Raw genomic sequence first — 72,089 nt, 5'->3', positions numbered from 1 at the left:
GTTTTATGATTGTGCTAAGTTGGTATGACAATTTGTGTCACACCTTTTGATGTTCAACTTGTATGATGAGTTTGCCATGCCAAATGATGTCCAATGCTTCTGATTTTTTGTGTGATGCATGTTATGGATGTTGTGATTGCTCATGAATTTTGTTGGAATTATTTGAATCATTTCTAATTTAATTGTGATTTTTCATTCTGGTTGATCACATTTGAGCTTTAAAAATGTCTTGAACTTCATTTGATCATGAAATGCTTTTGGTTAATGATATTGATGTGAGACCTTTTGGAATGTGTCAAGATGTGATTGAAGTTGATTCATGTTAAATTTCAAGTTCTGTTTTGAATTTTTTCTCCATCTTTGACCCTAGGCTTTGACCTAGTGGTTTGCCTCTCACATTTGAGCTTTGATTTCAGGTTGAACATCCAAGTTCCATAGTTGTTGATGCTTCATCATTTGAGCATTGATGTTTGCCTTTGATTACTAATCTTTGTGTGTTTTGTAGGTTGATGTCAACTCATTTGAGTTTGACTTTTGGCTTACACATTTTGTACATTGGGATTGTTTGTTGCTCATTGACTGTTGTTTGATTGTCTGAATATTGTACTGATTGGTTTGATGTTTCCACAGGTACATAAGTTGCTTTAAGTTCACTTGAACTTTGCTTTTGCTTGGTTGCTTAACCACTTAGGTATAATCTCTAATCTTCATGTAGTCTGGAAGACCTGTCCTGTTATGTGGGCAGACACCTGTCAGAAGTCCTCCTTAAGAGGCAATGCTTGTGATTGTTTATCTTTTGTGCCAAGCAGGAAAAGTCCTCTTATGAGGCAATTGGTAGATACAAGAGATGTGTAATCCATCTCCTGCTATTCAGTGTGTCATTCACTTTGCTCACACAATGTGTTGATGCATTATGAATACTAACCCAAGATCTTATAGAGTCAATCACTTGTGGAGAAGAGTTCCTACTTTCTGAACTCCCACACCTTCTATTGTTTAAAGCCCTCCCAGGCCAGGGATAAGAGCTATGAGGCACACCCCTCATCTCCATTTCATCTGCTTCACCCTAACTCTCAATGTTAGGGTTAAGAGCACAATTACCCCATTCCAGTTGGCTGTAAAGCCTAAACTTGCTTGAGCCTAATTGATTGTGTTTAGTTTGTGCTAACTGACTTGTTTGTCTGCTTACTTGATTCATCTGTGCATATTTGTTTGAGTGTGCCTTTGTGCATTTATCATCATTAATTGTACATCATTTCATGATCATTGTTCATATCTTTGTTTGTCCATTGAGGAGTCAATTGTAAGTCCATTTATTGGCAGTTGTTTCCTATGATCTGGAAGGAGTTAGGACTAAGACCATTGATTGGCATCCTATTTCCTCGGAGTCGAGTGTAAGACCATTTATTGGCAACTTGTTTCCTCTTGCTCATTTCATTTGTTGTTTGTTTCTTGTGAGGAGTCAATGGTAAGTCCATTTATTGGCAGTTGCTTCCTATGATCGTTCCTGTGAGACTAGTATAAGTCCATTGATTGGCATCTGGTATCATTGTTTCTTTTGTTTTAGGAGATTGGTGTAAATCCATTGATTGGTATCCGGTATCCATGTTTGTTTTAGGAGATTGGTGTAAATCCATTGATTGGTATCCGGTATCCATGTTTGTTTTAGGAGATTGGTGTAAGTCCATAGATTGGCATCCGGTATCCATTTTGTTTTGGGAGATTGGAATAAGTCCATTGATTGGCCTCCGGTATCCGTTTACTTTTGTTCATTTGTTATTTGCTTTATTGCCTATTCCAAAGGAATCACTTGAATCATCTACATATGATCTCAAGAGGTGAACATCTAAGAAGTTTTACTTCCTCACCCTCCCACCTTTTGTTTCTTTAAATCTCCATTTGCATGTTAATCCAAACAAGAAAACTATTGTGCAAACATTCTCATTTCTTTTCAAATTAGAAACCTAGGCTTTAGGCCTTTGATTTTTCAAACTTCATTTTTCATAATACTTCTTTTGAATTGAATTCTAATCATACTTTGACCATCTTTTTGTGAATAATCCTAATTGGTTAATTTCACTCACTCAATTATTTTGTGGCTTTGTCCATTCTTGATAAGTTTTCATACATTAGCCATAGATCTCAATTATCTTAGTGGTTGATGTTAATCTCACCTTTTGTCCTTAGTGATTGAATTGTAAGACTTCCTTGCTTATTATAGGGTTAACCCCTCACTAGCAAGTTGAAGCTTTTCTCACATGGTGGACTTGTTGTTTGTATAAGGTTGAGTTTTCTCCCGTGGATGACGAATACACCGTTACAACCACGATTTCATGATGAATCATATCATGGAAAAGAGTTACCATAGCTCGTTGATATGTTGCCCCAACATTTTTCAGACCAAACGGCATCACCTTATAGCAGAAGGTGCCCTATGGGGTTATGAAAGTTGTCTTCTCCATGTCTTCTGGTGCCATCTTAATTTGATTATAGCCAGAAAAGCCATCCATAAAGGAGAATACCGAGAACTGAGCCGTGTTATCCACCAAAACGTCGATGTGAGGTAATGGGAAATCATCTTTAGGACTAGCTCTGTTCAGATCCCGATAGTCAACACACATCCGTACCTTTCCATCCTTCTTAGGTATTGGAACGATATTTGCAACCCATGGCAGATAATTTGTAACCACTAGAAACCCTGCATCCAACTGTTTTTGCACTTCTTCCTTTATCTTGACAGCCATCTCTGGTCTTGTCCTTCTGAGCTTCTGCTTGACCGGAGGACAATCCTCTTTGAGAGACAAACGGTGTACCTAAATGTCTGTGTCAAGCCCTGACATGTCCTGATAAGACCAAGCGAAGATGTCAACATACTCTTGCAGCAATTCAATCAGCCCCTTCTTCACATTATCTTCCAAAACAGCCCCTATCTTGATTTCTCTCTTGACGTCCTCGGTGCCGAGATTAATCACTTTAATAGACTCTTGATGCGGTTGAATGACCCTTTCCTCCTATTTTAACAACCTGACAAGTTCTTCAGGGAGTTCACAGTCTTCATCACCCTCTTCTTCAGCTTGAAAGATTGGATTTTCAAAGTCGAAGCGAGCCATAGCAGAACTGTTATCAATAGGATCCAGTGACATGTATCTGCATGAGTGATGGTATGTGCTTATGAGTGTGAACAAGGAGTGAAAACTAAACAAAACATTGCCAAATATATATTTTTTTTATTTTTGAAAACTGCAAAAATAGAAAGACAATGAACAAAATATTTGAATGCAAAAAGACGTCCTTTATTTACGATAAAAAATGCAGGTATTCACATAGATGAGCCCTACAATGAGTCATTACGCCCTGGGCGGAACGTAATACTTGGATATGCACAAATAAACAAAGAAAATTACTCTTCAAGAAGAGTGACTTGGATAATCTCTTCAAAAGACCAATTGCGGAGAACTTCACCCGGGACCCTTGGACACACCCAGTTGTCAATGTCGCAATCACTATCCCCATCTTCTTCGTTGATTGCAGAGATCTGGCCATACTGAATGATGCCAGCACTGGAGAAAGTAATCGGCCCCTGACGAGTCTGAGGCGTTGAAGTTGTAGATGTCAATGTTGGCTGATACCCAATCCCAAACTTGTCTTCCTTTATAGGTAAATCCAACAAACGTCCCCAACCGGGAGCAACACCTGAATTCACCAAGGCCTGTGCCTGCTTGAAGGACGAAATAGAGGCACCTGCTTTAACCTCTTCCACTGGAGCTGCAACCTTGATTTGAACTGCCTCAAAGGCCTGACACAGGGTCTCATGAATCTCACCTTCTACCTCTACATACTTGAATGTAGACAGGTGACTGACCAAAATATCTTCCTCACAACAAACAATGATAATTCTTCCGTTGACCGGGAACTTGATCTTCTGATGCAAGGTCGAGGAGACTGCCCCAGTGTCGCATCACGCGAAAAACCGGCGGGAAAAGAAAGAACAACAGAGCCGCCACCGTGCGTTATTTATCCCAAAAGAGGGAAAGGAAACGCTCAGAGTAAACCTGGGAAAGAACATGGTCTCGCGACCAAAGAGTATGGGTTCGGGAGTCGGTTATGCGAAGGGAAGGTATTAGCACCCCTACACATCCGTAGTACTCTACGGGATCCACGCACAAAAGGAAGGATAAATTGGTTGCTAAACACTGCTCACACTCACACACACTGGCTGAAAAGAGACAAAAGAAACTGACTGAGACTGACTCGGCAGGATGTCACATCCTGGGCCTACTTAGTCTATCAGGCATAGACATCAGAGTCGAAGTAGTTCGGACTGGGGAAACAACACATGCTCGCTAGGATGTCGCATCCTATGCATACGTATCTTCTCGGACGAGAGAAGAATCAGAGCATTCGTAGCTCGGCTGACACGCACACAAACAAACAAGACACACACAGGCAAACGTGGAGCCCGACTGCCAATCACTGGACTTACATCAGCATCCGAACCAAACACACGCACACTGGAACCCAAATGCCACTCGATGGACTTACATCGGCTTCCAAGCACACAACAACACAACAGGTTGATAGGGAGTCGGGGACTCAGCCTACAACTGTTAAGCACACACACACAAACAGACAGACAGCACATGCTAAGGAGTCACAGACTCGAGCCTAGCAACTGTCAAACAACACACACAAAAAAGAAAAAGGGCGCCCGGAGAGATCAGCTCAATCTCCTGCCTACATACTTCATCTGGTGTGAAGATCAGGGCGATGTAGTTCCCCTACGCAGGGATAAAGGACTAGCCTAACCAGATAACAGAGGGAGACACAACTAGGGAGACTACGACTCGAGCCTAGATGTTATCATGCAAATTATCCCTAAGTTAAGGTTTCTAGCTAAATGGCACAAGGGCCAACCTATCCTAAGCATGGCTCACACAGGAAGCAAGCCACACACACACTTAACTTGCACAGGAAGCAAGCCAAGCAAAACCTAACTTGCACAGGAAGCAAGTCTAAACTAATCCTACCTTGCACAGGAAGCAAGCTATACACAAACAAGTGGCTCAAAAAAGGGTTAGGTTTTAGTCAAGGGGTCATATCAACCTCAACAAACAAACCTCTGGAACTGGGTGAATGTTGCTCTTAACCTTGCCATTGAGAGACTAAGGTGAAGCAGATGAAAGGTTAGTGAAGATAAGACTTCACAGCTCTTATCCCTGGCCAGGGAGAGCTCAAGACAAGAATGTGCGGGTTCAGAAAGTGGGAACCCTTCTACACATTAAAACTGACTCAACTGTACAGTTGTACAAGATCTTGGGTTTGTATCTGCGATGCATCAACACAGTGGTGTGAGCAAGGCAGATGACACGCTGAATAGTGGGGGATAGATTGCATATCCCTACCTTCCACCAATTGCCTCTTCACTTAGGAGGACTTTGACTCTATGCAGGGACAAAAGTAAACATCCACAAACATTGCCTCTTAAGGAGGACTTCAGACATTTGCCTGGCCAAGTAACAGGCCAGGTCTTCCAGACTACATGGAGACAAAGAGACATACCTCAATGCAAATTGCTTATACAAGCAAAGCAAAGCAAAAAGTTCACAAGGAACTAAGCAACTAAAGCACCTGAAACAGTCAAGCAAATGTTAGTATGCAACCTCAAACAAAACAAACAGAAACAGACAACAACTGTCCATTAGAGGCACATGGATGTGCAAGGCACAAGGCTTAGGGCATGTGAGCCAAGCCACCTACAAAACAAGGAGGTTAGACAACAATATTCAAGCAAACTCAGTCAAAAGAATTGGTCTCAATGGCCATTTGATGGTCAACCTGAAATCACAAACTCAAAGGTGAGTAACAGGACCACTAGGGCGAGCCTAGGGTCGAAAGTGAATGAGAAAGTCCAAACAGCAAGGGGTAAGTATCCAAAATCATGTTCAAACAATTAGGAAACAAAACCAATTGGGTTCACATTCATATCAATCATCATCATCATTTCATGAACCATTTAGGTCAAAACATGGCAAACAGAAGCTCATAGAAGTCAACAGCAAGACTTGCATCAAAAGCAATCTAAACATTTTCCAAAAATCACCAAATAAATCATGATCAAACCTAATACATAGCATGGTAAGCATGTCAAATTTCATCCCATTTAGACAAGTGGAAGGCAGTCAATGAAAATCAGAAAGTCAAAGCAAATTTGAACATGCTCAATGAAGTCAACCAATCATGCATCAACTTAGAAAAATCATAAGTCAAGAATGGTGTATGATAAATGAATGGGATCAAAACCATGGCAAAGAGGAGGATGTCTAGTTATCTCATGCAAAATTTCATGTTCATCCAATAAAGTATGAGAATTTCACAAATGAAATGGGAACAAGTGTCACACAAGGTCAACATTTGACTAGGCAGGGAAGGGAAATCTCAAACAAATGGAAAATGCCACAAATAATTCCAAGAAAATTCACATGTGAACTAGACATACAAGAGTAGGCTCATGCAAAAAATCAAGTCATTTGGAGGTCAAGAAGCATGGAAATGAAAATCATGAAGTTGGACATCAGTGGTGTGACACAAATTGTCACACCCTAATTCAAAAAATCATATCTCACAAACCACAAATGATAAATTCACAAACTTTATATCAAAATGAAGGTCAATGTGTCTAGTTTCATCACAAAAAATTTCAAGCTCATTGGATATAACATGAGTATTTCACAATTGAAATGGCAAAGGGTGTCAAATATGCATACTTGTCAAGAAAATAATTATCAATTAAAATCCAGCCAATTAAAAATTAATTAAAAATCACAGTCAAATACTAGACACATTCATGAACATGATGGAAAAAATTGCATGATTTTTGGATGAAAATTGAGAGAGAAATGAATTTGTGAACTTGAGTGAATAATTGGAATGAACATGAGCAAACAACATGGTTTAGTGGTCAACAAAGGTCAACGCAGTGGCAGAGTTGTAAATAACGCATCACTTATCAAAGCTGTGCGTTTTGGGGGGAGGAAATGAAATGTTCTGATTGGTCCTCACCAATAGAACAGTAATTCGGCCAATCCATTCAAATTTCTGGTTTTTTTGGAAAAAACCTAGGGTTTCTAACAGCAAGGTTTTGCAAGCAAACAACAATCATTCCATAATCAAGCATCTACGACCCAACACAACAAACATGCAAGTTCTGGTTTTTTCAATCAGCAAGGCATTATGTTCAGCTCATAAGAGCGAGCTTCAAACAACATCACACAATCGACCAAGCAAGCAAATAACAGCATATCATTCAGCAACATACAACCACACAAACTTCATGCGAATTCTGGGCAACAACAGCAACATGGTTTATGCAGCCAATCACACATTCATTATCACCATCATTCGACCAAACCAAACAAACAACAGCAATGTTCATCATTCAGCTTGATCAATCAACCAGAAACAACAACAAATGAACAGCAACATGTAACAATACATAAGTCAAGCATCCACGACCAACACAACCAAACATCAATCATGTGGATTTTACAAGCAAGTTTAAAGGTTTTTCAAACAGCAGGGCATTGACAGCATCAAGTAATCAATTGAAATTCCAACAAATAAACAACCAATCAAACAGCATTCAAACATGATTCACATGGATTTTCTAGGCATGGTTCATTGTTTAATAGCAGGGCATGTTCATTGTGTAGTTACCAACATCAAAACAAACTTCTAACACCAACAGACAAACATCAGCCAACATACATGATCTAGTTTTCTGGAAAAATCACAGGATTTATCATGGCAGGGTTTAGCAGCATGGTTTAGCAGCATGGTAACATGTATTCATCACTAATCATCATTCAAACCACCAATCATGAACAACAGCATACATCATATTCATGAGATTTCCTTGGCAGCTTAAGGCAGCCAAACAGCAGGGGTACACATCATTTTCAGCATAGCAGTAACAAATGATCATGCAAATACCAATAACAACAGCAGGACATTAAGGTTTCACATGTATCTCATGGCAATGTTCATGGTTTAATAGCAGGGTCTTATCTTCATGTTCATCAATCATCATCCACATAAACAACCACATTAACACATGATCATGGCCATGAAACCTCATCAACTAACAGCAAAACCAACATAACCAAGGGAATTTTGGGCATGGTAGGTTCATGGTTTAAGCATAACAGCATCAAGTTCATGTTCATAAAACCAGCTTCAAGTAAAATTAACACAACAGCATGGCATTTAAGTAAAGTCCATACAGCAACCTAACAACAACATGCCAAATGCAATTCATGAGGGTTTTCTAAACTGCAGTAAGCATTCATCATCATCAATGCATTCGACCAAGAACAAAAGCATAGCAAGTGGTAATGGTTCAATGCAATTAAAACAAACAACAGCAGCCAACAGGAATCTGGGAAATGGTTAAGGTTTCAACAGCATGGTTTAATCATCATGGCAGCATATGTAACTTCATCAGCAAAACAAAATTCCAACAAACCCAATCAAACAGCATGGCATTAGTGTTCCAACAAAATCATTCAGCAACACACAACAATCCAAACTTCATGCAAATTCAGGGAATGCTAGGGTTTCTAATACAGCAAGGCATTGCAACATGTTAACATAATAATCAATGCAACAATCAAGTGGCCATAACCAAACACGACAAACACAAATCATTGATTTTCTGGACATATTCAGTACAGCAGCAGGATTTTATCAGCATGGCCTTCAACATTGTATCATCAACATCCAAACATGAATCAATGAATAAACCTCAATAATTAAGCCTGGCCATTAACCATCAGTACTAAACAACAGTAGTTAACAAACAAACAAAACACATCACATGGAATTTCTGGGCAGAGCTCATGCATTTAGGTCTTAACAGCCATAGCATTCAGCATTCTCAAGCAAAACCAAAGCAATTGAAAATCCAAAATAGCACGCAAACAACATTTAACATGGTTCACATGGATTCTCTAGGCATGTTCATAAGGTTTAACAGCAGCAAAATGCATTCATGTGCTTAAAAACAAAATGCACAGAAACAATAAATGAACATTGCAATGTGATCCTTAAGCATCATACATGCCTAATCCACTATTCATTTTCATCAAAGTACATGAACAAACAGGATTCGAGCAAAAAACAACATGAGCACTAAATTTCAAATCAGCATATCTTTTGATAGAATCAACCAATCTCAAAACTAAAGCTATCAGTGAATTCAGCATCCAAAGATCTTTCCAAAACATGCAACAATTTAACAAAACAAAGGGGTCGAAAATTACTTGACTTCTGCAGAAAAGATGAGATGCAACAATGTTTTGGATGATTCAGCTCAAACAGTCAAAGGTCCAAGCTCCAAGTGATGGATGATGAAGTTAGTTGAGCTCAAACTTGCTCCATTCGACTTTAAATCCCAACTGCTGCAGTGTTATGTTGGTTTTGTTGGTCTGCTACTGCAGGAAATGTTGGTAGCAGTTTTTTGATCCTCCAAGGCCAAAAGCTAGGTCCAGTTTGAAGGAGGTTTTGGTTTGTGGTCTTGTGCAGCCATTGTGCTTTTGACAGAAAAAATCCAGTGCCAATAGCAGGGTTCCTCTTCTCTTTGATCTCAGCTGAATCAAGAATAAATGCCCATGTATCCTGCTTTCTTCATGGATGTTGTTGTCTTGCAGTGTCTTGACAGCCTCTTTTGAGATGCAGTGCCAAGGGTGTGATTTGGAAATTTTGTTTTGGACAAAAGATGCGGGATGCAAGGTAAGGCAAGGTAGGGTTGGCTATGCTACTGGTTTGTTTTTGTGCTTGTGGACAGGTTCAATGCACTGCCAATAGCAGGGTGAGTTGGAGAGAGTGTGAGAGGTTGGTCTTTGGCAGGGTGAGATTTTGAGTGAAATAACATGGTTGGTCATGCGCTTGTGAGCTGCTGCAGCAGGGTTTTTATGACAGAGAAATGCAAGTGGCAAGGCCTTCCTTGGAAAATGCAAGTGAGGTCTTGGTTGCCAAGCAAGGTTGAATGGATGTTTGTTCTACTGTGTTGATGACAGAAAAAATGCAAATGGCCAAGTGAGTTGATGCAGTCTTAGGGTGAGGGAATGCATGCATTTGGTTGTATTGGCAAGGCTAGGTCAAGTTGGTTGGGGTGGACAAGGTTTTTGCATAAAATGCACAAGCAAGGTGAGGTTTGAGAATTAGTGAAAGTGTTATGGTATGCTCATGGTTTCTCATTGACAGGAAAAGAAATAGAGTTGAGATCTTGCCCTCCTGTTTTCTTTTAAAATGCCCTTGCCCCTTTTCAGCAAAGAGAAAAAAAAGAACCCTACTCTTGAGTGTTGGCCCTTCTTTGTGTCTGCCCTTGGTTTTCTTATGACAGGTGTGTGTTTTTTTTTTGTCATGGCCAAGGTAAGGTCTCGGATCATCCCCTGCTGCCATGTGCTTTTTAGAATCAGAATGCCTTTTTTTTTTTATTTGCCTTGGCCAAATGGTCTTTTCTGCTGCAACTGCCATTACTAGTGCAAGCCAAAATACCATGCCCTGCTGTTACTACTGTCCTTCAAAAAATGACAGAAAAATTGCTTGTACTTTGCTGCATTAAAAATGGCATGGTATGGTTATTCTTAATTGCACAGCAGGGTGAGGGTTTTTTAGAGAGTGAGTGGTATGCAATTGGTCATGTGGCTGTGTTGTGTGTGTCCAAAATAGAGAATGATGGCCCAAAAATTCTGCTATGTGAGAGTAGTACAAGGCAAGGTTGCAAGAGGTATGGTTCATGAACTGGACATGTCCTTTTGCCAAAATTCAAGTGAGCAAGCATGGCTATGTGTACTTGTAGGTTGTTTGGCTGCATAATGAGGTCTCAACATGACAGAAAAATGATCAAGAATGCTGCATAATGTGTGTCCTCTTGAGGTACAAGGCAAGGCATGGACAAGTATGGTGCAAGTATGGTTAAATGGTACTTTTCTTACAATTCAAGCAACCAAGCAATATTCACATGTGCTGCATAATTTGACTTTGCAAACACACTCTAAATGACATTTATGAGCTGTTCCAATTGGCCAAATGCTGAAAAAATGTTTGAGTCAAAAAGTCAACTCTTGGTCAAACTTACATTTAAATGAAAAAGGTCAAAATATGCCATTTTGATTGGTGAAGTTTTGGCTCATGAAACTTATATTTTTGGAAAGAGGGTGAAAAATGTGGTTTGTAGGAAAAAACCCCACCAAATTTGGCCAAACGGTTTGGGAGATATGGCCCTTTGAAGTTCAAGATTTTCTGAAATCGATTCGATCATAACTTGCCAACCATACATGGGAATTGAGAGTTCTAGGACTTTTTGGAAATGGGAGAACAAGATCTTCAACTTTCATGTTGGGCAAAAATTCATTTGAGGCTTGTATCACAATGTAAGTTTGAGGATCAAGACTTTCCATTTATGGCAGGTTTCAGTTACAGGCCCAGTTTCCATTTTGGGAAATTCATGATCTGGCTTCAAATTCTTCCATGATGGTGTTTGGCATGATGTATGATGACTATTTGGACATGAATGAACTCTCACAAACCAATTCCAATCATCCAACCACTGATTAAATGGACAGTTGACCAACAGTTGACTTTTAGGGTTTCTGACTGATTATGCATTGACTGATGAATTCCAAACCCTAATTCCTTGAGGACTTGACTTCAAATGATGTCCCAAGTTGTATGAACTCTTGATTATTGACCATGGTGCCCAAATTCCACAAGAATGACCACCATCCACTGCTTTGACTGACAGTTGACTTTTTTAGGGTTTTTTACTGTCTGGGCATGAACTGCTGACCTCTGAGCCCTTAACCCTTGACCAAAATACTTCAAATAGACCTTCAAGCCATGTGAACTTGTTGGACAAACCCCAAGGCCTTGATTCAATGAGAAATTCCTTTGCTTGCTTGGTTGACTGATCAGGAGATTAGTTTGACCTAATTCTTGATTGCTTGCACTTGAGGCAACTGGGAACAATGCAAATGCTATGCAATGGATCATGATACGCTATGACCTAATATGAAAATGTATGTATAATGGTAGGTGCAAATTTGAGGTGCTACAGCTGCCCCTATTCAATCAGCTGGGAACCCGAATGGATGAGAGCAACGGCTGTCAGACTTTCAGGGTAAACAGGGATTGAATACCAAAGGACCGTAGAATTTGCACAGTACTGGATATGCTACAAAAGAACCACGTCATTTACTGATGACAACCTGCATGACAGCTTCAGAAAAAGCAAAACCATTTACCGATGGTTGGAGAACTGGAAACTTGATATTTACCGATATCAACTTCAGCACGAACATTTACCGATGGCGGCTGGGGAAAACAAACTTCTGAAAAGCAAAACCATTTACCGATGGTTAAAACTTGATATTTACCGATATCAACTTCAGCACGACCATTTACCGATGGCGGCTGGGAAACAGATTTTGATGTAGAAAGGAAGCAAGACCATTTACCGATGGTGGCTTCAAAGAAATTTGACATTTACCGATGTCAAACTTAGCAAGACCATTTACCGATGGCTGCTGCAACTGAGAATTCGACATTTACCGATATCGAAGGAAACTGGGCCATTTACCGATGGCATCTCCACTTGGGGAATCAGACAAGACGTTTACCGACGACTTCTGGGGATTTTGATTTTATTGACCAGACATTTACAGATGACTGGGATGAGACTCGATGTTTACCGACATCGAAAGATGATGTTTACCGACATCCAAAGAAATGACCAGACATTTACCGATGACTGGGAATGAGACTCGATGTTTACCGACATCGAAAGATGATGTTTACCGACATCAAAAGAAATGACCAGACATTTACCGATGACTGGGATTGAGAAATTTATTGGGGAGATACAAATATTTGCAACAGGAAACCGGGTAGGACATTTACAGATGACTCTACTGGGGATTTCTAGCTGGGGATTATCAGACATTTACCGATGACTGAGGAAAAGACTCGATGTTTACCGACATCGAAAGATGATGTTTACCGACATCAAAAATGACCAGACATTTACCGATGACTGGGGTGAGACTCGATGTTTACGGACACCGAAACAATGGCGTTTACCGACACCAAAAATGCTGACCAGACATTTACTGATGACTGGAGGAAGACTCGATGTTTACAGACACCGAAACAATGGTGTTTACCGACACCAAACAAAGAAAACACGCGCGGGTGCTAGCATGACACTTACTGGTATCACAAGAACGACATCTTAGATATGTCAAGGCAAGGTTGACCACTCGCTGGGGGTCTCACTGAGGAGAAACAAACTTTCTGTCACCATCGGGTGAGGAAATAAACCTCTGTCACCATCGGTTGAGGAAATAAACCTCTGTCACCATCGGGTGAGGAAATAAACCTCTGTCACCATCGGGTGAGGAAATAAACCTCTGTGGGGAATAAACAATTCTGAATGCTGTCAAGAGCAACTGTAGCAGTCTTGCTGTGCTGGTGTTGAAAGAAATGATCCGCCTCTGCCGGGGATACGGTCTGGTGAAGTTAACACATGAATGCATATGTTTGAATTTTTCTATGGCGTAATGCTCCATATTGAATGGGAATGCTACGCAGTTTTGAGGATGCAATGATTACTACATGCAAAATGCAAAATGATGAAAAACTCCGGCTGGGGAGCCAAAACTGATTGGGTACTCCAACTTTGTGGGGAGACTTTTCTTGGGGAAATACTCTGCGGGGAACTCTGCTTGAGGAATGGTAAAGCGACTTCACACTCCTGTTGAAGAAGAGCACTGCTGTTGGGGAAGGGTAAACTCCGCCGGGGACATCCTTCAGTCCACAGGTAGGATAAATGCTGGAGATAACCTTAATGAACCTGCCTCACTCGGGGAGGAAATTGGCAAATACAGGCTTGCTGGGGATAGGCAATCCTCAGATCTGTTGGAGAATAGAAGGCACTATCCACAGACGTCTTCGCGGGGGAACATAGCTATGATAGCTTCCAAACTTGCTTGGGGAAAATATCTGTCGAGGAAACGTCCTCACATATGCCCATCTGAAAAAACAACACAACAAAATGCCCCCAGGGGATACATGGACAAGATACGCTCAAGTGTCCTCAACATTCAAAATGATTTTCAAATGTTTCACCTTTCTGCACGTTATTGTGTAGCCTCCATGTTCTTATTATGCAATGCTTATCAAAAATTCGGACATTTTGCAAACAAAACAGTAAAAATAAAAACAGAAAAGCTATTTATCTGAATAACGACTTTTATTGATTGAAAATGTGCCTGAAGAGGCAAATACATTGGGAAGCAATTCCTAGAAAGAGGTAATTGCGCACAAAAAGGAAAAATCTATCCTAAAGGCAATGTGAACACGGCATCCACTATTTCCCAATTCTGTTATAACTCATAGATCGTCAGTTTTCCTCCCAACTCCTTGCTTTCTGAGAAGAATGACTGGACGGATCACATCTTTCGAGATGGCAGACGACAAAGCTCGATGAAGTACAGACAACTCAGACTGTAGTCTTCGCTTTAATCCCTAACTTTTGCCTGGATCGCCCTTTCGGGTTTTCAATCCACCGGGATACCCATTTTTGCCTAAGCCGCCCTTGCGGGTTTTCGACTCACCGGGTGTACAATTTTTATTTTATCCCTAATTTTTGCCCGAACCTTTTCTTTCTGTTTTTTGGTTCGTCGGGATGCCCTTTTTTGCCTGGACTCTCTTTTTTTTTCTTGTCCAGCGGGTCAATTTATGCGAAGTATTTTTTGACTACATCTGAGTTGACAGGAGACGGAAAATCTTCACCATCCATAGTCGTAAGCATCAAGGCTCCACCGGAGAAGACCTTCTTCACAACATACGGACCTTCATAATTAGGAGTCCACTTGCCCCTGTTATCTGTACCGGGAGGGAGGATCCTCTTCAAAACTAGATCACCAATCTGATAGCTTCGAGGACGCACTTTCTGATCAAAGGCTCGCTTCATCCTTCGCTGATACAACTGTCCATGGCATACAGCTGCTAGCCGTCTCTCCTCGATAAGGCTCAACTCGTTAAACCTTGTTCGAATCCACTCGGCTTCGTCCAGCTTGACATCCAACAAAACTCTCAGAGAAGGAATCTCCACTTCAACAGGTAGAACAGCTTCCATACCATATACAAGGGAGTAAGGGGTTGCCCCGGTCGACGTACGTACTGAGGTACGGTACCCATGCAAAGCGAAAGGCAGCATCTCATGCCAATCCTTGTACGTAACGACCATCTTCTGCACAATCTTCTTGATATTCTTGTTTGCCGCTTCTACAGCACCATTCATCTTCGGTCTGTAAGGAGAAGAATTGTGATGTTCAATCTTGAAATCTTTACAAAGCTCTTTCATCATCTTGTTGTTGAGATTCGAACCATTGTCAGTGATGATTCTCTCAGGAACTCCGTAACGACATATGATTTCTTTCTTGATGAACCGAGCAACCACTTGTTTGGTAACATTAGCATAGGAAGCTGCTTCCACCCATTTGGTGAAATAGTCAATCGCAACCAAGATGAAGCGATGTCCGTTCGAAGCAGTGGGCTCAATCTTCCCGATCATATCAATGCCCCACATGGCAAACGGCCAAGGCGAATTCATGATATTCAGAGGGCTTGGTGGTACGTGCACCTTATCAGCATAGATTTGACACTTATGGCACTTCCGAGCATACTTGAAACAATCGGATTCCATAGTCATCCAGTAATAACCCGCTCTCAACAATTTCTTAGCCATTGCATGTCCACCGGCATGAGTACCGAAGGAACCTTCATGAACTTCCTGCATCAACATGTCTGCCTCGGGTCTGTCTACGCATCTGAGCAAGACCATGTCAAAGTTTCTCTTATACAGCACATCATCCTGATTCAAATAGAAGCTTCCAGCTAGCCTTCTCAGGGTTTTCTTGTCATTCTTCGATGCCCCTTCAGGATATTCCTGAGTCTTGAGGAAATTCTTGATGTCATAATACCACGGCTTCTCATCACTCACAACAGACTCGGCTGCAAACACATACGCAGGCCTCTCAAGTCGATTCACCGCGACATGTGGCACATGATTCCACCAATGAACTTTGATCATAGACGACAAAGTAGCCAAGGCATCAGCCATTTGATTCTCATCCCGGGGGACATGATACAACTTCACCTTCTTGAAGAACGTCAATATTCTTCTGGTATAATCTCTATACGGAATCAAATGCGGCTGGTTCGTATTCCAATCTCCATTGACTTGATTGACCACTAGAGCGGAATCTCCAAATATATCAAGAGTTTTGATCCTCAAATCAATGGCTTCTTCTATCCCCATGATACAAGCCTCATACTCAGCTTCGTTGTTGGTGACGTCAAACGTCAATCTGGCAGAAAAAGGTATATGAGCACCTTTAGGATTAATCAACACTGCCCCAACACCGTTACCGTTCATATTCACAGCCCCATCAAACATCAGTGTCCACTTGTCATCAGGATCCGGTCCTTCCTCGACAAGAGGCTCTTCGCAATCTTTCATCTTGAGATACATGATGTCTTCATCCGGGAATTCAAACATCATAGGCTGATAATCTTCAATCGGTTGTTCGGCGAGGTAGTCTGACAGAATACTACCTTTGATGGCCTTCTGTGACGTGTACTGAATGTCATACTCTGTTAGAATCATCTGCCAACGGGCAACACGTCCGGTGAGAGCTGGTTTCTCAAAGATGTACTTTACTGGATCCATCTTAGAAATCAATAAGGTAGTATGGTTCAACATATACTGTCTCAGTCGGCGAGCAGCCCAGGCCAAAACACAGCAAGTTTTCTCGAGCAGTGAATATCTTGTTTCACAGTCGGTAAACTTTTTGCTAAGGTAGTATATGGCATGCTCTTTTCGACCAGACTCGTCATGCTGTCCCAATACACACCCCATTGAGTTCTCAGTCACTGACAGGTACATTATCAGAGGTCTCCCTGGAACTGGAGGTATAAGGATTGGAGGTTTCTGTAAATATTCTTTAATCTTGTCAAAAGCTTTCTGACAATCATCATTCCACTTGATCGCTTGATTCTTTCTAAGCAGTTTGAAGATTGGTTCACATGTAGCAGTTAGATGAGATATGAACCTTGCAATGTAGTTCAACCTCCCTAAAAACCCACGGACTTGCTTCTCTGTTTTCGGTTCGGGCATCTCTTGAATAGCTTTGACTTTAGCTGGATCAACCTCAATCCCTTTCTCACTGACAATGAAGCCTAAAAGCTTCCCTGATCTCACCCCAAACGTACACTTGTTCGGATTCAACCTCAGCTTGAACTTTCTCAACCGATCAAACAGCTTCTGCAAATTAACCAGGTGCTCCTCTTCTGTCTGCGACTTCGCAATCATATCATCTACGTACACTTCAATTTCTTTGTGCATCATGTCATGAAATAGAGTCGTCATTGCCCTCTGATAGGTAGCACCAGCATTTTTTAGCCCAAATGGCATCACCTTATAGCAGAACGTGCCCCAAGGTGTAATGAATGTCGTCTTTTCCATATCCTCTGGCGCCATCTTGATCTGATTATATCCAGAGAAACCATCCATGAAAGAGAATACCGAGGATTGAGCCGTATTATCAACCAATACATCAATGTGAGGTAATGGGAAATCATCTTTCGGACTCGCTCTATTCAAATCCCGGTAATCGACACACATTCTAACTTTACCATCCTTCTTCGGCACAGGAACGATGTTGGCCACCCACGGTGGATAACTTGTAACAGCCAGAAAACCTGCATCCCACTGCTTCTGAACCTCTTCCTTGATCTTAGTTGCCATGTCTGGACTCGTTCTACGAAGCTTCTGCTTGACCGAAGGACATCCTTCCCTAAGAGGTAATTGATGCATCACAATGTCTGTATCTAAACCAGGCATATCTTGATACGACCAGGCGAACACTTCCACATATTCTCTCAGCATCTCGATCAGCCTCCTCTTGACAGAGTCTTCTAAAGCAGCCCCAATCTTGATCTCCTTTTTGTCGTCCTCAGTACCTAAGTTGATAGTTTCCAACTCCTCCTGATGAGGTTGGATGACCCTTTCCTCCTGCTTCAGTAATCTGGCTAATTCTGCAGGGAGTTCACAGTCTTCCTCACTCTCCTCTTCAGCTTGGTAGATGGGATTATCGAAATCATACTGAGCCATAACAGAACTGTTCATAGTGAATGCCATAAGATCGCTTCTGCATGTTTGATGCTTTGTTTTAGAAAAAGAGTTCAATAAAGTCACAAAAACAAAAAACATTGCCATTTTTATTGTTTTTGAAAAAGAAAAATGAAAACAAAAAATAGAAAGACAAGGATCACAAAGTTTGTTCAAAAAATGTCCTTCATTAATGATAATCATTAAAACATGATGAGGCCCTACAAAAATGAATCACTACGCCTTGGGCAGAACGTAGGATTTTCATGCAAAATGACAAAACAACAGAAAATTACTCTGTCAGAAGAGTAACTTGAACCACTTCTTCAGCTGTCCAGTTGTTGATAGACCCCCCTGGTGCACACGGGCGAACCCAGTTGTCCAAATCACAATCACTGTCACAGTCTTCACTACCGGTTGCAGAGACGTCACCATGATTCATCAGCCCAGCGCTGGTAAAAGTACTCGGACCCGCTTGACCATTCTGCTCTGCTCGGAGAGGCTCATAACCAACACCAAATTTGTCTTCTTTAACCGGCAAATCCACCATCTTGCCCCAGCCTTCAGTCTTTCCAGAATCAACAACCTCCTTAGCCTGCTTGTAAGAAGTAATTGAAGCACCTGGCTTCCTCTGCTCAGCGTACGCCACTTTCTCAAGAGCCACAGTCTCAAACGCCTGACATAAGGTTTCGTGGATCTCGCCATCCACCTCAACATATTTGAACGAGGATAGATGACTCACCAGAATCTCTTCTTCACCGCACACAGTCACAATCTGACCGTTCCAGACATACTTGAGCTTTTGATGGAGAGTCGACGAGACTGCCCCTGCCGCATGAATCCATGGACGCCCCAACAAACAACTGTAGGCAGGCTGGATGTCCATAACATAGAAGATGATATCGAATACCTCAGGACCTATCTTCACAGGCAAGGTAACTTCCCCACACACAGAACGTTTGGAGCCGTCGAAAGCACGAACGATCAGGTCACTGGGATTAAGCACAAACCCTTCCGCATCAATCTTCCTCAGAATCTGCTTAGGCAACACATTCAACGACGACCCGGTGTCTACCAATACGTGAGACAACACTGCCCCCTTGCACTCCATGGTGATGTGCAAGGCTTTGTTATGGTTTCGCCCTTCAGGCGGTAAGTCTAAATTGGTGAAACCTACACCATGCCTGGTGCTCACATTGGCCATCACACCCTCCAGTTGATTGACAGAAATCTCCTGAGGCACGTAAGCCAGATTCAACATCTTTAGCAAGGCATTACGGTGTGCCTCAGAGCACATCAACAGTGAAAGTATAGAAATCTTGGACGGAGTTTGATTCAACTGATCTACAATCTTGTAGTCACTCTTCTTGATTATCTTCATAAACTCCTCCACGTCCTTCTCAAATGACCCCTCGGGCGCTTCCTTCTGGACAGGTTCTTCCTCAACCACAGCTTGCTTACCCTTTGCTCTGGCGAGAGCCTCAGCATTATTGTCCCTCAAAGGCTGCGGTGCGAACAGACGACCGCTTCTGGTAAAACCTCCTGGACCCCCTATATTATCCACAGCCGGACCAACAGTTGCAGGAACTCTATTCGGTAAACCAATCGTCACTGGAGCTTGATTCACTGGTCTTGTCTGGCTTTCAGCCCTTCTGTAATTGCGGTGAGCAGTATCATACTTCCACGGCACGGCTTTACTATTCTCAACAACCCTTCTTCCAGACGCCACGGTAGTAGTTGGAACACTGATGGTTACAGGCACGGGAATGGTAACTGGGGTACCATTTGCTGCAGGTGCACTGACAACCCTTTGTCCACGTTCTTCAGACGGTTTAAAGTAAATGGTGATAGTTGACGCTGTTCCACGATCTTTTACAGCCCTACTGAATTGCAAACAACCCTCATCCATCATACCCTGGATACCGGCCTTTAACTGATCGCAACCATTCTCAGATTCTGCACAGCCCAAACAATTCTCATCACAGCCCGGGTAGACACCCCTATTCAGCAAACGACCCTTCACAACTAGCAGAGAAGTCTGAACATCATTAACATTAACAACCAGATCTTCAACTTCTTTCCCTTCAATATTGTTCACTTTATGCCCACCATGCTGAGGCATAGGGTTGTTTACGACATTAGGCACTGGAGCGAAGTTGATTGCCTTGGCATCGATCAAATCTTGAACCTTGTGCTGGAGAGCTCGACACTTCTCAGTATGGTGGCCCGGTGCCCCAGAGTGAAAGTCACAACGGGCGTTTGCATCATAACCAGGAGGCAGCACTGTAGGCGGAGCCATTGTACGCAACTCAATCATCCCCAACCGGAGTAGTTCGGGTAGTAACTCTGTGTAAGACATGGGCAGAGGATCAAATCTTCTATCAGCCTGCAATTTCTGTCTGAGCTGATAAGGACGTTGCTGTTGTTGTTGTTGTTGCGGTTGTTGAACTCTTTGTTGTTGCTGTTGACGAGGTTGAGGTGTCGGAATGGTTACTGCAGCAGCTTGACGGTATTCAATTCTATTCTGATCTCTGCGGTGTTGAACAGCATTAGTTTCACCCTCTCTTCGACGAGGTGCCCCAACAAACGGCTTCCTAGAAGAAGAGGAACCAGCATCTTGAATCTTCCCAGTTTTGATCAAGCTCTCAGTCCTCTCCCCACAAATGACGACATCAGAAAAACTACCAAATGGGCAGCTCCCCATCCGGTCCATAAACACACCTTGAAGAGTACCAATAAACATGTCTGTCAACTCCCTCACCAGCATAGGGGGTTGAACTCTAGCAGCCAGTTCACGCCACCTCTGAGCGTACTCCTTGAAGCTTTCATTGGATTTCTGACATAGACTCTGCAGCTGAGTCCGGCTCGGTGCCATGTCCATGTTGTGTTTATACTGTCTGAGGAACGCTTCACCCAGATCTCTCCAGCATCGGATCGAATCTCTCTTCAATTCCATGTACCAGTCCAAAGAAGCCCCAGATAGACTATCTTGGAAAAAATACATCCACATCTTTTCATCATCGGTATACGCAGAGATTTTCCTGTAGTAAGCCTGCACATGGGTGCGAGGGCAAGAAGTACCGTTGTATTTGTCGAATGACGGTGCCTTGAACTTGTGAGGGATCCTCAAACCTTCAACCAATCCCATATTAGTAACATCAAAACCAAGAGAATTTTGACTTTCCATAGCACGGATCTTCTCAGCAAGAGCTTCAACTTTGCGGTCTCTCTCATTAACCCTTCCCAGAACGTCTTCGTCTTCACTGAGCAGAGAGAACAAATCCTCTTGTCTGTCAACAATCGGAACAGGATTGCGGGCCGGAGCACGGACTACTCTGGCATTAGCGGCATCTGGAACAATAGGTTGACCGTTGATTCGAATACCCCCCAACTCATCACCTGCAGCATAGTTGTTGACGGGTACAGCAGCAGCAACATTGTTATCATTGACCGGGCCTCCCTCTGGCGGAGCATGGTTGATCGGTGGATTTGCAGCCTCTTGTCTCTGAACCATGGCTCGGAGTTCTTCTTGACCTTGCGCAACCCCTTGCATCATATTCATAAACTGGGCCATGCTTGCCTTCATCTCAGCCAACTCAGCTTGAAATTGATCCATACTTCTCTGTTGATTCAGTCTTGTTGAGTAGCGGTGCGGACGTTGATCAGCTATCCTGCCTGAACAGGAACCAAGAGTGAGAAGTCACGATCAAGAACACCTGTTATGCAAAATGATATGAGTATGATGCTAATGATGCGTATGATGCACATGATATGCTCATTTCTCAGGCATTCAAAGAGCCTGACCCATCCTGAAAAAGATGGCAACCTGCAGCAACAAGAGAACAAACAGATACAAGGAAATGCTGACATCCTTATATATACATAAGGGTAAAAAGGCATACAACCAATGTCAACAGAATATCTGAATAAACAACGTACAAAGAAAAAGAATCCCATCCAACAAACCTGGAGGTGATTCTTAACAAAAGATCCAAGAGATGGCTTACACGCAAATGAATCCCATCCAACAAGCCTGGAGGTGATTCTCAACAAAATACAAACAGAGATACAAACTAAGACAGACGGTCTTCAGGAATGAGGGTCTTCAGGTAATGGCACTGGTCTATCAACAGTGAGCATTCTGAGCATTCTGGTAGAGGGGTAATCTTCTCCTTCAACTGTCTTCTCAGCTCCAAGACTTCTCCTCCAAGGTGGTCCTCTGATGCCTGTCTCAAGTCTACTTCCTTCTTCAACTGGATGTCTTTATCTCTGAGTTGCTTCTCCAAGTCTCTGATCTTCTTCTGATAGCTGGCCTCGACCCTCTGCAGTCTCAAGCGCTCCCTATGCTCCTCATCCAACATAGACTCTATCTCCTCATATGATCTCTTCTTGCTCCTTGCTCTGCTAGCATCTTCCCCTTGCACTTCCCTGAGTTGATGGGCCATGTGCAACCTATCAGCTTTAGCTTTGTACAACTCCATATGGGTGTCTTGCTCCTTCTCCCTCAATCGACGACTCTCCATTAGAGCTTGCTTATAGTGCTCAGCAGGCACACTATCAGCAAGAATCAAGGGTGGTTGCTCTTGCAACGGTTCCATCCTATCGTAGGGTAGCAACAAAGTTTCCACTCTCTTCTTTACCCAATCAGTGTAATCAGGCATGGCTATGGCAAACTTCTTCCCTAAGACGGATCCATCCCTGACACCAATGGACTTCCAAGCTCTTCCAATCTGCTCCAACCTAACAGGGTCATCCTTCTTCTCAAAGTACACACTCTCGGCTATCTCAGCTTCACGTGGTCCTCTACTCATAAGAAAACCTAACTGGCGAAGAGAAAGAACTGGATTATAATTTATACAACCCTTGGTCCCCACGAGTGGCACATTCCGGAATTCTCCACAGCTCATAATAACATTCTTCACATTCATCCGGTAAGATTGCCATCTGATGTCATAAGATGTGAGCGACATGATCCTCTGAGTCCACTTCAGAGTGCTCTGGGTATCCACAAACGGTCCACTGGCTGGCAGAAGAGACATGAACCATTTGAATAGGAGAGGTAGACAGCACCTGATGGCTCCACCCCTACCATGCCTACTGTGGATGGCATAGTAAGTATCAGCTAGAAGAGTAGGGATTGGATTCCCTCTGATGAAAATGCTGATAGCAGTGAAGTCAATGAAATTTGGCATACTGGGAAATAGGATGATCCCATAGATCATGGCAGCTAGCTGTGCGTGAAAAACTTCACAATTCCCCTTTTCTGCTTCAACTCTGGCTATTCTCAGAAGAAACTTCAACGGCAGACCCACGACTCCCCCACTGGGCTTCCAATTATCACAAACTTCCTTAACACTCAACCGGAGAGCTCTGGCAACAACCTTAAAGTCAACCTCCTTTGGTACGTCCAAGAAAGGAACCTGATGCTGAATCGGGATGCTCAACAATATAGAATACTCCTCGAGAGTAGGTGCTAACTGGTAATCTTGGAACGTGAAACATCTAAGCTCCGGGTCATAGAACTGAAGAAGTGTCTGCAACGGCACCGGGTCAACTACTGTCTTCAACACTGTCAGGATATCCCCATACTGATTCACGAAACCCCCCAGACGATCACTGGTCACAAGACTGCCCAACTCAATCAGAGGCGTCAAAGGCTCCCGGTGAAAAACGTAGATACAAGTCTTCCGCTTCAACTCTGGGACTGTTGCCATCTCTATCAGTGAACAAGCTCTGGAATGTACCTGAGAAATGATATGCATGCAGGTGTAGCGGTGTATTCGTCGCTATATGATCTATCGATTAAATCATAAGCTAAGAGATACGTTGAAATTTCGAGTCGCCACCGCACTTTTATTTATCCAAAGGATTGGCTAAAAAGCGAACAAAAGCCTAAGAAGTTTTACACGTAGAAAACTAATAAAAAGATCAGAGAGTCTGGGTAAGGGGTAAATTACGCAATGGGAAGGTGTTAGGCACCCATCACGTCCTAGGTACTCCTAGGGAGCCCTTTTCACACTTGTTGTAAAAGATTGTTATTTGTTATGACATAAACATTGTGCAAACATGATTGGGATGATGAGAAAAGAATATACATTTTTATTATTATTGGGTTCGAACGGATGAACCCGTTGCCTACGTACCTTCCATCAAAGGTAAGGATCAGAACGCCGTAGTTCGGCTAAAAGATTTGCAAAAGTTGGTGGATTCAGTTTTAAACACAAGCACTGAGGCTTTTCATTATCAATGGGAGAACACTCGACCAAAAACAACATCCACCATGCGAGGATAGCTTCGACGTACTAGAGGGGTTAGCCCTGTTTGAAGTACGGAAGTCTTACTGTCGACTCACTAAGGATAGGCAAGATTTACATCAACCACAAAGATAATTGAAACCTATGGCTAATGCATGAAAAGATTAATGGACAAAGCCAAAACAAGTGAATGAGTGAAGTTAATTGATTTGTGATTATGAAAATGAAGTCAGAGTATGATTAAGATTGATTCAAAGAAGTATTATGAAATGGAGTTTGAAAAAGTCAAGGACTTGAGTCCAGGTTTTTAGTTTGAAAAACATGAAGATGTTTGCACAACACTTATGTCAATTTTGAAAGATAAAGTGTGAAAAGGTTTAGGACATAATGGATGATGAATGGATGAAGGATGGATAGTAAAACTTCTTAGAAGGTTCACTTCTTGAGATCATATGGGAGATGATTCAAGTGTGTCCTTTGGAATAACAATAAATAATAACAAACAAACAAAGCAAGCAAAAGCGGATATCGGGTGCCAATCAATGGTCTTATACCAATCTCCTAAAACAAAATGGGATGTCAGATGCCACTCAATGGACTTACACTAATCTCCACAGGCAAAGAAATAAAAGCGGATACCGGATACCAATAGATGGATTTACACCAGTCTCCTAAAACAGAAATGGATATCAGATGCCACTCAATGGACTTACACTAATCTCCACAGAAGAAAACAAGAATGAAATATGGAAATTAACTGCCAATCTGTCTGGACTTAGGTTAACTCCACAGTATGCTCACAGGAAATCCAATGCCACATCACAGGGACTTACAATGGATCCTCACATACAAGAACAAAAGCAACAATATGATCACAGGAATGCAAATGCCAACTTACAGGGACTTATAATTGCAACCTCTCACACAAACGGATAGACAAACTAAGATCACAGGAAAGCAGATGCCAACTTACAGGGACTTATAACTGCAACCTCACATACCAATCAAACAGATCAAATTATGATCACAGGATAACAGATGCCAACTTACAGGGACTTATAACTGTATCCTCACATACCAATCAAACAGATCAAATTATGATCATAGGATAACAGATGCCAACTTACAGGGACTTATAACTGTATCCTCACATACCAATCAAACAGATCAAATTATGATCATAGGATAACAGATGCCAACTTACAGGGACTTACAACTGTATCCTCACATACATACAGATAAACAGAAGATATGAGTGACCAATGAGGTCTTACACTCTATCCTTCCATATCATAGGAGCAAATGCCAAAGCAATGGACTTACAATCGTCCTCAATGGGCAAACAACAATGATAGCATCACAAAACAAATGAGATGATCATGCATTAATGGCAATTGATGATGATGATAAATGCATAGCATATAGGCAAACAAGTGCATATGAAGCAAACAGTCAATCAATGAATAGCAAACAACACACTCTATAGCCAAACAATGGGGGCTCACACAAGAGGGTTTGACTTTAAAAGTCCACTGTAATGGGTGAAGGTTGCTCTTAACCTGGCCATTGAGGGACTCAGGTGAAGCAGATGAATAGGTGATGAGGAGTATGCCTCATTGCTTCAATCTCATATCAGAGAGAGCATCAAAGAAAGTGTGGGAGTTCAGAAAGTAGGAACTCTCTCCACATTATTGACTCGATTAGATCTTGGGTTTTTATCTCAATGCTTCAACCAGGTACTGGGAGCAAAGAGAGGACACACTGAATAGTGGGGGATAGATTGCTTATCCCTACCTTCCACCAATTGCCTTACTTGAAGGACTTTTCCTGCTTAGGACAAATATAAACAAACACAGGCATTGCCTCTTAAGGAGGACTTCAGACAGTTTGCCCGGTCAAATAACAGACCGGGTCTCCAGACTACATGAAGAAGAAAGGTTTATACCTCAAAGCAAATGCTAAAAAGCAAAGCAAGCAAGCAAGTTCAAAGAACTTAGGCAACTAAAGTACCTGAAAAAGTCAAACTAGTTAGTAAACAAGTCAACAGTCAAAATCAAAGGAAATAAACCAAAAGTCAACCACAGAGGGATCAATTGTGCAAGGCACAAAGACTCAAGCATATGAGTCACCTACAAAACAAAGGTTAGCACATCATATAATTCAACTCAAACAAATATTTGAATGATCCTCAAGGCATTGGTGCTTAACCTGAAACAAACAGCTCAATTGTAAGCTTACAAGACCACTAGGACTAGCCTAGGGTCAAAGATGCAAGAAAAAGTCAAGGCAGCAAGAAAAAGTCAACCCAAACCAAGTCTAAACATTCAAGAATCATTCTCAATTGGATTCATAATTATATCATGCATCATGGTCATTTCATATACAAAAGGATGCAAAGCATGGCAAGAGAAGCATACAAAAGTCAACAGCAAAGACTTCATTCAAAAGTCAACTCAAACAATCTTAAAAATTATGAAATAAATCACACTCAATCCTAACATCTAACATGGTATACATGCAAAATTTCAAAGCATTTGGATGAGAGGAAGGCACTCAATTAAAATCATGAAGTCAAACCAAATTCAAGTAAGCATGGTGAAAGTCAACAAGCATGGGTCAACTTCAAAAAATCATATCAATTTGAAAACAGAAGAGAAATGAGTGAGATTAACACCAATGCAAAGCTTGAGATGTCTAGTTATCACATATGAAATTTCATGATCATACAATAAGATTTGAGACTTTCACAAAAGATTTGGCAAGGCATAGCACAAAAAGTCAACAAATGAACAAGTATGGAAGAAAATTCACAATCAAATGGAAAACAGCAAGATTAATTCCAAGAAAATTCATACACAAACTAGACATGCAAAGAATGGTTCATGCAAAATTTGGAGTCAATTGGATAAGAGGAAGCATGTGAACAAAAATTGGGAAAATGCATGATCATGGTATAGCACTAAATTCAACACATAACTTCAGAAAATCATAACTCTCAATCCACAAATGATAAATGCACAAACTTTATACCAAGATGAAGGTCAATGTGTCTAGTTTCACCACAAAAAATTTCAAAGGCATTGGATACAATATGACAATTTCACAAAAGGAATGGCACAATGTATCATTTTGGCATACATGTTGGGAAAATAATTACCAATAAAAAACCAACCAATGGAAAAATAATTAAAATTCACCATTAAATAATAGACTCAATCATGAACAGCATGGAAAAAGAATCATAATTTTTGGATGAAAAATAAATTAGAAAATAATTTGTGAAGTTGAGTGAAATAATTGGTGAAACATGAACAAAAAGCAAGGCAAAGTGGTCAAACCAAAGTCAACGGATGGCAACTGTGTAATATTTGCTTTCATTTAACGAAACGCTGTCGTTTCAGGGGCGCCCAGGAAATGTCCTGATTGGCCCGCCCCCAATGAAACAGTGGCAATGGCAAAAACAACCAAACACCATCAAAATTCTGGGTTCTCATACAATAAACCCTAGGGTTTTGGAAACAGGGAAATTGCAATCACACCAGCCAAGCAAAATTCGACCAAACCAACACAACAACATGCTACTGCAACGCATCATACAACAGACAAATGAAACACGAGTTCATGCATTCTGGGCAGGTTTTTAGGTTTTAAAGCAAACAAGCAATGTCCAGCAGCATCAAACAAATCAATATCTGTTGAACTCGAAAAGCAAGGCAAACAAATATGGCATTGGTGTAAGCATGTTCATGCATCATCATCATCATGCAGCAACCAAACAACAGCATATGACAGCATAGCATATTCAACAACAGCAATGGTCGTGGCACTTCAAGCAAGCTCCTCAACATCAAACAAATTTGAACAACATTACACAACAGCACAGCATGGTCCTTTAAACAATCATCATTAACAAAACTCGACCAAGCATAGCATAATTATGGACAAAGTGTTTGGTTTAAATAAAAGCAGCATTCATCATTCTTCATCAACAAATCAAACAAAACAAAACAATAGCATGGCATTGGAAATGTTATTACAGCAAACAAACAACAACATTCAACACAAATCATGTGTTTTCATGACAATGGTCAGGTTTGAACAGCAGGGCAATTGCTCATCATCACCATGTTATCAAACAAAACAAACAACAGCCAATGTTCATGCAGCATTAAGGTGGTAACAAGGTTAATCATGACATGAACAACAAGGCAAACACAAGTAGGAAAAGTTATGGGCATAGTTTGGTTGTAGCAGCATGGTTCTACTGTATGGCTCATGGTATTTTCAAACATCCAAACAAATACTCGACCAACATACAACATCATAGCATTAACAAGATTCTTTAATACAACCATAACACAACAACAAAACAATGCCATCAGTTCATGAGGAATTCTTGCAAGCTTATGGTTCAAGCAATAACAGCAGCACCAAAATTCGACCAACAACAAAATGGCAATGAGAATGTTCCTACTGCAGCATGGTATCGTGTGACTTCATGCAATCAATTCAAACTGAAACCCAACAAAAACTCACAAACAGCATGGCAAAGGCATTCTTCTCATGTTCATTAACAGCAATCAACAAACAGCACCCAAACTCGATCAATCATAACAAACACCAACATGTGGATTTTACAAGCAAGTTTAAGGGTTTTCAGACAGCAAGGCATATGCAGCAATGGTATTGGTAACTTCGAGCAAGCATCAACAATCATCAATCAAATATTAGAACAAGCATGCTCATGGGAAATCCTGGACAGCTTAAAGTTTCAAAATAGCAGCATATGCATTGTTTTATTATCAACATTAAAACACATTCAAACACCAAAAGACAAACAGCATGAAAAATGATTGTGATATTCACACTGCAAACAGACAACAGTAAGACCAAGCAAATTTCTGGATTCAACAGCATGGTTCATCATGTAACCAACACATGAACAACAGCACAAAGCAGCATCTATTTCATCATCATGAACTCAATCAAAAATGGGCATCAAGCAAGCAGCATCATGACAGGTTTTAAGCACAAACACATAACAGCATGGCCTTGGTACAGCAGATTCATGTAACACACAAACAGCAGTCAATCAACTTTGAATTTTATGGGTTTTCATGCAATACTAGGTTTCTCATACAGCATACAATCCCAACAAGATCATGAGCAAATTCTGGACAAGGAAGTTCAAGACATCAAGGCAATGGTTTCATCATCATTATGTACTCATCATAACAAACAGCATGGTGCAGTAACAGTATGTTCATGCAATACCCAAAACAACCAATAAACCAAACACAACAAGCACAATTCAATGTGGATTTTTAGGACAAATGTTCAAGGAGGCTTCAAAAATGCAGCATGGTTAAGCATGGCATCATGTATTCATCACTAATCATCATTCAAACCACCAATCAAACAATCAGCATACATCATATTCAAGAGATTTCCTGGGCGGCTTATGGTTTAATAGCAGCAAAAATTTATGTTGTCACCAACATCAAAACAAAATGTCTCGACCAAAACACACAATCAACATTATACTGATACAGGCCATGTCAATAAACAAACATAAACATGAAAATCTGGTTCAGGGCAAGGTTCAAGCACGACAGCATACATCAATGTGTAACTTGAAATTTCAAAATGTGCAGAAATCCAAATCAAGTAAGCCCATAGCATCAGCACATATCAAACAACAAGGATGTGGTATCATATTTCATTAACTCATCATGTCCAAGCCAACTCGAAGAAAAATGCATTTACACATGAAAATGAAAGTTCAGACTTAACACGATATAGTCAACCATTTCAAGCAAACTATCATCCATTAGAATCAGCATCAAACAAACTATTCAAAGCACATCATGGCATGGTAAAAGGAGGAAGTCGAATTGCTTACTTGTTTTGGAGGAAATCGTGCAACAGTGATGTTCTTGATGATCCTCCTTGAAACAGATAGTGTTTATGCTTGGAGATGTTGGATAGTGAAGTTCTCTCGACTCAAGGAAGCTTGGAAACCAACAAATAACCATCTGCCATTGGAAGGGACTGAGGAAAACAGAGCTTGAGGATGGAGTTCCAGCAGGGTTTTAATGGTTCAAAAAGCCTCTAAATGTTGTCTAAAGCAGGGAGGAACCAAGGGCATTCGAGTTTCTTTTGATGGTTCTGCAGAAATTCTCTTTTGGCCAATGTGCAAGAAAGGGAGAAAGTGTCTTTTTCTGTGATGTAGGCTGCAAAACTAGGGTTGGAAATGCAGAAGAATCCCTTAAATATCATCTGTTAATCATCACTTAACCATGTGCTAAGCTAACTTAGTGTAAATGCCTTCATTTGCAAAGTTGCTAATTGTGGACAAAGTGGAAAATGGGAGGTGTGTTTGTCTGCACAAATTTGGGCCTGAGCATGCTGCAAATGACCATGCCAATTGCTGCTTTTGGTCTGCTGCAGAATTGTTGTATGTGTTTTGTTTGTGTACTTCCTTTTTGCACCTTTTGCCAACTTTGAATTTTAGGTTAAAATGATGGTAAAAAAGTGGTATGATGATGGTTTAGGACTTTGAGCAAGTTTCAAATATGGTTTAAAGCATTTCCCAATTGACCAAACCAAGAAAAAGTCAAAAACTCAAAAAGTCAAAGTTTGGTCAAACTTTGAATTTAAATGAGAAAGGTCCAAAAATGCCATTTTGAATGGTAGGGTTTTAGGTCATGAAATTTATATTTTTGGAAAGAGGATGAAAAATGTGGTTTGTAGGAAAAAACCCCACCAAATTTGGCCTTATGGTTTGAGAGTTATGGCTCTGTGAAGTTCAAAATTTGGTGAAAATGATTTGATCATATCTTGACAACCACACATGGGATTTTGATGTTCTTGGACTTTTTGAAAATGGGAAGACAAGATCTTCAACTTTCATGTTGGGCAAAAATTCATTTGAAGCTTGTATCATGATGTAAGTTTAAGATCAAGAAGTTTCCATTTTTGGCAGTTGAAATTACAGGTCCACTTTCTATTTCTGGAAAAATTCTGATTGACTTGATTTTCTTCCATGATGAGGTTTGACATGATATATGAGACTTATACAAGCATGAATGAGCTCTTTCAAATCAATTCTATCCATCAAATCTTGATTAAATCAACAGTTGACCAAGTTTGACTTTTCTAGGGTTTTGGATGATTGGACCATTTCTGATGATTTCCAAACCCTAATTCCTTGAGACCTTGACTTCAAATGATGTCCCAAGTTGTTTGAACCTCTGATTGTTGATCATGGTGCCCAAATTCTGCAAGAATGGCCACTATCCATTGCTTTGACTGATCAATGACTGACTTTGACCTAATTGCTGATGATTACTTCAACTACAAGCAACAAGGTTAGACTGACAATATTTTTGTACTTTTTGAATGATAAACATATGAAAGCAAAGATATACAAATGCAAAGTATGCTCAGTGATCAAGAAACAAACCCACAAGGCAATCTACCCACTAAGAGGAAAGCAAAGGCATGCAATGATCCTTGAGACAATGATATGAATGATATGGGCCATGAGGGATCTTAGGGCCCAAAATTGGGGTCTTACAGATGCCCCTATTTAAGGTCATTCTAGCCGGAGAAGTGAAGTTTAGAAATCTTCATCTCGACGCGGTAGAATGGACTTAAATAACAATAATGAGACAAATTTTGGTCCCTAAGAGACCTCATGATGCAAATGTATGCGTGCAAAAGACACAAACTCTGTGGGGAATATGATTCACACAGAAGAAAAGACGATCCATCGGAGTAGTACACTCACCAGGAACAGAGACTCTAACAAGACTCTATGGGGATGATAAAAGAAAAAGAAATGTGTGAACAAGACACGACTCCAAATTGGGGAAAAACAAAACTGACATAACGCGAACAAAACACGACTCTGATTAAGGAAAACAGAAGAACAGACAGGGGAAATCACTGGGGAGTGAAGGACTCACACTGGGAAAAGAATTCCCAAAGGAAAATAAATCCATTGGAGAGACACAAGCTGACTCCTGAGGAGAAGCAAAAGAAAACTCCGCTGGGGAAGTAACAAAGCAAATGAGATGCTACCAGGCATACGGGTAACAAACTCAGGAAAATCTGACTCCACAGGGGGACCGAGGTCATAATAGGGAGCAGAAAGGAGGGAACACCAAGGATACCGGTTACTGGGTATATAATAGGTGACCGACCAAAGCGTGAATTGGATTTCACTTCCAAAACACTCATCATCCTGAAGAGAGCTAGAAAAGCAAACTTGTTTATAGGATGGACATTCAATTCCACAAGGAAAATGAATCTTACTCTGAGGGGAAAACAACAAAAGATTGACCCAAGAGTGAACGAGATATAATATCCATTACCGTCAGAACGTGGATAGAATACTCAGATGAGACATATTATTCATTACCGGCAGACCGTGAATAATATACTCGAAAGGAAAATTATCCTGAACCGGTTACTGGGTTGTTTATAGGATAAAATCCGAAGACGTGAATTGGTTTTCACTTCCAAAACACTCATCATCCGAAACACAAACTGGTTAGAGGATGGCTATTCGATTCTACAAAGAATACGAATCTTACTCGACTGGGGAAGATCAACAAAGGATTCCGACCGAAGAGCGCATGAGACATATTATTCATTACCGGCAGACCGTGAATAATACACTCGAAAGGAAAAGACACCAGAGATACCGGTTACTGGGTATATAATAGGTGACTATCCACAATAGAGAGACAATCGATACCAAGCATACGGGTAAACGAAAGACAACTCAAAGGGATAAGTTGCAAGCATCCGGCAATTATCCGACAACAAGAAAATATTCGACTCCACAAAGGGAAAAAACGAATCTTACTCGACCGGGGAAACACAAAAGGCTTCGACTGAAGAGTGCATGAGATATATTATTCATTACCGGCAGACCGTGAATAATATACTCGCATGGAAGATTATTCACAACCGGTTACTGGGTTGTTTAAGGATAAAATCCGAAAAGAAAGGCATCGGGATACCAGAATAGGTATATAATGATGACCAATCAAAAGGAGCAACAGACATTACCAACAGAAGGGTAAATGAAAGGCGAGCTGCTGAGGATAATTTGCAAGCATCCGGCAATTATCGACAGAAGACTAGCTGGGGATGCATTGGTAAACAACCAATGATCCGGGGAACAAATCACTAGCATACGGTGAAAAGACCCACTGGGGATAAAATTGCTAGCATACGGCAATTATCCACAAAAGACTTGCTGAGGATATAAGTGCTGATCTGAGCAACTTGTACAAGCAAAGGAAAATCATCATCAAATAATATTGAATGAAGATAACCACAAAATTAGGGTTTACATCTACCGAATACGGGGTAGAAGACCAAAAACTCCGCGTGGGGATAGAACAGATCACAAATCCGCACGGGAAACCAAAGTAGGGTTTATAACAAACCACAAACTGCTGGAGAGCAGGAAAAATAGGGTTTACAACTACCGGGTAGTAGGTAGAAAACCAAAAACTCTGGCTGGAGAATAAAAGGTGTATAACCACAAATTCTGTTAAGAAAGCCAGGAAAGATAGGACTTACAACTGCTGGTTTGTAGGCAGAGGCCCAAAAACATCCCGCTGGGGAACAACCCACTGGGAAACACAAGATATTTGACAAATAGCCAATTCGGGAATGATCCGAAAAGACAGACTGAATCAAGACACGTCCTAATGAGGATGTAACTCAAATAGGAAAATCCATCCCAAATATATGTGTTGGGAGGAAACGGAAGAAACCGTCATCCACGAGGATATATCTCAGTGGGGAACTGCAGAAGGAAAGACAACATTTTCTGCTTATGGGGTTGACTCTATATGGAGAGATTTTAAACACCCGACATCTGCTTAAGGAGATCTGTAAAGAAGATCTGTATCACCATAGCAGGAGACACGACAAACAAAAGATATATGGCAAGAAATGCAACATGAATATCTGAATGTTTTATGAATATGCATGAATATGCGTGATTTATGTTTGATGAATGCTGACAAAACAGACAGTTCTAACACAAACAAGTTCAGGAACAAAACGTCCGGTATTATACTTCCAGGGGAAAAACCAGCTGGAGAGCCAATCTGCGGAGATCTACATGCTGTAAAGCAAAGATCTGCAGGTACTGCTGAAGAAGCAGAGAGTCAGAGATATCAGGAGACAACCCAAAACAGGGTACAGAAAGTCACAACGGGCAAAACAGCCACCAAGCCAAATCTGTAGGGGAACAAGAGAAATCCCAAAGATATCTGCAGGGGATCCCAGTGTCAACTGAGAAACAAAAGTGCGTAAGTACGAACTGTTGTAGAAGCAAATCCACACAACTCCACTGGGGAACAACCCACTGAGGGAGAAGGATATCATCCAAATAGAATCTAGCTGCATAAGCAACTCTATTGGGGAAAAGCTGTCGGCTACTCTCTTGGGAAACAACCCACTGAGGGAGGACAGATCAAACAAATATATTCTGCAACGAACCAATCCACTTGGGGAGAATATACATAGTAAACTGATCACAACAAGTAGATTCTGCGATACAAGCCACTCTACTGGGGATCACAAACAGTCAGGAAATAAATCCGTTCACTGGAGGCTAGCGCCATCATCCGACCATATCGGGAGATTGAAGGAGTATTCGACAGGCGAAACTGCCACAACAAACATTCTGCAGACTGAGCTGAGGAAAAGATGGTTGCAATATACTGGGATATCAACCCAAATCAACCACTGAGTAGGAAAATAAATCCTGCTCTGCTGAAGAGAAATAACTCTGATGGAGAGATAGCAACAATTCCACAGACGACTTCGCCGGGGAAAGGGTAAAGTACCGGGTATCAAACCACTGACTTACCAAGTCTTCAAAAGAAAACAAACGTGCTGAGGGAACAGACAAATCCTGCTAGCACACTGCATGGGGAAAAGCGGTAACAACTCCACTTACAACCCTGGTGGGGATATTAATAACAGCTCTACTCGCGACTCCGAGGGGAGTATCAATCAGTCAGTTATACTCATGACTGTGCTGAGGAGACAAATAAAGTCTGGGGATACAACCCACTGGAGGAAGTGACGGGGCACCAGGATGACAAACCATCAACCACTGAAACTTTGCAATAAAACACCCACGTTGGGGGAAAAACTGCTGCTGGAGAGAGCGAAGTCTTCAACAACACTTACTTGCGACTGTACTGGGGAACAACCCCAACAACACCTCTGTTTGAGGAACAACCTCAACAAAGATCTGAAGAAAGAAGATACCACCAAACCAGGAATATGAACACATGTCTTACCTGTTGGGAATCATGCCACCTTCGGGAGAGCACTGAGATATTCTTGAGTATCCTTTCAATCTTGTGAATGTTCACTTTGTTTAAAACAAAAATTTTGAAAAAAATGATTTGTTTAAACAATGACATTTTATCAATTTAAAACATGCAAAACATTTGTTGAATTGAAACAAATAAGAGTGCAAATAAATTGGATAAAAAGCTCAAATTGATTTGATAGAATGGTAGTCTGCAAATGGCAAGACTCCATAGATCTGTACAAATTTGAAATCAGTGATATATATTGGAAGAGGGCTACATTGAACATAATGATCCTTTCTCTTCCAATTTGAATCTCGATGTATCCGAAGCTTCAGTTGACGACGAATCGAGAATCTTCTGACGAAATGACGACTGATGAACCAGAAAGTCTTGTCAGGATGCAGTTACTTGCCAAAATCCCTAATTTTTGCCTAGATTGCCCCAGAGTGAGGTACTCAATCTAGCGGGATGCAAATATATTACTTTTTTTTCAAGTCTCTAATTTTTTGCCTGAATTACCCTTGCGGGTTCTCCACCGAGACGCTCATTTTTGCCTAAGCCGCCCTTTCGGGTTTTCAACTTAGCGAGCAATTCTGTTTTTTTTTCAATTGTTTTTTCATTTGCATATACTTTTTCTTTTTTAGGCAAAGTATCTCTTAACTGCATCTGAATTCACAAGACGAGTGAAATCCTCCCCATCCATTGTTGTAAGCATCAAAGCTCCGCCTGAAAAGGCTCTCTTAACAACATATGGACCCTCGTAGTTTGGAGTCCACTTGCCCCTGGAATCGGGCGCGAAAGACAAAACTTTCTTGAGCACAAGGTCACCTTCTCGGAACACACGAGGTTTGACCTTCTTGTCGAATGCTTTCTTCATTCTTTGCTGATATAACTGACCATGGCACATGGCAGTTAATCGTTTCTCTTCGATCAAATTCAGTTGGTCATAACGACTCTGAATTCATTCAGCATCAGTCAACTAGGGACTTTTGAGGGTATAATTTCTTTTTTCCTTGGAAAAATTTTGAAAAAAATTTCCTGGTTTTTGATTTTTCCATTTTTTCACCCTCTTCTCTTTTTTTTTTTTTTTTTTTTTTTTTTTTTGATTTTTTTTTTGATTTTTTTTTTTTTTTTTTTTTTTTTTTTTTTTGATTTTATGCCCCAGTTTGACTGGTTTGCTGATTCTCATGATACAGCTGAATGAGCTTCTTTTGTGCTCAAGAAAGTGGGTAATCTCGTCAGGAATCCCCTTTCAACATCATCTTCCTCTGCCTCAGATACAAGGACTTCAAGATTGGGAGATGGCGTTCGATCACTATGTTCAATGGGTTTAGAAATCCCTGCATAATGATTCTGGTTTAAAGAAAAGCTTTAGAATTTAGACAAGCAAATCATTATGCAGATGAAAAATGTTTGCTTTTGTTTTTCAGGGTTTTTTGTGATCACTGATTTCATGCAAAAAGCAAAAAGTGAAAACAAATGGAAAAACAAATGTTTGACAATGCATTAATTGAATGAAAACATCATTGTATTAAATGCTGCCAACAATGTTATCACTTCTCCTTTTGGCATGGGAGAAGGGTTTTAAACAAGGTGAACAAATTACGCTGATTTATGAATGACCGTAGGAACATCCGCAGCGACCCAATTGTGGCAAACACCACCAGGAATGATGAAATTGTTCAGATCTTCTGCATCTGCTTCTAAGACAGCAGCAGCTTCTTCTTCAGGTTGGTCAGCACGGATGAATCCTCCACTTGAATAAACCATGCTCCTTAAGTGCCCCAGAACAGTAGCCAATGCCAGCCCGGGATTGGTTAACCAGGAATAAATCCATCAACAGGAATAAATCCATCAACAGGAATAAATCCAATAAAAGCACTTGGGCTGGCAAATTCCTCTTTGAATTCACAATTCTCTTGCTCAGGATGATCCATCAATCTGGCAGAGATAGCTCTGGTATAATACCGGCAACGTGCGTCTTCAAAATAAATGAAGATCGCAGGGTCGGACCACAGGACGGGAGACCGGAACAAAACACCTGTTTATGCAAATGATGCATGAAGTGTTTATGCATATGCTTGTTTTTATTTCAAAGGAACCCGAGGGTTTTATTTGCAAACTTTGAAATTTTTAAGCATTTTGATCATACATGAGAATATCTCATCAGATATATCAGGTGAAAAAATTTTCCCGGTTTTTTCATGTTTTGAAAATTTTTGCAAATAAACTCCTTTGAGTTCCTTGAAAATTTTCTTTTTCTGATGACATGAATGCGGATGAATGTATGAATGCATGAATGCAACAATCACACTCAAGGATCAAGCAAGGCACGCCAAACAAAGGTCGTGGGAAAGCTCTACGTATCCCTAATATCAATCATCCATTTTGGTGGATTTAGGTTTTCACCTTATCGACACCCAAGTTCCATTGATATTAACGGTACATGAACCGGTTCAAACATTCTTAATATCAACCAGCCGCTTTGATGGATTTTAGGTTTTACACCTGATCCGGGATCCATTGATATTAACAATATTTGAACGACTCAACCACGAATCACGGGTTTGTTGAGAGTCACGAGCATGGAGTCTCGGTTAAGAACCACCCAAAGGAGTGTACTAGGGTTTAAACCTGCCAGACATGTTCTATCAGAGGTTCCCATAATCATCGTTCCATCTTTCGAATATTATCGGAGGAACGAATACTCGTATTCCAAGAATATTCTCAAGAGAAACTCTTATGAGTGTAGTATCGCGTAACAATCGTATCAGAACTGACATCTGAACGACCTCCGCACTACGGTCCTAAAAATAGGCCAAGATGGGTTTGGTAAACTAAGGTCCTTGGCTTCTGCGGAACATGATTGAAAGAATAATGCCTAACCACAAATAACTTGTGTGACATTATTAGTTTAACATGACCTCCACCAAGTGAATGGGCTCGCAAGTCAACTGGTTAAGGAATACTCCACACCAGTCGACAAGACTATGCCATTCTCCTATCCTAGAGAGCACTCGAGTTCGGGTATAGAACTCATCTCACAGATCACCAAAGCAAACAGCAAATGTATATCAAGCGATTCACACATTACAATCAATACATTCATCCCAAATTGTACAAAAATATGTCAGATAAAGAATAATAATATAGCACAACAAGGGTGAAAAGTAGGCACTACAACCAGGGATTCTGGTGAGGTCTCCCCAGTGGAGTCGCCACTTTTCTGTAGCGGTGTATTCGTCGCTATATGATCTATCGATTAAATCATAAGCTAAGAGATACGTTGAAATTTCGAGTCGCCACCGCACTTTTATTTATCCAAAGGATTGGCTAAAAAGCGAACAAAAGCCTAAGAAGTTTTACACGTAGAAAACTAATAAAAAGATCAGAGAGTCTGGGTAAGGGGTAAATTACGCAATGGGAAGGTGTTAGGCACCCATCACGTCCTAGGTACTCCTAGGGAGCCCTTTTCACACTTGTTGTAAAAGATTGTTATTTGTTATGACATAAACATTGTGCAAACATGATTGGGATGATGAGAAAAGAATATACATTTTTATTATTATTGGGTTCGAACGGATGAACCCGTTGCCTACGTACCTTCCATCAAAGGTAAGGATCAGAACGCCGTAGTTCGGCTAAAAGATTTGCAAAAGTTGGTGGATTCAGTTTTAAACACAAGCACTGAGGCTTTTCATTATCAATGGGAGAACACTCGACCAAAAACAACATCCACCATGCGAGGATAGCTTCGACGTACTAGAGGGGTTAGCCCTGTTTGAAGTACGGAAGTCTTACTGTCGACTCACTAAGGATAGGCAAGATTTACATCAACCACAAAGATAATTGAAACCTATGGCTAATGCATGAAAAGATTAATGGACAAAGCCAAAACAAGTGAATGAGTGAAGTTAATTGATTTGTGATTATGAAAATGAAGTCAGAGTATGATTAAGATTGATTCAAAGAAGTATTATGAAATGGAGTTTGAAAAAGTCAAGGACTTGAGTCCAGGTTTTTAGTTTGAAAAACATGAAGATGTTTGCACAACACTTATGTCAATTTTGAAAGATAAAGTGTGAAAAGGTTTAGGACATAATGGATGATGAATGGATGAAGGATGGATAGTAAAACTTCTTAGAAGGTTCACTTCTTGAGATCATATGGGAGATGATTCAAGTGTGTCCTTTGGAATAACAATAAATAATAACAAACAAACAAAGCAAGCAAAAGCGGATATCGGGTGCCAATCAATGGTCTTATACCAATCTCCTAAAACAAAATGGGATGTCAGATGCCACTCAATGGACTTACACTAATCTCCACAGGCAAAGAAATAAAAGCGGATACCGGATACCAATAGATGGATTTACACCAGTCTCCTAAAACAGAAATGGATATCAGATGCCACTCAATGGACTTACACTAATCTCCACAGAAGAAAACAAGAATGAAATATGGAAATTAACTGCCAATCTGTCTGGACTTAGGTTAACTCCACAGTATGCTCACAGGAAATCCAATGCCACATCACAGGGACTTACAATGGATCCTCACATACAAGAACAAAAGCAACAATATGATCACAGGAATGCAAATGCCAACTTACAGGGACTTATAATTGCAACCTCTCACACAAACGGATAGACAAACTAAGATCACAGGAAAGCAGATGCCAACTTACAGGGACTTATAACTGCAACCTCACATACCAATCAAACAGATCAAATTATGATCACAGGATAACAGATGCCAACTTACAGGGACTTATAACTGTATCCTCACATACCAATCAAACAGATCAAATTATGATCATAGGATAACAGATGCCAACTTACAGGGACTTATAACTGTATCCTCACATACCAATCAAACAGATCAAATTATGATCATAGGATAACAGATGCCAACTTACAGGGACTTACAACTGTATCCTCACATACATACAGATAAACAGAAGATATGAGTGACCAATGAGGTCTTACACTCTATCCTTCCATATCATAGGAGCAAATGCCAAAGCAATGGACTTACAATCGTCCTCAATGGGCAAACAACAATGATAGCATCACAAAACAAATGAGATGATCATGCATTAATGGCAATTGATGATGATGATAAATGCATAGCATATAGGCAAACAAGTGCATATGAAGCAAACAGTCAATCAATGAATAGCAAACAACACACTCTATAGCCAAACAATGGGGGCTCACACAAGAGGGTTTGACTTTAAAAGTCCACTGTAATGGGTGAAGGTTGCTCTTAACCTGGCCATTGAGGGACTCAGGTGAAGCAGATGAATAGGTGATGAGGAGTATGCCTCATTGCTTCAATCTCATATCAGAGAGAGCATCAAAGAAAGTGTGGGAGTTCAGAAAGTAGGAACTCTCTCCACATTATTGACTCGATTAGATCTTGGGTTTTTATCTCAATGCTTCAACCAGGTACTGGGAGCAAAGAGAGGACACACTGAATAGTGGGGGATAGATTGCTTATCCCTACCTTCCACCAATTGCCTTACTTGAAGGACTTTTCCTGCTTAGGACAAATATAAACAAACACAGGCATTGCCTCTTAAGGAGGACTTCAGACAGTTTGCCCGGTCAAATAACAGACCGGGTCTCCAGACTACATGAAGAAGAAAGGTTTATACCTCAAAGCAAATGCTAAAAAGCAAAGCAAGCAAGCAAGTTCAAAGAACTTAGGCAACTAAAGTACCTGAAAAAGTCAAACTAGTTAGTAAACAAGTCAACAGTCAAAATCAAAGGAAATAAACCAAAAGTCAACCACAGAGGGATCAATTGTGCAAGGCACAAAGACTCAAGCATATGAGTCACCTACAAAACAAAGGTTAGCACATCATATAATTCAACTCAAACAAATATTTGAATGATCCTCAAGGCATTGGTGCTTAACCTGAAACAAACAGCTCAATTGTAAGCTTACAAGACCACTAGGACTAGCCTAGGGTCAAAGATGCAAGAAAAAGTCAAGGCAGCAAGAAAAAGTCAACCCAAACCAAGTCTAAACATTCAAGAATCATTCTCAATTGGATTCATAATTATATCATGCATCATGGTCATTTCATATACAAAAGGATGCAAAGCATGGCAAGAGAAGCATACAAAAGTCAACAGCAAAGACTTCATTCAAAAGTCAACTCAAACAATCTTAAAAATTATGAAATAAATCACACTCAATCCTAACATCTAACATGGTATACATGCAAAATTTCAAAGCATTTGGATGAGAGGAAGGCACTCAATTAAAATCATGAAGTCAAACCAAATTCAAGTAAGCATGGTGAAAGTCAACAAGCATGGGTCAACTTCAAAAAATCATATCAATTTGAAAACAGAAGAGAAATGAGTGAGATTAACACCAATGCAAAGCTTGAGATGTCTAGTTATCACATATGAAATTTCATGATCATACAATAAGATTTGAGACTTTCACAAAAGATTTGGCAAGGCATAGCACAAAAAGTCAACAAATGAACAAGTATGGAAGAAAATTCACAATCAAATGGAAAACAGCAAGATTAATTCCAAGAAAATTCATACACAAACTAGACATGCAAAGAATGGTTCATGCAAAATTTGGAGTCAATTGGATAAGAGGAAGCATGTGAACAAAAATTGGGAAAATGCATGATCATGGTATAGCACTAAATTCAACACATAACTTCAGAAAATCATAACTCTCAATCCACAAATGATAAATGCACAAACTTTATACCAAGATGAAGGTCAATGTGTCTAGTTTCACCACAAAAAATTTCAAAGGCATTGGATACAATATGACAATTTCACAAAAGGAATGGCACAATGTATCATTTTGGCATACATGTTGGGAAAATAATTACCAATAAAAAACCAACCAATGGAAAAATAATTAAAATTCACCATTAAATAATAGACTCAATCATGAACAGCATGGAAAAAGAATCATAATTTTTGGATGAAAAATAAATTAGAAAATAATTTGTGAAGTTGAGTGAAATAATTGGTGAAACATGAACAAAAAGCAAGGCAAAGTGGTCAAACCAAAGTCAACGGATGGCAACTGTGTAATATTTGCTTTCATTTAACGAAACGCTGTCGTTTCAGGGGCGCCCAGGAAATGTCCTGATTGGCCCGCCCCCAATGAAACAGTGGCAATGGCAAAAACAACCAAACACCATCAAAATTCTGGGTTCTCATACAATAAACCCTAGGGTTTTGGAAACAGGGAAATTGCAATCACACCAGCCAAGCAAAATTCGACCAAACCAACACAACAACATGCTACTGCAACGCATCATACAACAGACAAATGAAACACGAGTTCATGCATTCTGGGCAGGTTTTTAGGTTTTAAAGCAAACAAGCAATGTCCAGCAGCATCAAACAAATCAATATCTGTTGAACTCGAAAAGCAAGGCAAACAAATATGGCATTGGTGTAAGCATGTTCATGCATCATCATCATCATGCAGCAACCAAACAACAGCATATGACAGCATAGCATATTCAACAACAGCAATGGTCGTGGCACTTCAAGCAAGCTCCTCAACATCAAACAAATTTGAACAACATTACACAACAGCACAGCATGGTCCTTTAAACAATCATCATTAACAAAACTCGACCAAGCATAGCATAATTATGGACAAAGTGTTTGGTTTAAATAAAAGCAGCATTCATCATTCTTCATCAACAAATCAAACAAAACAAAACAATAGCATGGCATTGGAAATGTTATTACAGCAAACAAACAACAACATTCAACACAAATCATGTGTTTTCATGACAATGGTCAGGTTTGAACAGCAGGGCAATTGCTCATCATCACCATGTTATCAAACAAAACAAACAACAGCCAATGTTCATGCAGCATTAAGGTGGTAACAAGGTTAATCATGACATGAACAACAAGGCAAACACAAGTAGGAAAAGTTATGGGCATAGTTTGGTTGTAGCAGCATGGTTCTACTGTATGGCTCATGGTATTTTCAAACATCCAAACAAATACTCGACCAACATACAACATCATAGCATTAACAAGATTCTTTAATACAACCATAACACAACAACAAAACAATGCCATCAGTTCATGAGGAATTCTTGCAAGCTTATGGTTCAAGCAATAACAGCAGCACCAAAATTCGACCAACAACAAAATGGCAATGAGAATGTTCCTACTGCAGCATGGTATCGTGTGACTTCATGCAATCAATTCAAACTGAAACCCAACAAAAACTCACAAACAGCATGGCAAAGGCATTCTTCTCATGTTCATTAACAGCAATCAACAAACAGCACCCAAACTCGATCAATCATAACAAACACCAACATGTGGATTTTACAAGCAAGTTTAAGGGTTTTCAGACAGCAAGGCATATGCAGCAATGGTATTGGTAACTTCGAGCAAGCATCAACAATCATCAATCAAATATTAGAACAAGCATGCTCATGGGAAATCCTGGACAGCTTAAAGTTTCAAAATAGCAGCATATGCATTGTTTTATTATCAACATTAAAACACATTCAAACACCAAAAGACAAACAGCATGAAAAATGATTGTGATATTCACACTGCAAACAGACAACAGTAAGACCAAGCAAATTTCTGGATTCAACAGCATGGTTCATCATGTAACCAACACATGAACAACAGCACAAAGCAGCATCTATTTCATCATCATGAACTCAATCAAAAATGGGCATCAAGCAAGCAGCATCATGACAGGTTTTAAGCACAAACACATAACAGCATGGCCTTGGTACAGCAGATTCATGTAACACACAAACAGCAGTCAATCAACTTTGAATTTTATGGGTTTTCATGCAATACTAGGTTTCTCATACAGCATACAATCCCAACAAGATCATGAGCAAATTCTGGACAAGGAAGTTCAAGACATCAAGGCAATGGTTTCATCATCATTATGTACTCATCATAACAAACAGCATGGTGCAGTAACAGTATGTTCATGCAATACCCAAAACAACCAATAAACCAAACACAACAAGCACAATTCAATGTGGATTTTTAGGACAAATGTTCAAGGAGGCTTCAAAAATGCAGCATGGTTAAGCATGGCATCATGTATTCATCACTAATCATCATTCAAACCACCAATCAAACAATCAGCATACATCATATTCAAGAGATTTCCTGGGCGGCTTATGGTTTAATAGCAGCAAAAATTTATGTTGTCACCAACATCAAAACAAAATGTCTCGACCAAAACACACAATCAACATTATACTGATACAGGCCATGTCAATAAACAAACATAAACATGAAAATCTGGTTCAGGGCAAGGTTCAAGCACGACAGCATACATCAATGTGTAACTTGAAATTTCAAAATGTGCAGAAATCCAAATCAAGTAAGCCCATAGCATCAGCACATATCAAACAACAAGGATGTGGTATCATATTTCATTAACTCATCATGTCCAAGCCAACTCGAAGAAAAATGCATTTACACATGAAAATGAAAGTTCAGACTTAACACGATATAGTCAACCATTTCAAGCAAACTATCATCCATTAGAATCAGCATCAAACAAACTATTCAAAGCACATCATGGCATGGTAAAAGGAGGAAGTCGAATTGCTTACTTGTTTTGGAGGAAATCGTGCAACAGTGATGTTCTTGATGATCCTCCTTGAAACAGATAGTGTTTATGCTTGGAGATGTTGGATAGTGAAGTTCTCTCGACTCAAGGAAGCTTGGAAACCAACAAATAACCATCTGCCATTGGAAGGGACTGAGGAAAACAGAGCTTGAGGATGGAGTTCCAGCAGGGTTTTAATGGTTCAAAAAGCCTCTAAATGTTGTCTAAAGCAGGGAGGAACCAAGGGCATTCGAGTTTCTTTTGATGGTTCTGCAGAAATTCTCTTTTGGCCAATGTGCAAGAAAGGGAGAAAGTGTCTTTTTCTGTGATGTAGGCTGCAAAACTAGGGTTGGAAATGCAGAAGAATCCCTTAAATATCATCTGTTAATCATCACTTAACCATGTGCTAAGCTAACTTAGTGTAAATGCCTTCATTTGCAAAGTTGCTAATTGTGGACAAAGTGGAAAATGGGAGGTGTGTTTGTCTGCACAAATTTGGGCCTGAGCATGCTGCAAATGACCATGCCAATTGCTGCTTTTGGTCTGCTGCAGAATTGTTGTATGTGTTTTGTTTGTGTACTTCCTTTTTGCACCTTTTGCCAACTTTGAATTTTAGGTTAAAATGATGGTAAAAAAGTGGTATGATGATGGTTTAGGACTTTGAGCAAGTTTCAAATATGGTTTAAAGCATTTCCCAATTGACCAAACCAAGAAAAAGTCAAAAACTCAAAAAGTCAAAGTTTGGTCAAACTTTGAATTTAAATGAGAAAGGTCCAAAAATGCCATTTTGAATGGTAGGGTTTTAGGTCATGAAATTTATATTTTTGGAAAGAGGATGAAAAATGTGGTTTGTAGGAAAAAACCCCACCAAATTTGGCCTTATGGTTTGAGAGTTATGGCTCTGTGAAGTTCAAAATTTGGTGAAAATGATTTGATCATATCTTGACAACCACACATGGGATTTTGATGTTCTTGGACTTTTTGAAAATGGGAAGACAAGATCTTCAACTTTCATGTTGGGCAAAAATTCATTTGAAGCTTGTATCATGATGTAAGTTTAAGATCAAGAAGTTTCCATTTTTGGCAGTTGAAATTACAGGTCCACTTTCTATTTCTGGAAAAATTCTGATTGACTTGATTTTCTTCCATGATGAGGTTTGACATGATATATGAGACTTATACAAGCATGAATGAGCTCTTTCAAATCAATTCTATCCATCAAATCTTGATTAAATCAACAGTTGACCAAGTTTGACTTTTCTAGGGTTTTGGATGATTGGACCATTTCTGATGATTTCCAAACCCTAATTCCTTGAGACCTTGACTTCAAATGATGTCCCAAGTTGTTTGAACCTCTGATTGTTGATCATGGTGCCCAAATTCTGCAAGAATGGCCACTATCCATTGCTTTGACTGATCAATGACTGACTTTGACCTAATTGCTGATGATTACTTCAACTGCAAGCAACAAGGTTAGACTGACAATATTTTTGTACTTTTTGAATGATAAACATATGAAAGCAAAGATATACAAATGCAAAGTATGCTCAGTGATCAAGAAACAAACCCACAAGGCAATCTACCCACTAAGAGGAAAGCAAAGGCATGCAATGATCCTTGAGACAATGATATGAATGATATGGGCCATGAGGGATCTTAGGGCCCAAAATTGGGGTCTTACAGCAGGGATTAGTTTTTTTTCCTTTTTTTTCCTTTTTTTCTTTTTTTCTTTTTTTTCATTTTTTTTTTTTGCGTTTCTTTTTGAAAATAAATATGCTATGATGCACATGATGCAGACACAACTGGCTGGCGGTGCGTCTCTGATCACAAAGTCGAAGCTTCGGTCTAAACTCAGAACCCAAATCCAACTTGAAAACCCAAGGTCAACTGAATATACTGTTGTCTGAACCCAAAGTCACCAACAGAACCATAAGTCACCAACAGTACCTGTAATGAATAACCCTTCCCCACTCACGGGTGTAGTCTAGGCCAAGGTAAGGTCAAGAGAAACGCAGGATAAACAACCCTTTCAAGAATATCATCCTGTGCACACCCGATGTATGCACCGATAATACCCCATCAGAGTCTGAACTGCTCGTGATATCAATGTTCCGCTAAGTGGCGTACACCACCCGCTTCCCATGAATCACTCTATTCCTAGGTTTCCTAGATTTCACTCATAGCCTGGGTATTGGGCCTTTTACCTCATAGAACTCCCACCCCAACAGAGAGAAACAGACAACCAGCCAGGTGAACAGATGAATAAATGCAAACATTAATGCAAACATAAATGCAAACAATAAACAATGAATGCAAACAGTAAATAATGAATGCAATAAATAAACACAGCACAAAGCAACCAAAACCCTAACCTAGAGAGCGCTAGGAGAGACTCGCTCAGGGAAGATGGACCAGCATAGGTCAACTTCTCTATGATCCCCAGCAGAGTCGCCAGCTGTCGCATCACGCGAAAAACCGGCGGGAAAAGAAAGAACAACAGAGCCGCCACCGTGCGTTATTTATCCCAAAAGAGGGAAAGGAAACGCTCAGAGTAAACCTGGGAAAGAACATGGTCTCGCGACCAAAGAGTATGGGTTCGGGAGTCGGTTATGCGAAGGGAAGGTATTAGCACCCCTACACATCCGTAGTACTCTACGGGATCCACGCACAAAAGGAAGGATAAATTGGTTGCTAAACACTGCTCACACTCACACACACTGGCTGAAAAGAGACAAAAGAAACTGACTGAGACTGACTCGGCAGGATGTCACATCCTGGGCCTACTTAGTCTATCAGGCATAGACATCAGAGTCGAAGTAGTTCGGACTGGGGAAACAACACATGCTCGCTAGGATGTCGCATCCTATGCATACGTATCTTCTCGGACGAGAGAAGAATCAGAGCATTCGTAGCTCGGCTGACACGCACACAAACAAACAAGACACACACAGGCAAACGTGGAGCCCGACTACCAATCACTGGACTTACATCAGCATCCGAACCAAACACACGCACACTGGAACCCAAATGCCACTCGATGGACTTACATCGGCTTCCAAGCACACAACAACACAACAGGTTGATAGGGAGTCGGGGACTCAGCCTACAACTGTTAAGCACACACACACAAACAGACAGACAGCACATGCTAAGGAGTCACAGACTCGAGCCTAGCAACTGTCAAACAACACACACAAAAAAGAAAAAGGGCGCCCGGAGAGATCAGCTCAATCTCCTGCCTACATACTTCATCTGGTGTGAAGATCAGGGCGATGTAGTTCCCCTACGCAGGGATAAAGGACTAGCCTAACCAGATAACAGAGGGAGACACAACTAGGGAGACTACGACTCGAGCCTAGATGTTATCATGCAAATTATCCCTAAGTTAAGGTTTCTAGCTAAATGGCACAAGGGCCAACCTATCCTAAGCATGGCTCACACAGGAAGCAAGCCACACACACACTTAACTTGCACAGGAAGCAAGCCAAGCAAAACCTAACTTGCACAGGAAGCAAGTCTAAACTAATCCTACCTTGCACAGGAAGCAAGCTATACACAAACAAGTGGCTCAAACAAGGGTTAGGTTTTAGTCAAGGGGTCATATCAACCTCAACAAACAAACCTCTGGAACTGGGTGAATGTTGCTCTTAACCTTGCCATTGAGAGACTAAGGTGAAGCAGATGAAAGGTTAGTGAAGATAAGACTTCACAGCTCTTATCCCTGGCCAGGGAGAGCTCAAGACAAGAATGTGCGGGTTCAGAAAGTGGGAACCCTTCTACACATTAAAACTGACTCAACTGTACAGTTGTACAAGATCTTGGGTTTGTATCTGCGATGCATCAACACAGTGGTGTGAGCAAGGCAGATGACACGCTGAATAGTGGGGGATAGATTGCATATCCCTACCTTCCACCAATTGCCTCTTCACTTAGGAGGACTTTGACTCTATGCAGGGACAAAAGTAAACATCCACAAACATTGCCTCTTAAGGAGGACTTCAGACATTTGCCTGGCCAAGTAACAGGCCAGGTCTTCCAGACTACATGGAGACAAAGAGACATACCTCAATGCAAATTGCTTATACAAGCAAAGCAAAGCAAAAAGTTCACAAGGAACTAAGCAACTAAAGCACCTGAAACAGTCAAGCAAATGTTAGTATGCAACCTCAAACAAAACAAACAGAAACAGACAACAACTGTCCATTAGAGGCACATGGATGTGCAAGGCACAAGGCTTAGGGCATGTGAGCCAAGCCACCCACAAAACAAGGAGGTTAGACAACAATATTCAAGCAAACTCAGTCAAAAGAATTGGTCTCAATGGCCATTTGATGGTCAACCTGAAATCACAAACTCAAAGGTGAGTAACAGGACCACTAGGGCGAGCCTAGGGTCGAAAGTGAATGAGAAAGTCCAAACAGCAAGGGGTAAGTATCCAAAATCATGTTCAAACAATTAGGAAACAAAACCAATTGGGTTCACATTCATATCAATCATCATCATCATTTCATGAACCATTTAGGTCAAAACATGGCAAACAGAAGCTCATAGAAGTCAACAGCAAGACTTGCATCAAAAGCAATCTAAACATTTTCCAAAAATCACCAAATAAATCATGATCAAACCTAATACATAGCATGGTAAGCATGTCAAATTTCATCCCATTTAGACAAGTGGAAGGCAGTCAATGAAAATCAGAAAGTCAAAGCAAATTTGAACATGCTCAATGAAGTCAACCAATCATGCATCAACTTAGAAAAATCATAAGTCAAGAATGGTGTATGATAAATGAATGGGATCAAAACCATGGTAAAGAGGAGGATGTCTAGTTATCTCATGCAAAATTTCATGTTCATCCAATAAAGTATGAGAATTTCACAAATGAAATGGGAACAAGTGTCACACAAGGTCAACATTTGACTAGGCAGGGAAGGGAAATCTCAAACAAATGGAAAATGCCACAAATAATTCCAAGAAAATTCACATGTGAACTAGACATACAAGAGTAGGCTCATGCAAAAAATCAAGTCATTTGGAGGTCAAGAAGCATGGCAATGAAAATCATGAAGTTGGACATCAATGGTGTGACACAAATTGTCACACCCTAATTCAAAAAATCATATCTCACAAACCACAAATGATAAATTCACAAACTTTATATCAAAATGAAGGTCAATGTGTCTAGTTTCATCACAAAAAATTTCAAGCTCATTGGATATAACATGAGTATTTCGCAATTGAAATGGCAAAGGGTGTCAAATATGCATACTTGTCAAGAAAATAATTATCAATTAAAATCCAGCCAATTAAAAATTAATTAAAAATCACAATCAAATACTAGACACATTCATGAACATGATGGAAAAAATTGCATGATTTTTGGATGAAAATTGAGAGAGAAATGAATTTGTGAACTTGAGTGAATAATTGGAATGAACATGAGCAAACAACATGGTTTAGTGGTCAACAAAGGTCAACGCAGTGGCAGAGTTGTAAATAACGCATCACTTATCAAAGCTGTGAGTTTTGGGGGGAGGAAATGAAATGTTCTGATTGGTCCTCACCAATAGAACAGTAATTCGGCCAATCCATTCAAATTTCTGGTTTTTTTGGAAAAAACCTAGGGTTTCTAACAGCAAGGTTTTGCAAGCAAACAACAATCATTCCATAATCAAGCATCTACGACCCAACACAACAAACATGCAAGTTCTGGTTTTTTCAATCAGCAAGGCATTATGTTCAGCTCATAAGAGCGAGCTTCAAACAACATCACACAATCGACCAAGCAAGCAAATAACAGCATATCATTCAGCAACATACAACCACACAAACTTCATGCGAATTCTGGGCAACAACAGCAACATGGTTTATGCAGCCAATCACACATTCATTATCACCATCATTCGACCAAACCAAACAAACAACAGCAATGTTCATCATTCAGCTTGATCAATCAACCAGAAACAACAACAAATGAACAGCAACATGTAACAATACATAAGTCAAGCATCCACGACCAACACAACCAAACATCAATCATGTGGATTTTACAAGCAAGTTTAAAGGTTTTTCAAACAGCAGGGCATTGACAGCATCAAGTAATCAATTGAAATTCCAACAAATAAACAACCAATCAAACAGCATTCAAACATGATTCACATGGATTTTCTAGGCATGGTTCATTGTTTAATAGCAGGGCATGTTCATTGTGTAGTTACCAACATCAAAACAAACTTCTAACACCAACAGACAAACATCAACCAACATACATGATCTAGTTTTCTGGAAAAATCACAGGATTTATCATGGCAGGGTTTAGCAGCATGGTTTAGCAGCATGGTAACATGTATTCATCACTAATCATCATTCAAACCACCAATCATGAACAACAGCATACATCATATTCATGAGATTTCCTTGGCAGCTTAAGGCAGCCAAACAGCAGGGGTACACATCATTTTCAGCATAGCAGTAACAAATGATCATGCAAATACCAATAACAACAGCAGGACATTAAGGTTTCACATGTATCTCATGGCAATGTTCATGGTTTAATAGCAGGGTCTTATCTTCATGTTCATCAATCATCATCCACATAAACAACCACATTAACACATGATCATGGCCATGAAACCTCATCAACTAACAGCAAAACCAACATAACCAAGGGAATTTTGGGCATGGTAGGTTCATGGTTTAAGCATAACAGCATCAAGTTCATGTTCATAAAACCAGCTTCAAGTAAAATTAACACAACAGCATGGCATTTAAGTAAAGTCCATACAGCAACCTAACAACAACATGCCAAATGCAATTCATGAGGGTTTTCTAAACTGCAGTAAGCATTCATCATCATCAATGCATTCGACCAAGAACAAAAGCATAGCAAGTGGTAATGGTTCAATGCAATTAAAACAAACAACAGCAGCCAACAGGAATCTGGGAAATGGTTAAGGTTTCAACAGCATGGTTTAATCATCATGGCAGCATATGTAACTTCATCAGCAAAACAAAATTCCAACAAACCCAATCAAACAGCATGGCATTAGTGTTCCAACAAAATCATTCAGCAACACACAACAATCCAAACTTCATGCAAATTCAGGGAATGCTAGGGTTTCTAATACAGCAAGGCATTGCAACATGTTAACATAATAATCAATGCAACAATCAAGTGGCCATAACCAAACACGACAAACACAAATCATTGATTTTCTGGACATATTCAGTACAGCAGCAGGATTTTATCAGCATGGCCTTCAACATTGTATCATCAACATCCAAACATGAATCAATGAATAAACCTCAATAATTAAGCCTGGCCATTAACCATCAGTACTAAACAACAGTAGTTAACAAACAAACAAAACACATCACATGGAATTTCTGGGCAGAGCTCATGCATTTAGGTCTTAACAGCCATAGCATTCAGCATTCTCAAGCAAAACCAAAGCAATTGAAAATCCAAAATAGCACGCAAACAACATTTAACATGGTTCACATGGATTCTCTAGGCATGTTCATAAGGTTTAACAGCAGCAAAATGCATTCATGTGCTTAAAAACAAAATGCACAGAAACAATAAATGAACATTGCAATGTGATCCTTAAGCATCATACATGCCTAATCCACTATTCATTTTCATCAAAGTACATGAACAAACAGGATTCGAGCAAAAAACAACATGAGCACTAAATTTCAAATCAGCATATCTTTTGATAGAATCAACCAATCTCAAAACTAAAGCTATCAGTGAATTCAGCATCCAAAGATCTTTCCAAAACATGCAACAATTTAACAAAACAAAGGGGTCGAAAATTACTTGACTTCTGCAGAAAAGATGAGATGCAACAATGTTTTGGATGATTCAGCTCAAACAGTCAAAGGTCCAAGCTCCAAGTGATGGATGATGAAGTTAGTTGAGCTCAAACTTGCTCCATTCGACTTTAAATCCCAACTGCTGCAGTGTTATGTTGGTTTTGTTGGTCTGCTACTGCAGGAAATGTTGGTAGCAGTTTTTTGATCCTCCAAGGCCAAAAGCTAGGTCCAGTTTGAAGGAGGTTTTGGTTTGTGGTCTTGTGCAGCCATTGTGCTTTTGACAGAAAAAATCCAGTGCCAATAGCAGGGTTCCTCTTCTCTTTGATCTCAGCTGAATCAAGAATAAATGCCCATGTATCCTGCTTTCTTCATGGATGCTGTTGTCTTGCAGTGTCTTGACAGCCTCTTTTGAGATGCAGTGCCAAGGGTGTGATTTGGAAATTTTGTTTTGGACAAAAGATGCGGGATGCAAGGTAAGGCAAGGTAGGGTTGGCTATGCTACTGGTTTGTTTTTGTGCTTGTGGACAGGTTCAATGCACTGCCAATAGCAGGGTGAGTTGGAGAGAGTGTGAGAGGTTGGTCTTTGGCAGGGTGAGATTTTGAGTGAAATAACATGGTTGGTCATGCGCTTGTGAGCTGCTGCAGCAGGGTTTTTATGACAGAGAAATGCAAGTGGCAAGGCCTTCCTTGGAAAATGCAAGTGAGGTCTTGGTTGCCAAGCAAGGTTGAATGGATGTTTGTTCTACTGTGTTGATGACAGAAAAAATGCAAATGGCCAAGTGAGTTGATGCAGTCTTAGGGTGAGGGAATGCATGCATTTGGTTGTATTGGCAAGGCTAGGTCAAGTTGGTTGGGGTGGACAAGGTTTTTGCATAAAATGCACAAGCAAGGTGAGGTTTGAGAATTAGTGAAAGTGTTATGGTATGCTCATGGTTTCTCATTGACAGGAAAAGAAATAGAGTTGAGATCTTGCCCTCCTGTTTTCTTTTAAAATGCCCTTGCCCCTTTTCAGCAAAGAGAAAAAAAAGAACCCTACTCTTGAGTGTTGGCCCTTCTTTGTGTCTGCCCTTGGTTTTCTTATGACAGGTGTGTGTTTTTTTTTTGTCATGGCCAAGGTAAGGTCTCGGATCATCCCCTGCTGCCATGTGCTTTTTAGAATCAGAATGCCTTTTTTTTTTATTTGCCTTGGCCAAATGGTCTTTTCTGCTGCAACTGCCATTACTAGTGCAAGCCAAAATACCATGCCCTGCTGTTACTACTGTCCTTCAAAAAATGACAGAAAAATTGCTTGTACTTTGCTGCATTAAAAATGGCATGGTATGGTTATTCTTAATTGCACAGCAGGGTGAGGGTTTTTTAGAGAGTGAGTGGTATGCAATTGGTCATGTGGCTGTGTTGTGTGTGTCCAAAACAGAGAATGATGGCCCAAAAATTCTGCTATGTGAGAGTAGTACAAGGCAAGGTTGCAAGAGGTATGGTTCATGAACTGGACATGTCCTTTTGCCAAAATTCAAGTGAGCAAGCATGGCTATGTGTACTTGTAGGTTGTTTGGCTGCATAATGAGGTCTCAACATGACAGAAAAATGATCAAGAATGCTGCATAATGTGTGTCCTCTTGAGGTACAAGGCAAGGCATGGACAAGTATGGTGCAAGTATGGTTAAATGGTACTTTTCTTACAATTCAAGCAACCAAGCAATATTCACATGTGCTGCATAATTTGACTTTGCAAACACACTCTAAATGACATTTATGAGCTGTTCCAATTGGCCAAATGCTGAAAAAATGTTTGAGTCAAAAAGTCAACTCTTGGTCAAACTTACATTTAAATGAAAAAGGTCAAAATATGCCATTTTGATTGGTGAAGTTTTGGCTCATGAAACTTATATTTTTGGAAAGAGGGTGAAAAATGTGGTTTGTAGGAAAAAACCCCACCAAATTTGGCCAAACGGTTTGGGAGATATGGCCCTTTGAAGTTCAAGATTTTCTGAAATCGATTCGATCATAACTTGCCAACCATACATGGGAATTGAGAGTTCTAGGACTTTTTGGAAATGGGAGAACAAGATCTTCAACTTTCATGTTGGGCAAAAATTCATTTGAGGCTTGTATCACAATGTAAGTTTGAGGATCAAGACTTTCCATTTATGGCAGGTTTCAGTTACAGGCCCAGTTTCCATTTTGGGAAATTCATGATCTGGCTTCAAATTCTTCCATGATGGTGTTTGGCATGATGTATGATGACTATTTGGACATGAATGAACTCTCACAAACCAATTCCAATCATCCAACCACTGATTAAATGGACAGTTGACCAACAGTTGACTTTTAGGGTTTCTGACTGATTATGCATTGACTGATGAATTCCAAACCCTAATTCCTTGAGGACTTGACTTCAAATGATGTCCCAAGTTGTATGAACTCTTGATTATTGACCATGGTGCCCAAATTCCACAAGAATGACCACCATCCACTGCTTTGACTGACAGTTGACTTTTTTAGGGTTTTTTACTGTCTGGGCATGAACTGCTGACCTCTGAGCCCTTAACCCTTGACCAAAATACTTCAAATAGACCTTCAAGCCATGTGAACTTGTTGGACAAACCCCAAGGCCTTGATTCAATGAGAAATTCCTTTGCTTGCTTGGTTGACTGATCAGGAGATTAGTTTGACCTAATTCTTGATTGCTTGCACTTGAGGCAACTGGGAACAATGCAAATGCTATGCAATGGATCATGATACGCTATGACCTAATATGAAAATGTATGTATAATGGTAGGTGCAAATTTGAGGTGCTACACCCAGCATTATGGATCCAAGGACGACCCAACAAGCAACTATACGAAGGATTGATATCCATCACATAGAATACGGTGTTGAAGGTTTGTGATCCAATTTGAATTGGAAATTCTACGTCTCCGAATACCGACCTCTTAGAACCATCGAAGGCTTTCACAACAAGATCGGAAGGCTTCAAGATCAAACCTTCTATATCTAACCTTGACAGGGCTCTCTTGGGTAGCACATTGAGAGAGGAACCTGTATCCACCAGAACATGGGATAGCACAGTGTCTTTGCACTCCATCGAAATGTGCAAAGCCTTGTTATGATCGCATCCAACTGGCGTCAAGTTAGAATCAGTAAAACCCAACCCGTTGCTTGCATGAACATTTGCAACGATCCCTTCTAGTTGGTTCATTGAGATCTCCTGAGGCACATACACAGCATTAAGGACCTTCAGAAGCGCCTTCTGTGTGCCTCCGAACACAACAGGAGTGAGAGAATAGATATCTTGAACGATGTCTGAATCAACTTATCGACTACCTTGTAGTCGCTTTTCTTTATGATTCTCAAGAGCTCGTCCACATCTTTCGCGAAAGCAGGCTCAGAGCCAGCCTGTGGTGCAGAGGTACCCTCATTCACAACTTGCTTGCCTTTGGCCTTCGTCGCGGCGTCAGCACTATCAGATTGGGTAACTGGTGGTGAGAATAGTCTACCACTTCTGGTGAATCGCCCGATTCCACCAACATTATCCACTGCGGGATCTTTTATTTCAACTTCAGGTTCAACTTTCTGATCCTGCACCTCTTCTATTTTCAGTGGCTGCTCCACTCCATGATCATGCGTGTACACACTCCCCCCGTAATGCCAAGGATTTGCCCTTTCGCTGCTGAAAGGTAAAGGACCAGGGGTCGTGATGGTCATAGTGGATTGATGCAGTCGCACTAGTGGTACCGGTTGCGCTACTAGCACACTGATCTGAGCGGTCGGGTAGAAAATTGTGATAGTGGCAACGTCACAGTCATACTCAGAAATCTCATTCATTGAAATACGAACATCCGAAACATCGGAATCAAGTTCAACAAATACATCAGAATCAAACACAATGTTTGGAATATCAACAACAACATCAGGAAAATTAATTACATCATTAGGAATTACAAAATCAACAGGAACAACATTCGTAAATTCTTCAACATCAACGACATCTTCAGAAAAGAGAGGATCAACATCTGCATTCTCAGACACCTCTTCAACAACCCCTTCAACAAACTTTTGGGCAGATAGGTCTTCAGCTTGGAGGATACCATCGTCAAGTAAGGCCTGGATACCCTGCTGCAGCCTCACACAACCCCCGCTCTGTGCAACACAACTCAAACAACCGCTCCCGCAACCGGGGAAAACATCTGCCTTTAGCAAGTATTCTTTAATTTCTAACAGCGGAGTCTTCAGTTTCAACACATCCTTGACTGATTTGACTTCTCCTTCAACCATGTTAACATTCGCTCCACCATGCTGTGACATAGGATTGTTGACAACATTAGGAGCTGACGCAAAGTTAATGGCCTTTGAGTCAATAAGGTCCTGAACTACATGCTTAAAAGCTTTGCAGTTTTCAATAGTGTGGCCAGGTGCCCCAAAGTGGAACTCACACCTAGCATTGGCGTCATAACCCACTGGAAGCCTGCCAATAGGAGGAGCCAAAGTGCGTAACTGCACAAGTTGCAACTGTTGAAGGTTGGGAAGCAACTGGGCGTACGCCATCGGAAGAGTGTTGAAACGCATATCCATCATCCTTTGTCTCTGTTGGTAGGCAGGTTTGTTACCCTGTTGTTGTTGGTAATGATTTTGTTGACGCTGGGGTTGTTGTTGTTGCACTGGTGCTGCAGCCGGAATGGTCACAGCTGCGACATAGGGTTGCTGATGGTAATTCTGAAAAATGTTCCTTCGGTTACCCCTGCTCTAGTAAGAAGACATGGAATTTTCATCCCCTTCTCTCCTCTTCTGTCCTCCTATGAACGGCTTCTTCGACCCTGAGGATGATCCAACCCCACTTTGGATCTTAAACGTCTTCATGTAGTTCTCCACCCTCTCATCGGTAGAGACCACATCAGCAAAATTTGAGGCGTTGCAACCCATCAGACGCTCCAAATAAGACCCGGGCAGTGTGTTCATAAACATGTTGGCCATCTCTTTTTCCAACATCGGAGGCTGAACACGGGAAGCCATCTCTCTCCAGCGTTAAGCATACTCTTTGAAGCACTCATTGCTCTTGAGAGACAGATTCTGGAGTTGAGTCCTGTCAGGTGCCATATCCGTATTGTACTGATACTGTTTCACAAAAGCCTCAGCCAAGTCTGTCCAGCAGCAAATATGGGCTCTGTTCAGCCTCATATACCACTCCAAGGATGCCCCAGCTAGGCTGTCCTGGAAGAAGTACATTAGCATTTTCTCATCATCGAAATACGCGATCATCTTGTGGAAGTAAGCTTGCACGTGAGTCTTCGGGCAGGAGTTGCCATTGTACTTATCAAAAACTGGAATTCTGAACTTTGGTGGAACTCTCACACCTGGGACCAGCCCTAAGTCAGCAACATCCACACCAAGAGCATTCTGCCCTTCCACAGCTTTCAACCTCTCCTCCAATATCCGAAACATAGGATCCATACCATGGCCCATGCCAAAGTCTTCCTGAAGCAGGGTGAACTGATCCTCCTGATCATCATGGATGGGTTGTTGATCAGGGTTGACACGTGGGATAGGGATAGGCCCCGGTCCATTGGGTCCATTAGTTTCTCCAGCTGGAGGATAAATCACCATCTCTGATTGAGTAGTAGGAGGATTCCTTTGTATCAACAGTCTAAGCTCCTGCTGTCCCTAAGTCACTCCTTGGACCACGTCCATAAACTGATTCATGCGAATCCTCATCTCAGCGAGCTCTGCTTGTAGGCTTTCCATTGCTCTGTGTTGATTCCTTCGGGGTATCGTATCGGTGAATGCCTAAGTCAGCTATCCTGCTAGTGAAATACCAAACAAAATGAGAACACCACGGCGGTACCTGTTATGCAAGACATGCTAATGGATATGCAAATGCAATGACATGTTTATCAATTCCAAAGGGTATTCTACCCCTTGATTCTAGTCTCACATCAGATAAATAGTGTAAGAAGATCGAGCCGTGGATAAACTTCTGAGACCAAGATGTAATAAAGAAAAACTGTCATACAAATGAGTTCAAAGAGAAGGGCCTTAGCCAACAGTACATCAAAAGAGGAACTCCACAACAAGCCTGTGGATCATTACTACAAAGCAACAAAGAAACACAACAAGTAAAAAGAGGAACAAAAATAAGGAATCAGCCTCCTGTATACAACCCATAAGGACTGCTCCTAACTTCAACCAACAGTGCCACCGTGTCAGGATGATCTGGAGATTCTGTCAAACGCTGGATAAGCAAATTCCTCTTGTGAATAATACCATCCAGTTCTTTGATGTGCTCTATGTAATAATCCCCATCATCCTCCCTGAATACCTCTTCAAGTCAAGATTTCTTCAAACCCGCCAACACCTTGAGTTCTTCAATCTGTTCTTGAGCCTTGTCGAGTTGATCTGTGATGTAACCATTGGTTGTACGAGCACACAGGAGCTCATTGTTCTTCTACTTCAGCAGAGTCTTCAACTTCTCCATCTGACCAGTCAATTGAGCCACCATCTCCTTCTCTTTTGCCTTCCGAGAAGCTGAAAATGCATCCCATTGTTCTTGCCACCCAGCTAACTTACCACGGGCATCTGTTAACTGCTGCTTAACTCGCCTCAACTCAGAACTGGATGACCCCAAGGCTTTGTCAGTTTTCCTGAAGAAGTTCACCTCCACAGCCAATTTCTGCCTCATGGTATAGATGCATAAAGTTTTGTAACTTCACGCTCAACTCCGAGTTTTCAGTTTGAAGCTCCTCCATGGTATCCTTCAATTTGTCATACTCCTCTCGGCTCACCATTGTTGACTGCTTAGGAGTAGCTGGATACAAAGGTTCTTCAATAGGAAAGGGAAAACTAAACTCTTCGACTCTTCCCCGAAGCCAGTCTTCATATTGAGGATAAGTCTTGCAATCCCCCTTTCCAAGTACAGTCCTTCCTTTCTTGATTACCTTGAGCCAGACCTCAGCTGCCTTATGGGATACAGTCAGATCAGATGAAGAATGGAAAAATAGAGATTCTTCCACATCTTTTTCCAAAGGCGGAGTTTTTAAAGCATACCCAAACTGTTTGACTGCTAGAGAAGGATTATAGTTGATTCCTCCTCTTCTTCCTACCAACGGCACATTCGGGAAGTTCCCGCAAGTATGAATAATATCCGCCCGAAGCAAGTTTCGGTCAGACCACCAAGAAATATCTTTAGCTCTTATCCCCATCAATCTCTTTGACCAACTCAACGAGTCCTTGAAATCAACGAACGCTCTCGACTTGGGTAGGTGAGAACTGAACCACTTATGAAACAAGGGTGCACAACAATTCACTAATCCTCCTTTTCTATTCTCATTCCTGTGATGCACTGAATGAAAGAAATCTCCCAGCAAGGTCGGCACTGGGTTTCCCAACACGAAGAGGCGTATTGCATCTACGTCCACAAATTTTGCAACATTAGGGAACAGGACAATCCCGTATACACAAAGAGCCAACACAGCATTGAAACACCTCCAATCACCATCTTCAAGCTTCTTCTTGGCTTCTCCCACTAAGAAACTCAGATGAAAACCACTGACTCCTCCTTTCTGACACATATTAGACTCCAAGACTGATTTCCCCAAATATGTGGCTGAAGCAACCATGCTGAAATCGGGCAGAAACTCGGAACTGTAGAATAGCAACTACGACTTGATACGAACTCTGAGAAAACTGGCAATCTCCTCCAAAGTAGGGACCAAGATATAATCTGGGAATGTAAAACACCTCAATGGAGGGTCATAGAACTGCACCAATGTAAAGAGAGCATCGTGCTGATCTTTGGGGAGAACCGTAACGAAACTTAGAATAAACCCGTAATCCTTCCGGAATCTTTCTAGAGAATCATGATCCATTAACTTCATCAGCTGTTGAATGGGATCCAAACAAACCACAGGAAATTTGTAGGCGACATGTCTTTTTCTGCCAATATCCATCTTAGGAGAACCAGAAAACCCCGACTAGAATCAAGAAGAAGATATAAACCCCTGGAAATAGATCAACATGTGTTAAATGATGTGAATGCAAAATGATGTGATGCTATGCAGTGACATAGGAATCAGGATTGCTGTATCTGCTTGAACAACTGTCAGGTCGCACTGTCTGAAGAGAAAACCATTGAGGAACATATAAGGGATCAAAGTTCTGCTCCAACAAGAATACCAGAAAACCGGGTTGGTTGAAGGTTAAGGTTTCCTGAATTTAGCCCGCCCCTCACTGGTAGGTTCTAAGAACAGAAGTTTGTCATCTTCTAGCCCTTCAGTCGAGAATAATACGTTTACCGCTGAAGGTTTGGTATTATTTACGAGACAAAAGACCTCCACTGACTCCCCTCAACTGGACATCCTAAAAGCAAGTTCCCAGCCTTGAGTCCTCGGATTGAGCAGCGAGAATGTGCCCACCAGAGCTAACATAATCGCGTCTCGGAGGAGTGCCTCGACTGAGTCCCCGGGAAATGGTCACCAGAGTCGGCGATTTCTAAAGGAACATCCTGTCGTTATGGAACACCCGTAGGACAAAGTATATCCAAAAGAAACCTCATCTGGGTGTGGGTCTCATGAACGACTTAACGTAGCAACATGCTACGCAAGCCTCATGACTATCCACTCTAAAACCTGTGTGTACGCTCAAGCCTGGGTAGTGGGCTTATCTCTCATAGAGCAACCCACCCCAACAAAGAACCAACCCAACAGACCCAACAGATACAGCGATCATATGTACAAAATGCAATAAGATAAAGGAGATAAATGCTAAAAGTAAATAACTGTACAAAAGAATAAACACCCAAAAAACAAGAAACTCACAAAAGCTAGGAGGGACTCGCATAGGGAAACCGGGTCCTCAAAGGAGTCGCCAACTGTCGCAATGCGAAAAAACAATCGGCGGGGAAAAAACAGAAGAGTCGCCACCATTCGTTATTTATCCCAAAGGAGGGAAAGGAAACGATCAAAGAAAACCTGAAGAGAGGAAAATACAAGGTCTCGCAACCAAATATAGGGTTCGGGAGTCGATTATACGAAGGGAAGGTATTAGCACCCCTACGCATCTGTAGTACTCTACGGTATCCACTCTTGTTGTTCTAGTATGAAGGGTGTAGGTATATCTAAAGTACTATCTGCTAAAAGAAAGTCAAAAGAAAATGACTCACAAGGATGTCGCATCCACTACCTATGTATCTCACCTGAGTATGAGAATCAGAGTCTTCGTAGCTCGGCTACCTATGGACAAAAGAGAAGTGTGCTCGATAAGACATCACGTCTTATGCCTACGTATCTCATCTGGAATGAGAATCAGAGCAAAACGTAGTTCAGCTAACTACGGGAACAAGGGTCTCGATTGCAACTAGGGTAAGAGAAAGGGAAGGTCTCGATCGCAACGAGGGCGAGAGAAAGCAAGGATTAGTTATTAGTCGTCAGTCAAACTCGGCAAGACATCACGTCTCGTGGCTACGTATCTCATCTGAACATGAGAATCAGAGTTGCCGTAGTTCGGCTAACTACAAGAACAAGGGTCTCGATTGCAACTAGGGCAAGAGAAAGGGAAGGTCTCGATCTCAACGAGGGAGAGAGAAAGCAAGGATTAGTTATTATTCGTCAGTCAAACTCGGCAAGACATCGCGTCTCGTGCCTATGTATCTCATCTGAACATGAGAATCAGAGTTGTCGTAGTTCGGCTAACTAGGGGTTAAGGATTGCCATCTGAACATGGACTTACAAAAGAGGACACCAGCTGTGTCAAAGGAAAGTGGGCAATGTGTTCAACGTCCTAGTAGTAGGTGTCGCAGCTCGCTGAATCGAGTCTTAGGCAGTTACCTCTTTGCAATAGAACGGAATGACATGCCACAAGATCGAAGACGCACGAAAGGTCTAAAAGTGGGGAAGCTCTACCCTAGAGTTGTCATGCAATGTGGACCTATGTGTTAGGATTTACAGAGGGGAACATCTACCTAATGTTAGCATGCAAAGAATAAGGGAATTCTACCTATGTTATCATACAAAGGGTTCTACCTAATGGGTGCTACCTAAACGGAACCAGAGTCGAAAGATGGAGCAAGGAGAGGAGCCACGGATAAGGGTAGATGGCGATGTCTGAGGTGATCGACTTACAGGTAGATGGCGATGCCTGAGGCGATCGACTTACAAGAGGATGGATGAATGCGTGCTGGTTTTGTTAAGTTTTGAAAATGATTACTCGACGTTGGATCGAGCTTTCGATTTTGTTTTGAAATGATTATCGGATGTTTGTTTTAATTCTTGTATTAACAGATGAATAAAGAATGAAAGAATAAATATTATACACTTTATGGGATAGGGGTACATTTGTTACGAATGGGGATGGTTCATGGCAATCAAACAATAAGAATATATGCCTCAATCATCATACAATTAGGCAACAGTTATCAATCAAATCAGATAAGTAAACAAGTATATAATCAAATCAAAGAATAAAAGAATGAAATAATGGAGTATTAAACAAGACATGGGAAGTGTGAACATGTTAAACAATCAAGCAATAGTAAGCATGGATGAAAGAAACAAGTGTAACAGATAACAGATGAATCAGACAGATGAAAAGATGCACAAAAAGGGTCCACTGAAATAATTAAATCAAGAAATGAGGTAAGGATCAGATAAAATCAAGATAAAAGGCCTCTAATACATGGCCTATGAGATGAACAAGGGAGGATCAAAAGATCTCTTCAATTGCCATAAGCAATCTCTAAGTCAAACATCGATCATAAAGAAGTCAACTGAAAATTCGAGCCCACTTAATAAATATCAGATAAATAGCAAATTAATCAAAAAAATTATGAAAAATTAAACTAAGCAAGGTGGGGTCAGGACATCATCATCCCCCAAAAAGATTTTAAAAATAATGAAAATTAGTACATTAATTAATTTGAAATAAAAGAGAAATCAAACCAAAAGTCAACCAACAAAACTAGGTTAAAATTAAATCAAAAATAAATTGAAAATGTGAAATAAAAATCCACGAAAAAGTCAGGTTGACCATGGGGCAGTGGTAAACCTTCATCCCAAAAATCAGAAGCTGGAAATAATTTTAAGTTATAAAAATAAAATCAAGAAACAAATGTATGCTAAAATGGACTACTTGGAATGAATAATTAAAATAAAATATTAATACTAAATAAATGCGAAAATAAAATTAAATTAAATAAGGCATCAAGTAATATGGAAAATATTTTTGGATATTTTTATGAACAAAGAAAACATTTTAAATTAATTAAAATCAAAACAGAAGTAAAAAAAGGGAATTAAAAAAAGAACATGAAAAAGGGGGTGCATTAGCATTTTAATTGAACTGGAAACAAGACTGATATGCTAATGGGCCATGAAAGCGGGTGTCAAAAGCGAACAGTGGAAGGCCCACGATCCAAAACACAAATAAATCAGGCGTGACAAGTTAAATGAACGTTTTATTTTAAAAAATCATGTAAACATTATGTCAATTGGTCATCTTCACTTAAGTCGCTACAAGACAAAAACATAAACAGATGGACAGGATTAAAACAGCCGCGACGGATCCAATGGCTCTCAAGATGACACGTGGTCATCTTCTTCATTGGGCCAAAACCCTAGCCATGCTCATGCAGAAAACGCAAAAATGCAGTGTGTTTTTTCCAACTTTAACTCAAAAATACGCACACTATAATGCATCAAAAATCATGAAACAAAGCCCAAATCTCAAGTACAAAAGGAAAGGATTAACATGGTAACTTGTTTTAGGTGAAATGGTAGCTTATTCATGGAGAAAAGTTGACAATAAAGTGTCAATATGAACACGGACATGAGCAAAAATTAACAACACAAATCAACATCATGAACATGGCCTCGTACTGAGGGCTTTAAAAGCAAGCATAAGCATATGATTATCATTGAAACAAACATGATAATGAGCATGGATGTATCATTAAATTGCTATCGAAATGGAGCAAAAGAGTTACCTAGTGGAAGTCTAGTCCACTGCTTCTTGACTGTGGAGAGAATAGAAGAAGATGATGCTTCCTTAGTGCTTCAAAAGCTTCAACTCAAGAACTTGCTGAGAAATGAAATCTGATCTCCAATGAACCTTTTCCTTGCTTGCTCGAAAATTCAATGGCCTTCCTTTCATGTTTAGGGGTTTTGCTCTTAAATATTGTAGGTCAAAAAATATTAATGGGCTCTGAAATAATGTTTTTATCCATGAGCAAGTGATGTGCATTTGGTGAGGTGTATGAGAAATAGGAAAGAGGGCACGTGAGGTCATGGTTTCTTATTTTGGCAAAACTTAAGTGAATGGAAATATGGTGCATGGCCAAATGAGGAAAGCAAAACATGGGTTGTGTAATCTTGCAGCATGACTTGGTCTGGTTTGGCAAGCAAGGAATCATTTCAAGATGGTGACTTTATGGCAACATAACTTGATGAGAACATCACCAATTGAGGAGATAATGCAAATAGTAGAAAGATATTATGGAGTATAGCATGTTTCATGTTGAGCATGGGTGGAAATAATGAGTGGAAGAAGATGAAAAATGGACCTCAAGATCATGTCAACACCATTGCAAGACTGGTTGGGCAAATTAGGCATAAAATCTGCCTAGAAATTTCAAGTCATGATGCCAACTTTAAGTGAGTGTATCTCTCAAACCATGGATCCAAATGAGATGACTCCAAAGGGAGGTGAAAGAGGACATGAAAAGGTATAATTGTTTTGAAGAAAATATTTTCAATTGGTGCCTTGAAGTTCAAGAAAACTGGCCAAGAAGTTTTGCCAAACTTTAAAGATTTTTAGACTTAGAAATTTTTCTAAGTGTCCTAAAAATATGCCTTATTTTGACCAAGCATAACTTTCTCAATTTTAACCCAAATGGGTATATTTCTAGAAAGCTTGGAACAAGAGGAACAACTTTCATGTTGGAGAAAGTTTCAAATGGAGCTTTTATCTTCATGGAAAATGGGCTTAAAGTGAGTTCAAAAATCATAAAAACTTGCCCAAAATGGAAAGTCAACCATTTCAAAATTAAGAAACTTTTCCAATTCCTGATTAAATGACAAATCCATGATCCAACCTTGATTAAATTTCACATGTAGGCTCCCCAAGGCATGAATTTTGAGCTTCCACTCTCAAAAAGTCAGGAGTTGACTTTTCTGGCCCCACAGTTGACTTTTCCCAAACTCTCTGATTCCCGATTCTAGTGATCAATTGAAGCAGTTCTGGCTCAAATAAAAAGCTGATTTTTTGTATGCAGACTCTTGTGGACATATGGAGGGCCATGGATAAAAGTTTCACCCAAAGAATCAGAAATAAACTGATTTTATGTCAAACCCTAATTTTAGGGCAAAATTGATCGGGAACCGATTGCACTACTTGCCAATGGATCTTTCTGAGATAATTGTGAGTCCTCCTAGGCCAAGATGCCTCTCCAATCATGATATGGATGAGCTCCTCTACTTCCAACCAAACATTGCCTGTTGCAGGTAGCCATGAAATCCTAATTTCCTGATTAAATCCAGATGAACACTCTGATGGCTCTGAATCCTTCACTGATGAATTGAGGACCATAATAAGATACCTGGAGCCTCCTGAGACCCTTGAGACTTGTATAATTAGAGAATGAAGTCTAATTTTCAATCTTGCTTTGTGTGGGCTCCTTCTGTTAAGGAGTGAGCAATCAAAACCTGATTTCCAAGTCACTAATGCAGTATGCAATGAGTATGACCTAGTATGATGCCAATGAAGTGTGAAACATAATCCCATGCTTCGAGGAAAAATTGTAGGGTAAATTATGGGGTATTACACCTTAGGATGGCTAATTTTCTTTTCTCTTGTATTTTTCATTTGGTTTCTGAAATTGTACTACGTGTAATCTTTCCAGTTTATATAAATAAAAAGAGATCTTTTGGTCATATCAAAATTATTGCAATAGCCATTTAAATATATATTTGCAAATGATATAGTAAGTTCCTTGGAAATAAAAATAATTAAGCATTGCATTTCACGCATCATTTGCATAAGCAAGTTTTTTCCAGGTGTCTGATTGGTGTTTCTTCTGTGCTTTAGCCAAGCTGGCTCACCGGTACAATACCAGAGGTAATCATCTGATAATTATGGAGCACTTAGAGCAAGAGAATAGAGAGTTGAAGGATGAGATCGCCCGACTGACTGCCATGATGGAGTCAGTTCTTGTTGCTCAAAGTCAAGCTTCTCCAACGCTTGTAACTCCTCCTGCAAGGACTGTTATGTCAGAAGTGATTACCTCTACCGTGCCTGCTGCCACCGCCCACTTCTCGCCAAATCTGCCTACAGGATTCCCGTGGGGAATGCCGCCTAACTTTATGCCAGAAGGCTTTGCGCATACCTTTGCTTCCATGCCGGCATCTAGCCCCGTCATGTCCGTGCCAACTCCAGTTGTTCACACTTTGCCTCGCGTAGAGGATACCATTTATCATTCCGAGCCATCTGAAGGCTCGGATGTCTATGAAAAGATGGACGAAATGAAAGATCAATTTCTTGAGCTATGCAAGGAATTGAAGACGCTGAGAGGTAAAGATCGGTTTGGGAAAAGTGTTGTTGAATTGTGCTTGGTACCCAATGTGAAAATCCCAATGAAATTCAAAGTGCCTAACTTTGAAAAATACAAGGGAAAATCGTGTCCGCTCAGTCATCTTGTGATGTATGCCCGTAAGATGTCAACTCAAACAGATAATGAACAATTGTTGATTCACTACTTCCAGGATAGCTTGACTGGTGCTGCACTCCGTTGGTATATGGGGTTGGATAGTGCAAGCATCCTCACTTTTAATGATCTAGGTGAGGTTTTGTGAAGCAGTACAAATACAATATGGATATGGCGCCGGATAGAGACCAGTTGAGGTCTATGTCTCAGAAAGATAAGGAGACATTCAAAAAGTATGTGCAGAGATGAAGGGAGTTGGCTGCCCAGATCACTCCTCCTTTGGAGGAGATAGAGATGACAAAGATCTTCTTGAAAACCCTGAGTTCATTTTATTATGAACACATGATCGCCAGTGCCCCCAGTGATTTTACCGAAATGGTAAACATGGGGATGAGACTTGAAGAAGGGGTCCTTGAAGGACATTTTTCAAGAGATGAGGCGTCGACTAGCAAGAAGTATGGTAGTAGTTTTAGCAAGAAGAAGGACAGTGAGACAAATGCAATTTCCAGTGGGACGAAGAGGATACCTCAAGCAAGAAGAAATCCACCACCCCGTCAACATCATCATCATCAAGTATCTTTAATTATTCCAGTATTTTCTAATCAGCAAGCAACACCAATTCAACAACATCAACCACAACGTCATCAACAACAACCGCAACAAAGAATGAAGACCTACAACAACAACAATATCAACAACCAGCATCAGCAGAATTTTGAGAGGAAGAAGGTCTCTTTCGTCCCGATTCCTATGTCGTATGCAGAGTTGTATCCATCCTTGGTCCTTAAAAACCTGATTCAACCGAGGAACCCACCGCAGATCCCAGAACCACTTCTCTTGTGGTATAACCCTGAGCTTCGTTGCGCTTTTCATCAAGGTGCACCTGGGCATGACATTGAAAACTGTTATCCATTGAAATATGAGGTTCAAAAGCTCATGAAGAGTGGTATGGTGTCCTTTGAGGACCGTGCGCCGAATGTGAAAGCAAACCCTTTGCCCACTCATGGGAACTCTTCAGTGAATATGGTGGATGATTGTCTTGGTGAGTATAAAGTTTTTGATGTGTGCTTTATTCGTGGAGCCTTGGTGCAGATACACAAGGACATCTGTATGGTGAGTGACTGTGAACATGACCATGATGGTTGTGTTGTTTGTAGCATGAACCCAAGGGGGTGCGATGTGGTGAAAAGGGATATCCATCATCTGATGGATGAAGGCATGATCCAAATTTGTCAATCCCATCATGTAGATGATGATGTCAATGTCATAGTGCCCGTTTTCAAACAATAAGAGTGGTTGGTAATCCAGTATGATAGCAAGAGTGGTAGCCAAAGATCAGTATCGCTGTTGGTAATACCGTTAGCCGGCCCAGTCCCGTATGCATCTGATAAGGTTGTACCATACCAGTATAATGCTACAATGTTGAAGAATGGTCAAGAGGTCCCATTACCTACGACTAGTTCAGTAGTGAGCATTGCTGACGTTACGAAGGTGACCCGCAGTGGTCGAGTGTTTGGGATGGTGGTCCCAGAGGAAACAATTGTTGGAAAGAAGATGGAGATACCTAATGTAGATCCAGTTGGTTGTTCAAAAGATAAGTCTGGAGAATCCAGCAACTTGAAAGCCAATGATGATGATGAGGTACTCCGACTGATCAAAAGGAGTGAATTCAATGTGGTTGAGCAGTTGCTCTAGACCCCCTCGAAGATTTCTGTGTTGTCTTTGCTTTTAAATTCTGAAGCGCACAGAGAAGCACTGCGGAGAGTTCTTGAACAAGCATATGTAGAGTAGGATGTTACTGTGGATCAGTTTGATCACATTGTGGCTAACATCACTTCATGCAATAATTTGAGTTTTTGCGACGAAGAACTCCCCGAGGAGGGAAGAAATCATAACCTGGATTTGCATATATCAATGAATTATAAGGAAGATGCTTTGTCAAATGTGCTAGTTGACACCGGTTCGTCACTCAATGTGCTTCCCAAGTCAACATTGTCAAAGTTATCTTACCAAGGAGCTCCCATGAGATATAGTGGGGGTAATTATCAAAGCCTTTGATGGCTCGCACAAAATGATTATTGGTGAAGTGGATCTTCCAGTCAAGATAGGGCCAAGTGATTTTCAGATTACTTTCCAAGTAATGGAAGGCCATGGATTCACAAGGCAGGAGCTGTTACCTCCACTCTGCACCAGAAGCTCAAATTTGTCAAGAATGGCAAGCTAGTGATTGTGGGAGGAGGGAAGGCATTGCTGTTTAGCCATATGCCATCTTTCTTGTATGTAGAAGCTGAGGATGAGGTTGGAACTCCGTTCCAAGCCTTATCTATTGCTATCGAGAAGAGAGTTGGGGCACCTATGTCCTCATTGAAAGATGCTTAGAAGATTGTTTAAGAAGGTCCTGTTGATCAATGAGGGCGCATGGTAGAGGTCTCCGAAAACAAAGGCAAAACTGGTTTGGGGTTCCAGAGAGGCTCGTCAGCTGTTAGATCTAAAGATGTGCAACTCAGCTTCCATAGCGGAGGGTTCATTCATGGTAATGAACAACACTTAACTGTTGTGCTAGAGGATAGCGAAGAGGAAGACTGCACCAACTTTGTAACGCATGGAGGGACATGCAACAATTGGACTGCCATTGATATTCCTGTTATTTTGCATCGATCTAAGTAATTGCTTTTATATTTTTAAATCCTTCTCCTATGCCTAGAGGAGAAGTGAACATTGTTTGGGCATTTTTAAATTGATCATTAATAAAATTAATTCTATTCATCCACATCTTTGATGTTTATTTTTACTTTTTGCTTTATTCTGAAAATGGTAATCACAAAAAACATAAATAAGCAAATCGTCGATCTGCATAATATTTGGTCACAAATTCACTTCTCTAAAATTAAAAAATCAAATCATTATGCAGGTTGGTTCCTAACCCCATTGGATACAATGATCCTTCTCCCTCTCCAAAATTTGAATTCCCTGTGTTTGAGGCCGAGGAGGAAAGTGATGTAGAAGTGAGTGAGGATGATGGGAAGGAAGTCAAGATTGGGTCTCGACTGTGTCCAGATGCTAAGAAGGGGTTGATTGATCTTCTTCGAGAATATTCAGATGTGTTTGCTTGGTCCTATCAAGAAATGCCTGGGTTGGATTCTGAAATTGTGGATCATAGATTGCCATTGAAGCCAAAATGCCCACCAGTCAATAAAAAATAGAGAAGAAAGCATCCTGATATGGCTTTGAAGATCAAAGAGGAAGTTCATAAGCAAATTGATGTCGGTTTCCTTGTGACAGCTGAGTACCCGCAATGGGTGGCCAATATTGTGCATGTGCCAAAGAAAGATGGAAAAGTCTGCATGTGTGTTGATTATAGAGATTTGAATAAAGCCAGTCCGAAAGATGATTTCCCTCTGCCACACATTGATATGTTGGTAGACAATACTGCTAAATTCAAAGTCTTTTCGTTTATGGATGGATTTTCCGGATATAATTAGATCAAGATGGGACCCGAAGATATGGAGAAGACCACATTCATTACACCCTGGGGAACATTCTGTTATAGAGTGATGCCTTTCGGTCTAAAGAATGCTGGTGCGACTTACCAGAGAGCAATGACTACTCTTTTTCATGATATGATGCATAAAGAGATTGAAGTTTATGTCGATGACATGATTGCTAAATCAATTGATGAAGAGGGACATGTTGAACATTTGTTGAAGCTATTCCAGCGTTTGAGGAAGTATAAACTCCGCTTGAATCCCAATAAGTGTACTTTTGGTGTTCGTTCTGGTAAGTTGTTGGGCTTTATTGTCAGCGAGAAGGGTATTGATGTTGATCCTGCCAAGGTGAAAGAAATACAAGAGATGTCTGCGCCAAAAAATGAGAAGCAAGTAAGAGGTTTTCTCGGTCGCTTGAATTATATTTCCAGATTCATTTTCCACATGACTGCCGCATGTGCGCCTATAGTCAAGCTTCTTCGGAAAGATCAGTCTTGTGATTGAACCGAAGACTGCCAAAAAGCATTTGATAGTGTTAAGGAATATTTGCTTGAACGTCCAATTCTGTCTCCACCTGTTGAAGGAAGACCGTTGATCATGTATTTAACTGTACTCGAAGATAGCATGGGTTGTGTTCTTGGTCAG

Source organism: Lathyrus oleraceus, chromosome 3 (assembly GCF_024323335.1).
Source record: "Lathyrus oleraceus cultivar Zhongwan6 chromosome 3, CAAS_Psat_ZW6_1.0, whole genome shotgun sequence".
NCBI classification, from domain to species: domain Eukaryota; kingdom Viridiplantae; phylum Streptophyta; class Magnoliopsida; order Fabales; family Fabaceae; genus Lathyrus; species Lathyrus oleraceus.
Note: the sequence above shows the minus strand (reverse complement) of the source record.